The following is a 72,089-nucleotide window of genomic DNA, read 5'->3' as shown; positions in this document are numbered from 1 at the left end:
GCCGTGGCAAATTCTCGTCTGACGCCAGCGACGTCACGTATTTACATTTGCATTTCTTCTGGAGGCAGGTGACCCTGCTCCCTCAGACGGATGCAAATACTGCTGCTCTCCTCAAAGGCTTTTAATAATCTCACTTTGACTCGGATTCAACGAGGCCCACTTTAAGCCGCCCTGAAAAACAAGCTAAGAGAATTCAAACACGATGAGATCACAAACATCGAGCTCGGTAGGACATCGTTAGAATAAAATATGACTCTGTGGTCTGCTGGTATTTTTTTCCGAAAGCGTGTAATGTGACTGCGTCTTAATTCTTTTTCTTCAAATGCTCTGTTTCTTCTTATTATTCATTGCTGACTTATTTCATGTTTCACTTTGCACAAAGGTCATGCCCAACATCAAACAACCTCAACGACCACTCTTGGCAATGGGTTTTATTACAAAGGCACACATGATTTTTAAGGAAAGACATGCTTTCATAAAAAAGAACATCAGTCAATGTCAGGTAGAGTAACATAAAATATATTGTCCTCAAGCTGGTGCTATTCGTGTAATTGTATTTTGGATTTACGAAGATGGAAAAATGAATGTTCTTGGCTAGCAATACAGCAGGCAAGTGCTATGGTTATAACAGCAGCCAATGCAGCCATGCAGCCAATGAACACTTTGAAAGACAAATGTTGTTTTTTTTCTTCTGGTGGCTCCTTTTCGACAGGTTTGGGAAGGTATGTTATGTAAGTATTTTCAGGTAGGACACGTGCCTAGCTGATAAGGTTGTGAATTTGTGGTGTGCCTCTTAATATAAAAAAGGCAGCCCATGATTGTTCTAGAAAAAGTGAGTAAAGAGCCAGCCCCCCCCCCATCAGGACCCCCATTTTGGACCCCCCACTTCTGAAATGATTTCAGTGTCCTTGCCCTGGTGTTGGCAGCCATTTTGATGAGATTTGCCAGTATCGGTCAATTGGATAACCGCTAATTGGATAGCTTCAGCCCGGGATGCACAGGGGTGACCTGGGTGGTGACAGTGGATCCAGAGTCTGGCATGGGTGGAGAGGGGGAAGGAGAGCCGCGGCAGGGAGAAAGGGTGAAAAGGCCAGCCAGTCCACAGCCCAGACGGGATCCTGGGAACAGAATCGAATAAAACCAAACCACATGCCTCTGCCACCCTAAGCAGTTGCCATAGCAAGCCGTCGCTGCAAAGTTCCTCGACATCTCTCGCAGTTATCCTGCTTTCGGGATAGCGATGATCGCGTAACCACACGCGTAATGATGAATGATCAAGAATGATCAAATGATCAAACTTTCTTTGTACAAAGAGAGGTGGGCCGGCTCAAAAATTGTGGTGGAATAGCGATTAGGCCAATGTGTGGCGAGGACCATAGAACATTAGAAAGCCAATGCCTTTTAACACTAGCAAAATGGAGGAATTATGGAGGAATTATTATGAAGAAATGAACAACATGGGTGTGCATTATTTCTTTTTAATGTGAACATAAATAACCATTTTTGTATTATTTGATGTGTACGGCAATATGACAGGCTGCTTTGGGTTTGAGAATTACAGTGCCTTTGCACCTCCATGACAAACAATAACAACAGTGTTCTCGGCTGGATCAGTATAAAGAAATACAAGAAAGGGCTATGTTTATTATTGCACCAGTGCACTGTCCTCAGCAGATTCTAAAGGATGTTATTTCTGCAGAAATTATGAGATAGACTCAGATTCATAGCGAAAATAAAGAACCCATATCAGACAATAACAACTGTAGTAATTCCTTCTCACTTCGGATGAGTGGGTATTTTGAGTGTCAGCAGATTGATGTATTCACAAGAAAGGTCTCAATCTCAATTTCTCATAACAATGACACTGTGGGGACACGACCAAGGACAGGCCAGTGTTGTTTGATTTTCTTCTTTTTATGCTTTTTGCTGCTGATAATGACTCCCCTCAAAAAGAAAACAATACCAGTTTATTACAGTAGAATCGGATTTATTTTCTAAATCAGTCCTTTCAAAGTGGAACTGTATTATTCTGTGTGAATAAACACACACGCATATGTGCCTGTGGATTGTATTGTGCTTTTCTGCCTAAATGGTGTCTGGATCATAGACACTAGTGACTTTCTTTTTGAAAAGCAGCAGTTGGAAGCACCATTGTGTTTCGCACTGTCTGGCTATTCCTGCATGGCTTTGAATTGATAACCTCTGCAGGATTTTTCTAATCCCATTCCATTCATCTGGAATGAATAGTGGTTACATGAGGTTCCCGACAGAGAAAGACTCCAGTATTTTCACACTGATGACAACAGAGTCAAAACACTGGAGTCAAATTAATTAATTTATGTACAAACATAAATAGTTGACATAGAATATGACATAAAAAAATCAGCTATCCTGAGCCTTAACGAATGAAATATTGCTTCAGACAGCCTCTCATTTTAATTCCAACCTGTAGCAGACAAGGCAATTACGGTTCATTTTGTAAAAGACAAGCTAGATTTACATAAAAAATATATGAAGAGATAGAGAGCGAGAACTCTGGATTAATAGGGGGGGGGGGCGGGGGGGGTGTAAGACAATACAAGTAATACAATTATGTTAACCCCTTATGGGCGGATGCGACCTGCACGTTACATCTCTCTTATCAGACGGATGCAAACTGCAAGTTACATCTCTCTTAACAACATCTCTCTTGTACTTGGTCATATGACCGTTTTTCAAGACACATGACCATCAAAATGCATTGTGATTCCTAAGCCTTTCTATGACTATGAGGGCGCCTTGGACCATAATGGGTTAAGGAAATCGCTGCCTACCTACAGTAATTAGGTTGACATTGAAGGTTTTTTCAACATTATTTTTGTTTTCCAGTACTGCAGACAAAAGAATCGGGTATCAATTGAACCACAATGCAAAGACACTGTAAGGCAGGCCTTAGCTCCAGGATGCGTCATGCGGGGGAAGTCCAATACTCCAAATCTCCTTCCTCTCATTTGGGTGCTGCAGGTGCTCATATCATAGATTATGATGACAGTAAGTCAATGACACTAGCATTCTGGCTTGGGTTGATTCTTCAACCTTCTATTGATTGAAGTAATGTTTTCATTTCGCACTCTAAGATCAATTATTGGTTTTCAGCAGAATATGTTTTAAACCACGAGAATGAGACGGGAATAATAACAGGGCAAATCACCTATGGACATTGGATATTTATGCCACAGTACAATTTGGTGGCTGTGTTGGAACAGATCAAAATTTGTAGTAATTCCATTATAATTCAGACACCGTTAATGGTGGCCTGCCGAGAGAGGAGAGACTTCCCCATATCCAAGTTCGCTGGCCGTCCACGTTCTGTCGATGTTTTTGTTTTTATTTTAACATTCACAATTGATATAAACTAGAAAGGAAATGGTGTATGTCCCAGTGTTATGATGAAATAAACCCTTTCAAGTTCTGCTTAGACATGGTCTGAGGTAATATGATTATTGCCGAAGGCGCTTCTCAGCGTTACACAGTGGTCATGCTCTCCCATTTTGGTATTTATTGTAGCAGTCCAGGGGCTCTATTTTCCAGCCAGCAGGACATGTGACAAGCCGTTGCACTGGTGAAGTCACATTTTCATCATGGATTTTGATGCGCCTGCCCTGAAGCCATTTGGTAGTTTGACGACTCACAGAGCGCTAGTGATGTTACGAATGAGACCGAGGCCCCTGTGTCGAGAACGTAAGTCCGTCGTCCCTGAAGCCCCGCTTCGAGGCTCGTATCATTTCAGAAAATCACGTGACCGATGACAAACGAGGCCTTGTTTTGTGTAGAACCACGCGATCGCTTTGGTTTGAGCAAAGAGCTGTGCTCACCGGTTTCGGGTTGTCCATATGAGGAAGCAAACTAACTAACTTACAGGTTGTCAGAGTGGTCGTTATGTGCAGAGGTCCCCAGTTAAACACTTTCATTTCAATTTTCCATGTTTCCCATTTTGTAGTCAACAGTCACTTAACATAGGCACATTGTATTATTTAACTTGCTGAATCAGGCATTATACATTATATATAATATAAATGAGTTACATTAGATAACGTAGCCTAATGATAACTATCATAAATCATGAAGTGATACCATGAGAATCCTTATTGGTTACACCAGTTTGCTCTTTTCAAAAATAGCAGTGTCCTGGCTTCAAGACTCTCATAATTTCTTTTTCGTTTCGCTTATTAAAATACAAAAAACACAAATTCTGTTTTTCAACTCAGTCCAAGGGGTTTTGGAAAAGGCAATCTGAACTGAAACAGGTCCACTGGAACAACTCTCAGTTTAGACCGAGGAGGGCAGGTGTGTATGCCGGATTTTATTGCCAAAAAACGCATGTGATTATTCGGCAGCGGTACTTGAATTCACCAACAGATGTCACTAGTGCGCACATGAGGCCTTGAGAATTGAATCCATTTGTATCAAAATTGGCTGGAAAGCTTCAACGGTTCAAGAAGCATCATCTCGCCATCACCACTGAGTGCCAAAGTGGGAGGAGAGACACGGGTGGGGGGGGGTTGTCAGGGAAGATGAAGCAGCACACTGTAATTTTGGTGCAGCGCATTGCAATTTCGGTGTCATTGTAGTCTGCAATTCACGCCTGCACTGTCCGTCTGCTTACTCCAGGTCTATGGCAGAAATCGCAGCACAGCATATGGCAAGTTGCTCATTTTGGGGTCTTCCCGATCAATGTGCAATCATAACGTATCATATGCTGTCAAATTCGTCTTTGCAATAATAGCATACTTTGCATTGATTGTTCAAAGTATTTTAGTGTAGCCCCTGTAGATCTAATTGTGAAGTTGTCTGCGGACAGTATTCACTGACACATCCACGCTTGCCTCCTGAAGAGAGTTACTGATCTGTCGGACAGGTGTTTGTGGGTTTTTCTTTATTATGGTGAGAATTCTTCAACCATCAACTGCAGAGGTCTTCATTGGCCTACTAGCCCCATTGCTATTACTGAGCTCACCAATGCTCTCTTTCTTATTAATGGTGTTTCAAACTTTTTTACATTTTAGTAAGCCTGTTGTTTGGTCTATGTCTCCAACTGTTTTTTCCTTATTTTCTCAGCACCTTCATTGACTATCATTGGCAAAATTCTCATGTTGAAAAATACCAATAACAAACTCTAAAGGCAACCAAAATCCTAGAATCAAGAATATATATTGAAAGCTTTCTTATAAAAGGCAACCAAAATCCTAGCATCAAGAATATATATTGAAAGCTTTCTTATAAACGATTGATTACAGCTGACTAATTAGAAACAGCTGTGAAGACAACTGTCCAGTTACTTTTGTTACCCTAAAATGGAGGGATGATGTATACTATCTATAAAAAGGGATGTACAATGGGTTCCAGAATGATTGGCACCCTCAATAAAAATACAGAAAAAAGGCTGCCTATAATAAACAACATGGATAATGATGGAGGATGTGTTATGTTCAAACATACAGGAAAATGATATACCATGATATATGATTTAATTTCAATACATTTATTCTCATGTTAAAAAATTATTTGTTTAGTAATAAAAAATATTATGAAAACCACAGGTGCCAAAATTATAGGCACCATGAACAATTATTGTAAGTAAAATCAAAGTAGTGAAATTGGCAATACAATTTTAATTTAGTTAAGCTCAGTCTAACATAACTATATTGTGTCATTCCATCACTTCTTTCACTAGAGTATAAAAAGATGTAATAATTCAGAAGACAGAAGACATGCAGAAGACACGTCAGGTAATGCCTACAAAACATGCATAAACGGTTAAACATTGTTTTATATATATTGTTTTATATATATATATATATATATATATATGAGAGAGAGAGAGAGAGAGAGAGAGAGAGAGAGAGAGAGAGAGAGAGATTTAAGGCCATCAATTATTCCTTTACAGTTCAAAAAAGGCCAATTATCGAAACCGGCCCAGCACTACCAAATCTCTAAACGCTGTGCTCCGTGCAAATTACAGGGATACCAAAAGCAGAAAATAATGGAACACAGATCTTTAACATAATTACATCTTAATGGCTATCAAAGCTGAGCTGTCTAAAGTTGATCTTTGGACCTCTGAAGCATTGAAGCAAGAATGACAGGATGCATTTATCAATGATGAGGCAAAAGGGTGTAGAGGCGGCTGATAGCTGAAGATTGAGTGGTGGGGGTGATTTTTTTCTTTAAATGTTTTTGGCAGTCACACCGCAGAGCAAAGAAACAACCAAAAATTTTTATATTTCCAGATAAGGTACACAAACGCACTTCATGACAAAATTTGGCCAAACTGTGCTTTGTAAATATAACAAGCTCACTGCTATTTGAGTGGTAAACTGGAAGTCTTGTTCCATCTGGATTTAAAAGAGACTGGATTAGGGCGGAAGATACTGAGCCTGCCTGCTGACTGTGCTCATTTATATTCATATACTGTAGATTTCACAGTCAGTTCTAGTGTTACAGGCTGTAGCATCCTCTATACAGTCATATTTCCAGATGTATTTCATGGGCATAAATTAAGGTCAGAAATTGAATTTGAATTGCTATTTGAATTTATAATGTTTAAACTGAAGATATTTAAGGATTGAATTTGAACTGCATAGTTTGCATTTGTATTTCACAATTTGAAACTGAATGCAATGGTTTGAAATCGAAATTTGTTTTCGGTTATCACTTAATTTCAAGTTTAACAATTGAATTTGAAATATGTTTTTAAATTTCAGTTTTTTTTTGTAACACAAAAAAAAGCAAACAAGCACTCTGATTATTCTAACAATCTATTTTCTAAATCACTGTTTCATATCACTGTGTTAGCAAATTCTTAATAATTATTACATACACAGCCAATATCGGGATCATTTGAATAAAATGCGATACAAATCCATGCAAATGTTTTTTATCCCGCCAAAGGAACAGATGCTAATTTGGTACTGAGTTAAAAGTATAATACTTATTTTTTCTGATAGTATTAGCAAGTAATGCATTTTCATTGGCTGTGGGAGAATGCAGCCATTTAATTTTACAAGCAGCAATCTACAGTTACAAACATAGAAACACAGCTTGTAAATCACATCAGACTTCAAATGGATAAGCTTCCAAACCAATAATTACTCTAATATACCGTATATATGTTAGGTTATTTTGGGTTACCAAATGAAATTGGGGTCAGGCAAAGGGTAGGGCTCATGCTGTATGCTCAGACATCTAAATTCTGTAAATGTAATTCTGTAAATGAGGCATTACTCTATTCAGTCCTAAACTATTAAATAGCAACTTTTATTTTGGTAGAATAGGTTCTAAAATACAATCTGGCAGCATAATCCCGGAAGCCATGCAGTGGCTTTTTGGCTAGTTTCATTGAGCTTTACAGAGCCAAAGAAGTCATCCATGGTTAAGAACTGTTGGTACCTAGCTGTCCTACATGGTCTAAACTACTGCAATACCAAAAGAGGATGGAAAGTGTATTGGCATCGCTTATGCAATTGCTGACTGCAGCTTGACAGAATCTTTTCTCATTGCTTTTTCTAAGTACCTGGATATGTGTTATAGAAAACTGTAATTGAATTATAAGAACTGAAGTTGAAAATATATGAATTAGAATTCTGGACTCAAAAATTGAATGCAATGAAGACCAAATTCAATTTCAAACAATTACAATTACTATTACGATTCCAAGTTATTGTTATACTCTATACATAACATTTGGTTCTGGTGTTTGTTACTTAGGCTCCAAGAGAGAAACTCGCTGTCATCTCCTCCACTCTTTCAAGGTCTGGCGCCACCCTCATGGAGTGTTTGTAGCCAGCTGGTCCCCTGCGGTCAAATCTAAGTGACGTTGCCGCAGTTTGCAAGGCCAAGTGTACCTTTTACATTGACCTTTATTTAATGGCCTCACCACTCAAGCAAAGGTCATGCTTCCATTCTCCCTTAACCATGTGATTGAGATGGTGACCTTCAATACAACCCATTTTTTTGTTCTTTGAATGCGTGATTGAATACACTATGCCAAGTATAGATTTTGGGTTGGCAGTTCCTATACGTGTAGTAACATTAGACCGGCCGTAATCACTGAAATTAATGACCATGAGTAGGTTTCCTGATAACAAGAGAGACTGAAAATGATCATGAAATAGTTAGAATTCTTGTGTTCTCTTGCTCAAATTGTTTCTTGAGCCAACTGAATAATCTTTCTCATTAAACTTTCTCATTAATTCCAACTAAGCACAGTCAATTGGTAAATAATCAATAGCTGTACTATGCATTCTTATTTCTATTATCTAAAAAGCCTAATTTCAGTTCTGTTTCTTTTTCTGAGCAATGGATTAAGATAAACATTCATCAGGACATAGTCTAGTCATAGAATCAACACTGAAATCTGTTCTTTTTTGGACTGCACCATCTGTGCTCATGGGACTTTCTTGCCTTTTTGTAAAAAAGTGTTTGTTTTCAAAATTCTAATTGCATGCAAACTTTTAATTGAAAACTGTATGGAGACCAGAAAATAGCCACACACTAATATTATTTGAGGCAATAATTTATTCTCAAATTTTGTGAATGATTCAGAAGTTTACAGGGATTAAATTGAAGCTAATGCATAATCCATTGTATTTCTGCAATAAATGTTAATCTGGCTGGTAAAACATGAAATTGTTCATCAATTCTGATAATACTGAGTGGTTTATTACCATTTGCTGCATAATTAGATATGATTATGAGTAATTAACCACATATATTAGATTCAGGCAAAATTATTAAAAAGCATAGCTACTTGCACATTTAGGAATAATTCATAAAAATGATCTTTTGGAAGTCATTTATAAGTTATCAGATAATGATGAAATAATCATTAACAAATTATTTTAAAATATTTGTAAATTATGAATATGTGATAGTTATTGTATAGTTCATGTGTTGTAAGTCATGTACAAACCATAAACTAATCATTAATAAAACATATGCAAATGATTAGTAAATAAAGTATTACTATGTTTAATATTTACATATGATGCAATATTGACATAAGAATTTGGCTTTAAACATTAGCATTTTTCAAGATAGCTAACATTGGGCTTTTTAGCAACATGGGATAGCTAGCTAGATAACTTACCTGAGTTCCCGGGAGAAACATGGATGAAAGTCTCCCCCTGATTAATAGTCGGTTCGCTAATAAAAGGATACCTTATCATCAAGGATTGATAAGAACTGAGTATTTCCATATTTTGTGATTTCTTAAAGCTTTCGCAGGAAGTACCTTTACAGGTTGTCACTTGAAAATAGTTTACTGAACATTATGTTGATAATGTCATAAATCACCTACCGATAGGTTGTGAAGGCTTAACTAGTATAATAGTCATGTTTGTCATTTGAATTAACAAAGTTTATGAATGGCTAAATGGCTGATATGGCAAAATATAGTTGAACTTTAGTTTACAAAAGAAATACTGTGCATACTGTACATGAGCATTAATGTGTTACAGATGATTTGCAAATGACAGAAAAGTAACTGACAAATGATATGTAAATGTTTAATTTACATAGAAATTATATGTAAATTAATTTTTACATTTTTTAACCAAACCCATAGATTGGATTGTCATGCTGCGGGACCTACACAGAGCTTCAACCTACACAGAGCTGTATGTCACCTTACACAGAGCTTCAACCTACACAGAGCTGTATTTCACCTACACAGAGCTGTATGTCACCCTACACAGAGCTGTATGTCACCCTACACAGAGCTGTATTTCACCTACACAGAGCTGTATGTCACCCTACACAGAGCTGTATGTCACCCTACACAGAGCTGTATTTCACCTACACAGAGCTGTATGTTACTCTACACAGAGCTGTATGTTACTCTACACAGAGCTGTATTTCACCTACATACCGCTGTATTTCACCTACACAGAGCTGTATGTTACCTGACACCGAGCTGTATTTTACCTACACCGAGCTGTATTTCACCTACACAGAGCTGTATTTCACTTACCCAGAGCTGTATGTCACCCTACACAGAGCTGTATGTCACCCTACACAGAGCTGTATTTCACCTACACAGAGCTGTATGTCACCCTACACAGAGCTGTATTTCACCTACACAGAGCTGTATGTTACTCTACACAGAGTTGCAATTCATCTACCCAGAGCTGTATTTCACCTACATACCGCTGTATTTCACCTACACAGAGCTGTATGTTACCTGACACCGAGCTGTATTTTACCTACACCGAGCTGTATTTCACCTACACAGAGCTGTATTTCACTTACCCAGAGCTGTATTTCACCTACACAGAGCTGTAGTTCACTTACCCAGAGCTGTATTTCACCGTTTTGAACCTCACCTTACTGGGCCTCGGAGATCCTCCCTCCATTTCTTCTGTTTCTCTTCTTCTTGTTTACACTTAACTCGTAAGTAACACCATAAGTCAGTTCAGCCGCTTTCAGCTGTATACCTGAGCGTGCTTCAGGTGAGAATTGCTAGTCAGTGTGATGGTAACCTTGACCCCCATGTTATCAGTTGAGTTGTAACCGATTATATGGATAATAACACCATGCTAATGTAACCCCATGTGTATCATTATATTATGTCAGTATCTACTCGGTAGCCTGCAACAGAACAGGCTAATTTGTGCATTTCCGATTAAAGATTCTATTTTTGCATACATGATTGATTGTGTTTCCTCTCTCATGCTGACAGAATGATCCACCAACAAAGTTCATTAGAGACATCAGAATTCATAAATGTGGAGGGAGAATTCCCTCTAATAATAATATCATGTGTTAAGGTAAATAAACCTTGGTAATCCCCAGTTATCCTGGGTTCAGTATTCAGAGTGCTGGACCACTAACTGAAAGTGTTCCCAAACAGTCTATTTTCTTTTAACTTGAGTTATAATTGAGTGTATATCCTTCAATGCTTAATAAGTAAAATTGGCTTTAATAACTCTTATTAACCCGACAATATACAATATAATTCATTAATGATTGGTTCGTGGTTTATACTTGACTTACAATATAATAACTATATAACAACAATTTATTAATCATTTACAAACATATTAAATTAAATGATTTTGTTAATGATTATTTCATCATTTACTAATAGCTTATTAATGTTTTACAAGGGATAATTATTATATAATGTTATAATTTGTTTGTTGATTTCACAAATGTATTCACATGTATGGTGTTCCAATTCTAAAAATAGGCATGGATGAAATCAACTTGTTTATCCTTGTGCTATGCTGAACAATGTCAGAGTACAGTTTTTATTACCCACAAGAAAACATCGATGCAGTGCCCAAACGTCATTGTATATGAAACCAGGCAGGGAAAAAATCTGTTGAAAATGGAAGAAGAATTGAAGGCTTTACAGGCACAGTATTGCTTTTAAGGTTCAGGTATCTTCTTTCAAGTGTAAAATGGTTTGCTTCAGAGTACAGTCAACCAGAAAATTTCATGATGTGACTGGTTGTCATGGTAATATGATTGAAAAAAGTATCTCCTCTCTCCTCCTAAAAAGTATGTCATCAGCTATTTTCTCCTTTTGTGACGAAAAGACAGAAAGGATTCACAGATATGCTGGGATATACGAGCACTAGCTTCTGAAACAATGACAAAATGTTTCTCCAATTGGCCGTTGAAACACTGCTTAAAAATGCTGACATACAAAATGTGGGTTTCATCAAGTTCTCAGGAAAACCCGACAAGCTTTTGGGAACATTTCATAATATACATTCTGGACTGACAGCAGAATTCTTTCTGTCTCACGAAAGCTCTGGAAAAATGAACTGAGCCTTATGTCAGGACATTGAAATACAAGCAATGATACGACATGCAAAGATGTTTCAGACATCTTATATATACATTGCAGCAAGCAAACAACATGATGAAGACCCAGACACAATTTCCGTCACCAATAATAAACAAAAGCAGCATCATAAACATAAGAAAGATAAATAGTTTTCTGCCTTCCACATAGAAGCAGATATTTTATTAAAAAGTTATGTCCGTTTAAAGCTTACTTAATCACATGCCAAATCAATGTTGGATGTTTAACCTACGGCACATACATCGAATATTGTTATTGCCTGAATGCAATCTCATGGTTAAACAATTTCACGGTTATAAACTGTAAAATTCCACTCATCCCTGCGGAGGCAAAGATAAACTCTGCAGAAATGTTTCACCTTTTTATTGATTGGCTTATCGTTGTGGCTGATGAACTTGTTTGACTTATGATAGCTTTTCCCCTGCAACTGGAGATGCCATTTAATCACTGTTTTTTTTTATAAACTAAAACTACTGTATAAGGCAAGAGAAAAAGCAACCATTTTGCTGGTGAATCCTGTAACTGGTGAGTGACACAATTTAATTATGCCTTTGCAAGTATCTAGAAAAGCAAAAAATGCAAAAACAAGGCACAATATGAATTATTAAAGTAACTGCACTTTTCTAATGTTTTAGTACTGAAATGTTCCCTTTATTGATTTATCATTTTCATTATATGTTTGCAGTTGTGATTTATGTTGTGACTTTGGTGTATGAACTGTAATTAAAATGTGTATATTGAGAGGTAGTTTTAGAAGTAACTAATGGTGACTTATTAAACAAATTTTCCCTGTACATAAATTACATGGATACAGAATTGTACATTAAAAACAATTACATGCATTTTCACTGGATTTCATTTCTCATTTATTGCTGCTTAGGTACAGTTAAAAAAACAAAGTGGCCTTTAGACACTCCAACTTCTGCAGCAGCAGAATTGTCCACCATGTTTTTAAAGCTTTTATGGTTGACTGAAAACAACTTAGGTGTCCCCATGGAAACAGATTGGCTCAAATAATTGAACTGAATGAACTGGCAGAATAGTGTGTGGTACACTTTTATTTTGCTGTATATCAAGCATATCATATTTGGCAGAGTGCATACACGTGCAAAAAACAAAAAACATCCAGTGAGCAGCAGAACGCGTTGCTGATGAGAGAGGCCAGAAAAGAAGGGCCAGATTGTCGAAGCTGACAAGAAGGTGCCAGTAATGCAAATAACCACACATTGCCACAGTGGCATGCAGAAGAGCATCTCTGAACACACAATACGTCAAACCTCTAAGGGGCGGCCTGTAGGGTAGTGGTTAGGGTAAATGACTGGGACACCCAAGGTCAGTGGTTCTAATCCCGATGTAGCCACAATAAGATCCGCACAGCCGTTGGGCCCTTGAGCAAGGCCCTTAACCCTGCATTGCTCCAGGGGAGGATTGTCTCCTGCTTAGTCTAATCAACTGTACGTCGCTCTGGATAAGAGCATCTGCCAAATGCCAATAATGTAATGTAATGTAATGTAATGCAAGGGGATAGGCTACAGCAGAAGAAGACTTAATAAGTCTAAAAAATAAGTCTAATGAATACCTAATAAAGTGCTCACTGAGTGTATATATGCATATTAATTATATCTATACAGTTGATTACACTGTTAAATACAATGTATATACAGGTCATGCCTGTAACAATAGTTTAGGTCAATATTCTTTGAGGACACTACTATGTGTTATCATAAAAAAATCATGCCAATACCAAGATGAGTATCTCTGAATTAGCCTTGCTCTTTGGAAAGGAAATTGCTGTATTATTCTCTCTTGCTATTATACTCCCTCTCTTTACTGCAGGCCAAGAGCTGCTGGCCCTCTTTTGGGAATGATGATGATTCAATTTTCAACAAGGGTTTTAAGTTTGTAAGGAACATGCTGGGCCTTAGCCAGTATCAATATCATCAAATCCATTTTATGCTCAAAGTATTTGGAAAGATGCTCCTGGTGTGCATGTGTGCATGTGTGTGTGCGTGTGCGTGTGCGTGTGTACATGCATGCGTGTCTATATATGCAGTACAGTCAGTAAGCATTTGGACAGTGACACACTTTTTGTTGTTTTTGGCACTGTAGTCCAGCACATTGGATTTGAAATGAAATGATGAATATGAGGTTAAAATGCAGAGCTTTAAAATTTGAGGGTCCGTGTCGGAATTACAACCTTCTCATTCACAGTCTTCCATTTTAGGGGACCAAACGTAATCAGACAATTGGCTGCTCAGCTGTTGGCCATAGCTGTTGGCCAGCTATGTGCTGTTGCATGATTAGTTCATACATGCAAAACTTAACAGAAGGCCTAGAGTTGATTTGAGGTGTGGTATATGCATTTGTCTATTGCTAAGACATGTCAATACCAGTAAAGCAGGCCATCATGAGGCTGAGAAAACATAGTCAATCAGACTTGACAAATCAACTCTTACATACATTATTAAGAAGCAAGAATTAACAAGGAAGCTCACCAATAACAAATGTTATTACATTTATCATCAATAAAAAGTGTCATTCAATAACCAGATCATTGTAGAGGATGACCAAAAAATACTTTGAATGTGGAAGAAAAACCATGTTTCAACTGTTGATAGAGAACATTCTTCAAGATGTAGGCATAGTGGTACTACAATAAAGAGAACTGTACACCAACATTACATCAGAGAAATCACCGCACAATATACCATTGGTAGGCCTCAAGAAGGTTAGTCTAGGTTTGAGTTTCTAAAAAAGTGCATTTAAATTTTTTACATTTTGAAACACTGTCTTGTGGACAAACAAGACTAATTAACTTGTGGCAAAATGATGGAACTTCTCATGATCTAATTCATACCACCTCGTCTGTGAAATCATGTATGGCTGGCTACTGGAACTGACCCAATTTTCTTTATTGATAATGTGACTGCATCTGAAGTGTACAGAAACATTGGCTCAGATCCAACCAAATGTGCCAAAACTCTTCTGCTTCACCTTGCAACAGAACAGTGACCCCAAACATGCTGCTGAAGCAATCACAGGACTTTTCCGGGCCAACAAGTAGAATGTTCTTGACTGGCCAAGCCAGTCACCCAATCTGAATCCCATTGAACATGCTTTTCACTTACTGAAAACATAAGAGAAGGCAAAAGTCCCCAAAACAAACAGGAAATGAAAATGGTTGAGGTACAGGCCTGACAGATCATTATCGGGGAAGATACCCAATGTCTCTGTGTTGATACACGTAGATATGGAATGCAATACTTTTATAATATCTATGAATATGAATAATTATTCATTATTATTTGACACTTCATATCAGATGGTTCTCTGCCTCTGCATCGTTAAAACACCTTGTTGGGAATTATTCCGCAATCTTTTACGAAAGATTGAAATAAAAGGGGGGGTTCTTAATATTTTAATGCAATTCATCCTCAGAATAAAACCTTCAATCGTTAAGGATGCTACTGTTTCAGCATGTTGCTATGGTTACATATGGGTTAATTTAGCTGAAATGGAGAAGCTAGCTATCAATGATGGCTAAATCCGATTGAATTATTTAGCTAGCTATGCTGGTTAAATTTAAGGGTTAAAATGAGGATTCACATTTTTTCACATTCACATATTTTAACTGTTTTTGCAACTATTAATTCATTATTTCACAGATGACTCAGAAGAGTTTCTGGCAATTCAATTGTCTTGGACCACCCATTCATTATACAACGTAGACTATATCCCACAGTTTAGCCAACATAGCCATCTTCTCTTTTTTGTGCTGGTGATACCTAGCTAGCTGCTAAATAGGGCTGGGTATCGAAGGTGGGTACTTGTTTGGCACCGACCGAATCACTTCGGTACTACCGAGCACCGAAATATGTCAAAACATTCGGTGCCAACTTTCGGTACTTTACTTTTTTTTTTATATGTAAAGTATATATCTTGAACCAGTAGAGGGCGAAAGTGAACCGTCGACGGGTCACTTTGACTCACGGGGGTATCGACCCCATAAAGTGACACAAATAAGCACAAAACACATCGTAGCACTCGGTCTGCCCCAGCGTTCAGCATTTGCCAACCATTCGCATCGAGCAATGCACGAGAGAGTGTATTCTCGGATACGCGAGTTGAAAACCATGTGTGTCTGTGGCATTTAAAACAAGGAAAAGACACTCCCCTAATGCTCGTTGATCCGGCTTGCTGATTGGTTGCCCTTTGTTGCCATGAGGTTTTAATTTGTCTCTCATCCAATCACCATATCTGTTCTAAAATCGGACGTGGCCGCTGATTGGATCGCTAGGTAGCGACTGACTGAGGGTGGAAAAACAAATGCGTCCATGCGACACTTCAGCTAATGTATACATCACGGGACCGCATCTGAGGTAAACTTAACAGAGTGAAAAAGTGTCACAACAACGGTCCGAGGTCTGGCTACATTTCACAAAAACGGAAGACGTCGTAAAATGCAATATTTGCAATAAGAAAGTAGCTGCCAAGACAGGAAACACTTCCAATTTAATGAAGCATTTAATCGTGCACGGCATTAACCTGAGACAACAGAGCTGCACCATGTTTCTTAAAAAAGAATTGCTAAAGCTTCTTCCTGTTTTTACTCCACTGTTTTGGTTTTACAATATCCATTTCATAGTAATTTTATTTTCTATTTGCACATTGGTTTTATTTAATTTAAAAGTACTTTCTATTGCCTTTTTTATTTTTAAACTGCATAAATGCACATACTTTGTTTATTTACAAGTACTTTTGCACTTGTGCATGTTTTGCAGTTCTAATTAAATATTTAATAGTTAATTTAGTAGTTTAATAGTTGTTCAAGTGAAAAAGAAACAATAAACATTTCACACTTAAAATGAATAACATTTGGACTCTTTCTATTTGGAAAAACTAATGTAGAAAGACTTGCATAATAGTAAAAACATTTTCAGGCTATTGTATTACGAAATGTTTATTTACGTAGGTATCGAAAAAAGTACCGTTTTGGTACCGGTATCGAAACTCAGGTACCGGTATCGGTACCGGTATCGAATTTTTTTGAACGATACCCAGCCCTACTGCTAAAGGAAAAGATTATAGCTAATTGACTTTTACAAACAACCATTTCAGGACATTACATAGTAACCTTAACAAACTAAGAATTAGCAAACTTACAGCTATCAATATCTCAAAGTAACAGGACAGTAATTTATGAAATCACTCACAGTCATATCACAATTTTTAAATAGCTTCAGAATCGTGGTCAATAAAAAGTCGCATCACACTGCCATAGGCTGCCATTTCATTGAGCTTTGGGGCTCTCAGATTAGCGTATGAATTTGGACTTGACTTGGACAGCCTGAACAATTATATTTATTTAATTAAGACCTACCATCGAATCAGAATTAAACATTAACCCAGACCACAGTATAACTTCAGTTTACAGTATATCTTTTGACTCCATGGATGTTGCAAATACCCACAACTACCCTCAAATTAATTCAGCTTAGTATTTGTTTGGAAATCTCCAAAATGGTTGGAGTAAGATGTCACTGATTCACAAACTACTTTTCCTGGTTTACTCGCATTTAGCTCACATTTGAGATGCCAGGGTCATCATATGTTCCAGGCAAACTGAGATCACTGCAGGCAGGCGTGAACGAAAAGCACTGTGAAAATGTCCCCTGCCTATATTGACACTTCCTGTGATGTCAATTAGTGTTACCAACTTTGCACATTATCATCACTGGCCCCTTTTCCTTGGTGAAACCCTATTACCGAAAACTCAACATGTTGTCATTCGATGTGACTTTCAGAAGTCTACCAGCTCTGTAAGTCTGTGTGAAAGTGTAATTATTTTATCGGTACTATTATTTCTGGTGCAATTACTCTGTTTTATGTGATGCCTATCAACTTTTGAACACCAGCAGATATACTTCTCATCACCTTTTTTAATAGCTAGCATGTGGGTGAATATTGGAGGTTTATTGTGCCATAGAATTATACCTTTAAATATCACACCTTCGGATGCCTCTTCCTTTGAATCCCTTGAAAATGAATCATACTCTTACTCAGATCAATATGAGTAAGTGGGGTGCTTTATTGCATTATATAAAAACATAAAGGTCATTTTAAGAATATGGTTTACGTTATTTATTTATTTATTTTTCATGAAATATTTCCCAGGATTCACGGGAGGTGGACAAGGTTGACCTTATTTTCCATCTTAGGCCAAGGACAAATGTGTGCTACTTTTTAACTAGCAAGGTATCTATGGCAACAGAGATGCATGCCACTGGATGTGTTCTTTATATATGTTCAGCAATTATTGGTTTGATAACGTTAAATGTAAATTCTTGAAAATGTAGGCTACTGCACCTTAGAGTAACACTGTGGAAGCAAGATCCCTTACAGTCATTATATTAGCTTGTTGAATTTAATAATTACAATTTTTAAAAAAATCTTCTCTAATATTCCAATATGTCTGAAAAAATTACCCTTGCATTAATTGAAAATTAGTGCAATGATATCTGTCTCTTTGTTCTAGTGCAATTAGCTGAGGCAACTGACTAAATAGCAGAAATAGTACAGGAATAGCCCCTTTAGCGGCAATGATCCTTCTTTGTTGTTTATGTATTCGAATTGTACAAATTGATGATCTTTAGAATTCTAATAATGTTGTCTCCAAGGGCTGACAGAATCACTGATTTGTTAAATGTACTAAAATCCCTTTCCTGTGATGTTTTGATTACGGTAATATCATGTTTATGTATGTGTTTGATAGTTCTGGTGGTTCTGATAGTTCCCCTAATTTTAGCCAGATAGCAGTTAGCAGCTTGGGTCTTTAAGGCTGATGAAAGGGATCTTCTGGCTGTACACGCTTTCTCCACCGTCAGCGTGGATAGGACACAGCAACTCAGTGCCCTGTCAGCAGATGGGTCAGTCCTGGGGGTCCAGCACACACGAGTGTGTGAGCAAACCAATGAATTTGCACCTGCACAGACACACACACACACACACACACACACAACACACACACACACACATACAGTCACACACAGATGGGTCAGTCCTGGGGGCCCAGTACACAGGAGTATGTGAGTGAACACGCATCAGCACTCTGCAGGCAGGAGTGGAAGTGTGTGTCAGGTGACCCCAGAGAGAGTTAAATGAGCATGCTTCCACTCCAGCTTCATTCCTATGAAGTGCACTGTCATGAATTTGCACACACACACACACACACACACTCACACATACACACAAACACACTCACTCACACATACACACACAGACTCACACACATACACGCACACATGCACAGACTCACACACACACTCACACACACATACACACACACACACATACACACACCCGCACACACACACACATGCACGCACGCACACACACACGCACACTCATGCACACGCACACCCACACACACACACGCACACACACACACGCATGCACACACACACACACACACACACGCACGCACACACACACACACACACACATGCACTCATGCACACACACACACACACATACACATGCACACAAACACACACACACACACACACAGTATGCAGTGGAAACAGATCGGGTGGGGGGTGGTGGTTTGGGTGTGGAACTTGAGAACTAGGGGAAGAACTGGGGTAGTGCTCTAGCAAAAAAGCAACATTGCACTGTATATTGTGTGTGTGTGTTCGTGTGTGTGTGCGTGCGCAAGTAAGTGTGTGTGTGTTTCTATCAGCCAAGACCTGCAAAGCACTTCATTTTTTATACCATCAATGTGAATCAAGCAGTATTTAACACTGATATGGTGCACTGCAAGCAAGCGAGCAAAGCTTTCCTCGGTCTTGTAGTGCAGCAGCAGCATTACCATAATTAACCTCTTTTTTGCCATGCAGGACAAGTTATTCAGGTTTGTTCAGGCATTACGAACTGTGCATGGGGTGCCGCAGGGGAGGAGTGGGGGGGTGTGGGAGAGGGGTGTCAGCACACGATGAAATTATTCAAGAGATAAAGCTGAATTCAAAAGCAACTCAACCTGGTGGCACGGATTTCAAATAAACTGTTCAATGTTGACATCTTTAATGAGTAAGCCTTTGTGAAAATGGCTTTCTCTGCCCAGTCTGACTGGGAGATTTGGCGCAAGCCAAAAAATATGTACGTGTCAGCCCAGTAATGAGTGGAGACTCAACACTTTGCTGAATTACAATGATTCCACAAAGGGAATAGTTAATTTGACGATAATTAATGGTGCGGTGAATGGTAAATACCTTTGCGAGCAGGTTTTTTCAAGGACGGGAAACTGAGAGTAGTTAGACAATTTGACACTTTTTTTTGTACAGATAAATATACCCCCCACCCACCCCCATCTCCCAAACCCTACACCCCCACCACCTTCATCTGCCCTCATTTCATGTGCTGAATCTGGTTTGTTTCCATGGAAACAGGCAAAAGATTGAGTTGAAGATTTGAAGTAACAAAAATTAAGTGGCCTCCTAATTGTGCTCCTAAAAAATGTTGTTAAACCACCGTAAATGTTTTCACTCATCTTAAAATGAAGGAATCTTAATAGGAGTCATATGTCAATCTAATGTTCAGAATGTTCGATTTTTTCATGCGTTTCAATGCTTCATATTACCTGCAAACAGATATTCTCCCTGGCTAGGTGTCTCCTTAATAATGCATCGATGTGCCGCAGCCAACAACAGATTCTTTATGTTCAATTATTATCAAATATTCATATGTATTGTCATCAGCTGGCTTCTGAATTCCACAATATTCTGGAAAAAAACAAGACCGTCTTCAAATCTGGTGGTGCTTTTCCACATCTCCTCCGGACACGTCTCTTCTTTTCCAGCTGGCTGAGCCAAGAAGGAGATAAAATCATTCCTGTCTGTGTGTCGGACACGGAGCACATCTAAATCCCAGGAGAACGACGGGACAAAGATACGGAGCGCGGAGCTTGCCGAGGAGTAGAGACAACCATCGATTTCTTTCTGTTAATCTGCAGGCCAGGGCCAGTTCAGACTCCAGCCTCCAACTCTACCAGCTTCTCTGTAATATGGGAGGGATTTATGGAGGGCAGGACATAATGATTTAGCCTCACTCATTGCATTGTGTTTAATGACAAACCTTGTGTTATCGGTTAGCTAAAGACTGCCTCAACGTGTGCTTAATGCCTAACACAATATAGCCCCCGCTGACTTCTGAGCACTAAATGAACGCCACCGCAAAACATTAACAACTTCACCGCCGTTAGATTTTTCTTTGAACTTTCATACTTCTGTCAAAAAAAGAAATGAATAAATAACCAAAGATCAATTGAAAATATGATTGTGTCAGTGCACATCAACATTCCGTCCTTTCTCTCCCCGAAGAGTGCATGAGTAAACCTGACCTATGTGACACGCTGTACTGTAAGATTACATATGGGCTTTGGTGAGTCATTGGCAAATAACTCCATCCGAACAGTTATGTGACACCTTAAACTATACGGCTGTCAGGTCGAGGTCAGAATCAGTAAATTTCTTTACACGTGTTAATATGTCAAGCCCTTTATGCTAAGATATACAGCCCACGAGGGTCTACTAGGGGGAAAAGAAAAAATAAAACAGATAGAAAGAGGTGCTTGGAACAGGATCTCCCTTCCATCATTATTTTGTACTTTTATGTATAACAAAAACAGGCTACAAAGAAATACCTTTGCCAAGCAAGGTTACAAATGAGATAAAGAGGGGTTTCTTGACATTAATTGTTTCACAATGGAGGATTTTAATGGAATAGACCAGCAGGAGGAAAAGAATATAGACGAGTGTATTTAGATGAGCTTTATTAGTCTTGGTTAAGGTCCAAGGAAATCCACCGAGCTCTGCTGAGTTGTGGGTCTCATACAGACACTTGGCAGCGTCTCTTCACTTCTGCATTATTGCCACGAATCATCATTTCCCTCCCCAAGTAATTATCCTAGCAGTCTCAATTAAATTTCACATTTTAAATGCAAATGAGGGCTTTTTAAAATATGTTTCTTTTTTATTTTTCTGCCTTTATATTCCCAAAGGGACATCCCTGCTAAGAATTGATTGGAATTATACTTACTTTTTTTTACTTGCTTATTCATTCATTCATTCATTGGATTTTATTTGATTTCTAGGTCGGTCAAATGCTAACTCCACCCCCCCCAGTTTTAATTTCCCTGTGATATGCCTTCTGTGGAGGCTCCAGACATTTTTCAGCTGTTATTCCAAGTCTATTGGACCGTTCTCACAGGGAGGAGAACAGCCACCTCTAATTAAAAATTTGATCAAAATGCTGTTTCATGCTCTGATTGTTACACTTTTATTAAATACCTCAAGCTAATAAATAGATTGCAATAAATGCATTAACAATCCCCTATTGTGATCCCCGGAATCCTCAGCTTATCTAAAACAAAAATAAATAAATAAAGCAGAATGTCACAACGGTGCTTTGAGCAAGCCTGCTAGTGGTACACTGTGACTAAATACACATGAACCCCATAGGACTCTATCCACACAGCTTATCAATGGCTACCACCGCGTTTTCTGGATCATAATATACAGTAGACGCAGAAAAAGAAAAGTCTCAAGATCCAAGATTCCATGTTTTCTGTTTGACTTTTCATTTCTTTTAGACAATCATAATATTTTGGCTCTTCGCTTACCTAGCGCTTCTGATAATTCTGCCTCATTATAATAAACTGCAGTCTATGAAATATGCATGAAGCGTAAAGACTTATTTCCCTTCTGATTATATTATTCCAAATGCAGTGCCCTCCAAAATGTTTGCACCCTTGATAAAGACTAGCAAAGAAAAAGATGTATGAAATTAACACTGAAAAGTTAAATTATATTCTTATTTATGAAATGGCTCAAATATGTCATCTTATTTTCCCAAAAGAAGATTTTGAGTGCTTTTATTCTGAGCACACATACCCTTTGTAAGAATAACACTTTTGAGTCTTCTTCTATAGTACTGTATGAAATTGGTGTACATATTGGGGGATCTTTGGCTGTTCCTCCCCAGAGAATCCTTCAGATCCTTTGGTCTGCGCTTGCAGACTGCCCTCTTCAATTCAAAGCACAGAGTTTCAATCAGTTCAAGTGTGGAGACTGTGATGACCATTGCAAACAATTTTGTGGTAGCTTAACCATTTCATCGATTTTGAGGTATGCTTGGGATCAGTGTCTTGCAGAAACAGTGGACTTATACACCCAGTGAGCATACACTATATTAGGTATTTATTAGACATATTGCTCTTCTGTTGCGGTAGCCTATCCACTTAAGAGGTTCGACACGTTGTCAGGTCAGATATGCTCTTCTGCATACCACTGTTGTAATGTGTGATTATTTGCCTTACTGTCAACTTCCTGTCATCTTTGACCAGTCTGGCCTTCGTCCACTGATGTCTCTCATTAACATGTTTTTCCTTGCGGAACTGCTGCTCCACTCCCCGCAACATCTAGAGACTGCTGTGTGTGAAAATTACATTCTGACATTTGGTCTGAAAAACAACTGAACCTCTTGACCATGTCTGCATGCTTTGATGCATTTAGTTGCTGCCACACGATTGGCTGATTAGATATTTGCATTAACAAGCTGGTCCACCTAATAAAGTGCTCAGTGAGTGTATATATAGGCTGTCCGGTCGAGGTCAGCATCAGTAAATTTCACAGTGTTAATATGTCAAGCTCTTTATGCAAAGGCATGCAGTCTACAAGGGACTGCTAGAGATATATGAGTCCTGTATATAGCACTCATATGAAAACCAATGCTCTGGGAGTTGGATATTTCATTTATTTATTTTTTATTATTATTGCTACTGGTACACTTGCTCTTTGAATATTGCTTGTTATTAAACGTTATATTGGGATCTTTGTATCAAAAATAATGAAAGAATTTCACTGCAAAATCACCTGTTATTATGTGACTGTAGACCTCTTCACATCTCATGTTACGCAAGCCTTAGGCAAACAAAGTTGGATGAAAAAAATATACATTTTGCACAGCATCTTAGTGATTTGACTGACTCATCAGGTTTAATCAAATCATTAAATATAAATAAAATGCGCTAATAAGCATCATTGTTGTTGACTTGTATGAATGTATGTCGCAGACAGTATATTATATATATTTTTTAAATCTGGATAATTAAAGTCTGCATCTTGCGCTGCAATTCCGTCTCTCTCTCTCTCTGTCTCTCTCTCTCTCCCCCTCCATCCCTCTCTGTCTCCGGCTCTGCATGTGCTCATACAGAATACTTAAACACGGTTCGAGTGCATTTGATTGTAAGTCTGGGATTTCTATCATTCCCATCGTATTTGTGCAGTTAAATGTGATAATGTATTTTGTATGCTTGAGTGGAGGTGGAAATGTGCCTTTGACCTGCTCCCGCTGGATATGAGTGTAATGTGGGTCACTGTCGCAAGTGCTGCCACATTCCACCCAGGTGATCCATCTCTGTAATGTCACCGCTGCTGTAGAGCTTCCTGTAGGTCACACACAACTGCACTGTGGAGACTGTGGAGTCCAGCTCAGCCCCAGAGGAGCAATATTGGTTTGCAGCATACACATCTGCATCTGCACACTCTATGAGGATGGGCACTGGGCATCCATGCAGCTTATACTTGTATTGTCTATGTGTGTGTGCGTGTGTGTGTATGTGCGTGTGAGTGTGAGTGTGTGTTAGGTAGCTTTAGCGTTAGAAACTCTCTCTGAGTGTGTGAGTGTGTGTGTGTGCGTTAGGGTAGCTTTCGCGTTAGAAACTCTCGCTCAGTGTGTGTGTGTGTGTGTTAGGGTAGCTTTCGCGTTAGAAACTCTCTCTGAGTGTGAGTGTGTGTGTGCGTTAGGGTAGCTTTCACGTTAGAAACTCTCTCTGAGTGTGTGTAAGTGTGTGTGTGTTAGGGTAGCTTTAGTGTTAGAAACTCTCTCAGTGTGTGTGTGTGTGTGTTAGGGTAGCTTTAGCATTAGAAACTCTCTCAGTGTGTGTGTGTGTGTGCATTTAAAGACAGGAAAATGAAAGTCTTGCAGGACCAGGCATCTACAGACATGTATTTGTAAGATTTTCTTTGCAGTGTTGCTAACTTAACCCCCACCTCCTCAGCCTCCACGCATTTCTCTACCCCAGTGGCGCGTTGTTTACTGCTGGTCAATAATTGCAGAAGAAGAATGTGGTCGCTTTCTTGCAGTCAACTTTAGGGTCCTTATCAAGTAAAGTGGTTTTTGATTAGTGTTAATGGCCATCCTTAATAGCCATTAGCTGTTGCAAGACCAGTCATGCTTCAAGTGAAGCCTTCATGTTGGAACGTGCATGTGTTCACACTGTCTTTCTCACTGCAGGGAATAGGAATCAGGCAAAGTACACTTGCAAATTGTCTTTTTTAATTTTGTGCTTCTAATTCCACCACACATACGGTACTGTACATTTCCCTTTGCATTACGCTTTGGATAGAAGCGTGATATAAATGCAGATCATGTACCATTTCATTTTCACTTGGTGAAACCAATGTGTATACAAATACCCTTCAGTAAAAGCTGAGAATGTGCTTTAATCACATGCAAATAGTTTGATTATAAATCTGAAATTGTGGAGTACAGAGCAAAATCAAGAAAAACATGGCTTTGTCCCAAGCATTATGGAGCACACTGTATCTTATGGAATTACATACTACATGAAATCTCCTCATCAAAGCAGGGATGGGGAATCAATTAATTTGCACCACTGAGGAGATCTAGATCCTACATGACACTTGTGCTAACCAATGGCTCTGAATGGGGAATAGACTTCCTGTTCACCACAAGCCAATCAGCAATGATTGAGTAGATGGACATGGGTTATAGGGTTACAGGACATACTTCTTTGAAATGTGAATTGAGTCCTTTTCTCTTCATTTCTCTGAGCTCTCATTCCTGGAAAAGAAACAGGCCTCCCCTTCATGATAACTTTACGTGATAAGATGTATTTTGAAGTCGGCTGGAATTTGCCTTCGCACAAATAATTTATGGGCTTTGAGATTTCCAAGCAATTGTTTGTGTTTCAACTTCAGTGCATTCACAGAGAAGGGGGAGGGATAAACAGTGTTGTGGTTTGAGGGTGATTGTTACTGCAATTCCTCTCTTGACCGTTAGAAGTCCGAAATGAGCTATTGTACCTTTAAGGTGGACTGCTTACTTGAAAAAAAGGAATGCTTGCTTGTCTCTTATTAAAGCCTAGCTAGAATGCATATGTGTAATTGTAGGATCAAAGAAAAGACAATTTGAAGACAAATCCCGACAGATCTATTCAGGCAATGGTCACAAAGGACTACCTTTGTTTCTGTGAGGAAGATTGTGGTTCAAAACGCATCATAACAACTTGCAAAAAGTAAGGCCAGCGAGAGAAGAATTATATTATATTATTATATCAGGGCGAAGAAGATGTTTCTTCAAAGCTTAACTATTCAATACTTTCAAACATTATGAAATTATTAACGCCATTGTCATAAATAAAGTAAATGATGACAATGGCATAAGATGCTGGCTATAACCCCCGAAATATGGCCGTGCTACTAATTTCTGGAAATTCATTATTTCTGGAATAATTTGCACCTGCAAGTGGCTTGCGCATCTCATCACAAATACCATACACCACCACCCACTCCTACCTTCCCGACTGCATATTAAGATGAAGTTCATAATAATCTTATGAACCGGGAGTGACTTCACATGTTAGCGACCACTCTGTCAAATTAACGTCAGCCCCATTCATGTTGCAGTCCATTTTGCCCTTCAAATCACTGCAAATTTCTTCTTAGCACGGTCACATCACTTTTAATACTTCCAAATGAATGAACGTCCTGAGCTATTTATCAAAGGGTTTTCCAGAGTGCAGACGAGCCAGAAGAAAATATGTCCCAAGAAATGTCAGAGTGACATTAACTCTAATATATCACACCTACTCCAGGGGGAAGTCGCAGGGCTCTCTGTAAAACATGCATCCTCAGCATCTTAAACCAACCACTCATTTGCCTCACAAACGGAACTGCGCAGCATGTAACCATCACTATACTGCACATAAAACATTTTAATTTTATGTCAAAAGGTCGTGCATAGCTCTGGGTTTAATATCATTAATGATACTGACAGCAATGTGCATAATTAATTAATCAAAGTATGATTTTCACTGTGGTTTGTGAAGTTCACTTGGTTAAACTGTGAACTTGGATAAACAATATTGGGGACATTCCACAGACGTCTTTGTCAGGTACTAAATCAAAGCTTTGGCTTTAGTGCATATAATGCACCCTAGGTCCCCATTACAGTATTACTACGGTATATAGTAAATGTATTTAGTTGCAAAGTTCACTGAAATGTTAAATATTTTTTTATGTGTCAGTTCCATCATTCTGTATGCACATAAGACACACATACAGTTTGCCTACTATATCAACACAATCAATTATGTATTAAGCTCATTGCCATTTTTATATCAGTGGATCCCAACCATTCTCGATCAGCCTTCCTGATAATAATAAAAATTATATTTACCTAAAATTATCCATATATTTAAATAGGCTCGATATATAACACATGTTGAACTGAAGAAGGGCATATATGCATTTGGAGCCGGCTTTGCGGAACCTAAATGTGTTTCTTTATCTAAATGTTCTATTTATGATGCTATTTCACTTATCTAAGCCTGGATTTTAATTGGTCACATGTTTAAAAGGAGAATGTGGTATCAAATAAAGATAAAGTTAAAAAAAATGTACATTTTGATATATAGCTAGATAGTGCTACTAAATGATCTGCCCCTAATAAGTCCAGCAAGATCAAATCTCTGTGTAATTTAAATCAGAGAGAGAAAGAAATGAAATGGTAATTACTATTGATTGCCTCTGTGCATATGACCCCACAAGCTAGTTCTGCATTCTTAAATCAACCCAAATTATTGGATTTGCTAAATGCCTTTTCTGGGAGGCCGCAGTCAACCAACATGAAAATACCTCCACGAGCCAATGAAAGAAAAAGATCATAACAATCTGTAAACACACTTTCAAAGGCAAGGCATTTCCACATGGTCCATATCTGTTATATATAAAGAAACACGATTGGGACAGTCTGTATTTCAGATTTATGTGGTGACCCTTCTGAAGTGGAGGTCTTTCTATTATACACTGCACTTTCCACTAAGATTTGAATATCTGCACCTGAGAAAATTACAGTACTTCTCAGTTTTCACTACTGCAAGTAGTGAATACTGAAAACGCTGAAAGAAGCACACAATGGCATCGGCTTTTAATGCAAAAATATACATTTTAATAAAATAGGGGGAATTCTGATTTAGTCCCTTTTGAATAAAACTATTTATTTGATTCATTGTGGCATTTTTTCATTACATATTAATCACTAATACAGATACTGTTCACAAAATAATATCTGCACATCTTTTATGTATAACTCAAAAGAGTTTTGTCCTTCTAAACACACAGACTTGTACTAATTAGATTAGATCCACTGTCTCGTCCTAAAGCATAAAATATTGTTGAAACTTGTAATGGAATTACTTATAGACGTTAACACGTAGCACTGCTATGTAATTATGCTCATGTAATAGGCTGCCTGGATAATTAACTCCCATGAAATCTACAAATGATTAATATTTTCATGGTTATTACAACATAGCCCTAATAAATATTTCACTGTAGATATTGTACATGTATGATGTATGACAACATACACTCTCACTAACAACATGTTTTTGCCAGCAGAACTGCTGCTCGCTGAATTTTTATTTTTTATTTTTTTTACCATTTTCTGCAAACTCTAGAGACTGTATTGTGTGAAAATCACAGGAGATCAGCAGTTTCCAACATATTCAAACGACCCTGTCTGGCAACAACAATCATTCCATGGTCAAAGTCACTTAGATGACATTTCTTCCCCATTCTGACAATTGGTCTGAAAAACAGTGGAACCTTTTGACCATGTCTGCATGCTTTTATGCATTTAGTTGCTGCTGCATGATTGGCTGATTAAATATTTGCATTAATAAGCTGGTGTACAGGTCTATCTAATTAAGTGCACACTGAGTGTATATGCTTTACATATCAGTCCTGATGTTCACTGTGTATGTGTGTGTGTGTGTGTGTGTGTGTGTGTGTGTGTGTGTGTGTGTGTGTGCATGTGGGCATATGTGTAGATGCAACGGCACATTCTGCTTTACTATACCAGAGGTTTTGGAATAAACACTACATTGAATGCATTTTCGTCTTACTGTCAAGAAATCACACGACCACACAGGTACAAGCAAACAATACACATGCATGACGGTATTGAAGTCTGTAAGCACTCTATTCAGCCTGCTGCAGGCCTCACCAAGCTGACAGACCAGAATAATTGGCATATGCAGACCTGTGTATGTGTATTGCTATTTACTCTGTGAAGTGACCTTGGGTATAATCATTTTCACCCAGATCGCAAATTGTTGTTAGAATCGTTTCACGAAATTTGGTCACAATTAGCAAATAAATCTGATACTGTTTTAGGGTTATCTCAAATCAGCCTTCCACTGGCAACTGCCGCTCGTGGTGCTTGTGCGAAGAAGAGCAATTAAATGGCTTTTGGCCCAATCGATCACCTTTAATGGGTGTTGTTCTTTTTCACCCATCGTTGTTAAATGTATCGCGCGTCAGTAATTCAGCCGTGCGAGCAGTGATACGGCGCATAATAAACGTCTAAAGATTATCTGATGCTTTTGCTCCATGGTCTTTATTTAGGCTGCTATGACTCCACATCACGTTCACATTGTTTGCCTTAATATCTATTATCTATTATATTTATACATGCCTTATGAATATGGCGTGGATGCGGATTCGCATGTTGTCCGTAGACGAAAGTTGAGTGCTTACATGTCCGTTCACTCGTGGCCACTGAAGCACAGCAAGGAACGTTGGCCGAGCCGCAGATTTGTCTCGCATGTTCCCTGACGCACTTGTGAAACGTAAGTGTGATCTCTTGGTCAAACGCTCTTTAAAAAAGTAAAAGAATTATAGCGTAATTTAGCTGATAAGCCAACAGATTTTAGTTCGCATACAAATAATCGAAAAAGCTCTACACATTTACTTTGATGATTCCCAACCCAAGAGTACATTTAAACCAGCATCAGACACCCATGGTAAGTATGTCCGGATCAAACCTTGTTGCCTATTTCAAGGCCTTAAGCATAGAATATCCAGTACTGGATGATGGATGTGTGCAAAACAGTGTTTTGCTTCCACCTGCTGGTTAGAAATACCTCATACATTTGAAGTGCGTTTAAACAAAAAATACAATAATAATTGCTCTACCATTTACGTAATTCATAAAATACATCGTTTTCCGTGGCACTATCCTTATACAATGCATACGTATGTGCCCGAGCCATATATGCTATGGGAGGTTGAATCTTGTTTCAATTAAGCCCATAGTGTGGTTGAAGGTACAGGTCTGTATCACAAGTGCAGTATTTCTGAAACAGCATCGCCTCTCTCTTATAATTGTCCACAAACTGGTTCTTTTTCGCTTCCTACAGAAACAGGGTATAGGCTACACTTACTTACTTTCACTTAACCAAGAAATTGAGTTACAATTTCACGATCATTGACAATGATATTATAGTGAATCAATGTGAGTGATGGAAGGGTTTTTGTGCCCATTTGCAGGTTGTTGAGGTGGCCATATTGATAGAAACAGTTGCATGTGTTCTCACTCGCAATTTGAGAAAATGATCAGCCAACAACAATAACAGCATATAAATCAATATATCCTATTCATGTCTGGTCAATATCCATGTAGGAGGTAAACCTGTCTTGTCTCAAAGCATTGACAACCAAACATAAGCACTGTCTGAAAGAAATATGTTGGTGGGTGGTTTGGTTCATCTCAATTTTCTTTGTGCCAAATAAAAAAACAGTAATAGTGAGTATCATTAGACTTACTTAACACATAGATAATTTGGAAATACAATTAGGAAGTCCTGAGCACCCAAGCTGAAATGCTCTGTTGTATGCCTAATAGAAAATTATGACTCAAACATACACACTATGGCCATCAAGATGTTGTGCATGTAATAACCTAAAATGGTCCTGTCTTTGTGTGCATTGAAGTAGTCTGTATTAGAAGAGCTGTGTTTTGTAATTAGGACACATATCTTTCGTCACGAGAGACAAGCCTTTACTTTCTTCTGTCGTCTGGTGGTCCTAAGATTGAAACAGATCTCTCCCGATTTGTGATATGTTGAAATACACATGATCTGGTAAATAAATTAGGAGAAAAAAATTTGACTGTTGAAATAAAGATATTTAATAACATTCTTAAATAAATCACTATTTTCCATAACAAAAACATGTTAATCTGCACAAAAACACGTGTGCTGAATCTTTGACAACCTTCAAGCTCCAAGCAAGACTCCCATGTACAGAGCATTATTCACTTCTATTTGTTAAATTATGTAAAATGTCCTAACAGCATATCTAAATGCTATTTTAATTTATATAATCCCATTAAATTTTCTTTGTGTTGCTGGAATGTAACTTCTGGTGCTTTGTTTCTTTCTTGCTATTGTACATTATTGCAGCATGTGCACATGTATGTGTATGTACACCACTTGACTGGAGGCATAACGGTTCACATTAATTTAACCATATGGATTTGAGCATTTGGGGGAATACATAGGGTTCACTTTATATGTTGTCTTCAGATTTTCAAACCGTTCAGCTTCTGGGTTTGGTGAGTTAAGTAAATAATGTAATCTTGTTTTGTTTATTATGTTTGTTCATGAAACTTGACCTGCAGATTGAACTGAACCATGACCCAACATCTATGGCTTGATCTGAACCATGGACTTGTGAACCATTACACCGAGTTACAGACTGAACCGTGGACTTGTGAACCGGTACACCCACCCAGTTACACACTGAACCGTGGACTTGAACCATGATCCAACATCTATGGTTTGATCTCAACCGTGGACTTGTGAACCATTATGCCCAATAGCACATTTTTACTAACGTACATTTGGGACACATTAAATGAAAAGGAAAACTACACTTAAAAGACCTAATCCTTTTTAAGGAAAACATTTTATTGTCTCATCTAATTTCAGTGACTGATCTTTAAGACCGAGTTCGCCTTTCAAACTAATGTCAATATAAGCATATCTCTGGGGAAAACATACATATATATTTAGGTTCATGTTATGTTTACATTATAAAACTCAAAACATCTACTCGACGAGATTGTATTGCAGTAGTCTCGGACGCACACGTTGAACACCGGATCTAGTCGTCTACTCTACGGAGAAAAGTGCGGTTTGGAGAAAAGTGCGGTTACACGGTGGTGAGTGATTGAAACACAGCGGGCTGTCCTCTGCACTGAAACATCTCAGCAGCACTGCAGCGGTACTACAGGTGTTTTATCTAACAAGGGTGAGATGACTTGACGCCGCGACACAAAGTGGTGGAACACAAAAAGGACAAAGCTGTTGCTAGAACTCTTGCAGACAACCCATCTACGCTGCGTACACCCCGCGGGCCTGTTATCTCAGATTGCGGAGGCGTCGGACTCCTTTGGCCTGTTGCGCACCACGTGCTCCAGCTGACCCGAGTCGGACACGTCGTAGCTGGTCTTGTACTTGGCCAGGATCTTCATCAGTGGGCGTAGCTTCAGCCACCACTGTTCCTTGGGAATTCTGTGGCTGCGGAGAAGACAGAAACATATTCGTTTCTCTCCGGTTGGAGTTATTCAGAGAGTCATATGCAGCAGCTGCTGTGGTCCTGATACAGTATGGCACATTTTGTATAATTAAAAAAATCATAAGAAATGATAATAAAAGATATGCACTCAGTGAGCACTTTATTAGGTATTTTTTAGAGTTACTGGTCTTCAGTTGCTGTAGCCTACACACTTTGAGGTTTGACACATTGTGTGTTCATAGATGCTCTTCTGAATACCACTGTTGTAATGCTTGGTTATTTGCATTAGTGTCACCTTCCTGTCAGCTTTTTCTCATTACCAACGCGTTTCTGCCCATACTGCTACTCTGCTACTCACTGGAATTTGTTTTGGTTTTTCGCTCCATTCGCTGCAAACTCTGAGACTGTGCAAAATCACAGGAGATCAGCAGTTTCTGAGATTCTCAAATCACCCTGTCTGCCACCAACAATCATTCCACAGCCAAAGTCTTCCCCATTCTGACATTTGGTCTGAACAATAGCTGAACCTCTTGACCACGTTAGCATGCTTATAAATGATAAATTGCTAATAAATACCTTACTAGTGAATGCATGGTTTTAGTTAGATGTAATAACGCACGTACACATACACACAGTGTTAAATGTAGATGTGAATGTAAATTGTCCGAACATTTCTTAGTCTGTGTGTGTGTGTGCATGTGCACGTCAGGGTGTGTGAATGTGCATCTGTGTGTGCATGTGAGTATGTGTGTATGTGTTCATGTATGTATCTCTGTATGTGTGCGTATGCATGTGTGCTTGTAAGTGTGCGTGTATGTGTTCATGTATGTGTGTATATCTGTATGTTTGTGTACAGTACATTTGCATATGCCTGTATGTCTGTAAATGTGCGTATGTGTGTATCTCTGTATGTGTGTGTGAGTGTGTGTGTATGTGTATACGTATGTGTGTATCTCTATGTGTGTGTGAGTGTGTGAGTGTGTGTGTATGTGTATACGTATGTGTGTATCTCTGTATGTGAGCGTGAGAGTGTGTGTATGTGTATACGTATGTGCGTATCTCTGTATGTGTGTGTGTATGTGTATACATATGTGTGTATCTCTGTATGTGTGTGTGAGTGTGTATCTGCACGGGCAGAGCCTCATACACAAAGTCAGTCTCGTCCTTCAGCTGCATCACGGGCTGAAAGATGAGGGCGCGCCGGCGCATTCCCAGCAGGCAGCAGGAGTCCTCAGTGTTAGCAAACACTCTCCCTGCAGGGGAACACCCTGCCGTTAGCACACTGACACCACCACCTCGCAACCCCCAGCCGGCACTAACTATCCAATCAGGGGTGACACAGGAGCTTCTCAGTGTATGCTAAACTGATGTTACCATGAGTAAACGACAACTACTTTCTAAATGGATTTATGTGGAGGTTAATGGAATTGTTTCACACGAACTACTTAGTGTATGAGCGCTCCCATGTCTATGTTACTTGTTTATGGCAGAAAATGGGTTGTACCATTTCAGTGCATGAATTCGTTTGATACACACTAATACCTTCACATTATCTAAGTTGCCTCTGTGTGTATTTGTGAAAGGGAACTAAGGTTACAAAGCAATGGCTTTGAAAGACTTAGGCTATATAAATTTAAAAAGAGGATTTACCTTCATCTTAATGTCATCCATGCAGACAGGCAAAAAGGCAAAAACAGGAATGCAGATTTAACTACAGAACCAAAGCTACAAGCTGTATTATTTAAGCATAAACCAGTTAAAGTTAGTTTGTATTAACAATATCAACAAGCAGAAAAACTAGGGCAACATGACTTCAATTCAATGGAAGTTAGTTAGGAAGCATTTTCATAATGAAGGAAGTATTTCATGCTGCAAAATGGTTACTCATTATTAAGTGAGATGTGTCTCGCAATGAGAGAACATCTTTTTTTTCAGAACTCTATACAGTGACAGTGTTAGACATGATTTTTTTGGGAAACAGAAAACTACAAATACATACACAATTGAACAATACACAAGCAAAAGAAAATCAAGAGCGCTTGGAAGTTCCATGCAGCTAATGAAAGATTAGTGATGTTTTAGAAGATATGTCAATGTTCATTCAGATATACATAAAACAAGGCTGCAACTCTTATACAGCCTTGGTTGGGTGGGGTGTGGTAGGAGCATGTCCTGATATGATGAAACCATTCACATCGGAGCAGAATACATTGGTATAATAGTCCACCCCTCATGTACAGACTCATGTTGGCTACTTTATGTGTATGAGCAGGTACTTGTTTACTGACTCACTGGCATGTTTGCTCAGGTGGGTCTAAGGAAAAGAGGGGGAGAGGCAGACAGAGTGCCCAAGGATGTTGACAGGGAAGAAGGAGCAAGTGACATGGAGGTGAGAGAGAACCACTTTTGAAAGTTAAAGGGATAGTCACACAAGATTTCATGATGGTCTCTCACTATGACTGAGTAACCAAGACCAAAAGAAACCAGGGTTTATGCTTTAAATGGCAGCAAAATCTGCCAAGCTTCCTAAAAAGTCATTTTTTAATTTCATGGTCAAACAATCTAAATTTGGTGTGACACCATATCGGTAAGTCTAATTTTAAAAGGGGACACAGCCAAGGTCATTAGATATTACCTTTGTTATTTTGACAACTCAACATGTTATCTTATATATATGAAAATACACTATTCACTGAACCATGGGCTCAAAATCTAGCCTTGTCTTCACATCACAGTACATTGATTTCTCAAGTTAATGTGGTTGGCAGGCTACTTTATATCAGGGTAGGTAGGATAGAGCAAGGCCATACTTATCAATGGGCTGCCACCATTCCTGTTGATCTTACACTCACTGTCCTTATATTGAACCAGTAGTTACTACAGTATCGGCTACCATTATATACTTATCCGCTGAATGCTTTTCAATAGAAGGTTTTTGGCAATTACAATTATATTTAAATATTTTATTAAAATCCACCCCAAGGTTGAATACATGGTTACAGCCTTGACTTACATACATTTAAAAATAAACTTTAGTAGTAGTTAGTAATCAGTGCTGAGGCATAGTTATGGTGCCAATGTGCAAGGTATGGTCAACATTATAGTGTGATTCTCTAACATCCTTTACCTTGTCTATATGTCTCCTTAAGCTTCTTAGAGATCCACTGCATGGCTTTAGCCGATATCTTCGTCCCAAAATTTCGGTCAAATGGGGATGGTGCACCTCCCTGTTCATGTCACAGATTTTTATTTTCTTAAAAACAGCATAAATACTTGTGTCCACCATTTTATTTTGATCAATCAGTTTCAAAATCAACCCTTTAGACCAAGTGTCGTGACTCTCACTGCAGCAGATTCCCTGTGTTTACAGTACCTGCTGCATGTGCCCAAGCACATTCTTCCTGCAGTCGAACACACCCTTCCCTTCCTCTGTGTACAGCTGATAGATGAAATCGGTTGTGTAGTTTTCATTGCTGTTCTCATTCCTAAAATTTGAAACACAATGTTGATGTATATTGATTACAAACAAGATTTCTTTGAAGCTTTATGTTCGTGTCATGTCATGTTTGTGTCAAATGCATGAGGGCTAAAATTAAAATGTGTCAAGGAAATGTGATGTGAAATATGCAGGCCAGAATGGATGGATCTTGGTACATTAAATATTATATTTAAGTAAAATTATATATTATATTTTTCTTATCCTAGGAAATAGAGCCTATGTCAGCCATCTTATACATTGTATTATATATTTGTGTTCATAATGTAACACAGTTGGATGGAGCTAAAAAGGATCAGCATTTGACTTTTGCACCTTCCTGTCATGGTGATTATTTCATGGAAGACTACAATATACAGTATTTTCATGAAAATGTATATGTGCATTATGGTATAAGGGTAAGGGAGTCTTTCATGGCTGTAAAATTGAAAGAGTTTGTCATACCTGAGGACTAAACCCCTCTGGATGCTCGTTTTCATCTTCTCTGTCAAGTGCTCCACGTTGGCCTGAAATTTCCCAAGCAGATCACCATCATGGTTTAGTACCATGACACTCCAACTCTTCACACTGACTCTAAATATCTCCAGTGAAATGATATCAGCGTAGCATCAGGTTTACAATAAAAACATTTTTGAGCAGACCATCAATATTCCCCTGCTGGAGCGGTTTTTAAGCCCTTGAATACGCTCCAACCATGCACCTGCGGGTGGCGCCATTGATCCTTTTGTGTGACATTGAGATCTTTCCCTCTCATGTATAGAAACTGTATTCATAATCAATGTTTTATTTATTTAATTTGAGCCATACTAGTATCAAAAATTAACCTTAATTTAGAAAAGTGTATTCAGCAAGAAATACATTTCTTCAATTGGGTAATTGGATAATAGGTACAAATTACTAAATTAAACAGAATAAATAATATTCAAATGCTAATACTACAGTTTTCTTACTTTGTTTCCACTTAATAATTAAAGCAGAGGAGATTTCACAGCATTGTCATTATTTGTTTCAATTTATTTCTAAATAAATACAGCAGGACCAGGCCGATAATTTTAATATTCAGAGAATAATTCCTCTGTGGCAGCCAATAATTTTCTGTGTGTACCTTTCTAAGAGTCACCTGCTTAAGCACAAGGGGGCAGCGTGGATGGGGTTCAGTCGTCGACGTCACAAATTATTGTTGCATTCATATTACTAAGATAATAAACACTGTGATGTACTAGAAATGCAAGATGGCGCTGCCCGATTGTTATAACGACTCAGCCTCTTATTTGCCCAGCAGAGAATTAAAAAAGCATATTCCCAGACAATAAAAAGCATATAACATCATGTCATGACATCTCTATGCCATTTCTCTATACTCTATTCTCTATTCAATTTAAGAACTAAAATATACAATTCAGAAGTTGCATGGATAAACCCTTTCTTTTCTTAGCACACTTTTATTGCATGTCCGACAAACATATTTCCAGTTTTGGTCGAAATATAATTTGAGGGTATGTAGATCCATATTGGATGATCCGTGTATGAACTGCATCCCTTTTTATATACCTGATATGAATGTAAATACCCTCAAATTAAAGCTGACAGTCTGCACTTTAACCTCATAATCATTGTTTCATTTCAAATGCAATGTGCTTGAGCATGGGGCCGAAAGAACAGAAATTGGACCACTGTCCAAATACTTATTGACCTCACTGCATTTGGCCCAGGCCTGTTCTGAGTGCATTTCAAAACCAAAAGGACTAGCACACTGAAAGTATGGGGTTGTTTTACAGAGTGTGATGAGGAACAGGCTCACTGCTTGTGATGGATGTTTATGTTTAGCTATGTTCTTCACTTGTCAGGAAGAGCCAAGAACTATGCATATGAATACATGTCTTTCCATTTCAAGTCAGCCAAGCTGGTGAGGTTATTAGATTAAGAAATGCATACTGTAAAATAAGAATGTAAATCAATATAAAATATGTAAATCTGGCAGATCTACAGTTAAAGAGTGACCATGCTGACATTAAGCACCATAAACTACACAGAGTTGAATGGTACCATATGGTGCAACTATTTAGAAAATTAAGCCTGCTGGTTATCTAATAACTATGAGCCATCAGTTTGTATACTTTGACTATTCTCTAAGCACTATAAATTTACCGTAATGGCTTAAATGCAAGATAAACTACAGTATCATATGTGTAACTAATTAAAAATGAAGGCTAAAACTAATATATTGTGTTCTGAAAAACACCTTTTATTAGGGGTCTTACAATACCGTCTCTACTGCAGTAAGTTATGTGACACTATCCCCCATGTGCTGTCCATAACACAAATGCTTTCCAGCATACATGAAACACTTTAACTTCAGTGTGAAAACTGAGGACTTTGGCCTTACAGAACTCTTGGGAAATGGATGAGGAATGAAAGGTTGGAAATCCATGCTACACACAACCAATTTCTAAGCCAAGTGCACTAGCTCTGCCAAGCGTCACACTTGCCTGCAGGTCTCGGATGTCGAACGGTTCCTCATAGATGTAGGCTGCGTCAGCCCCAGAGGCCAGCCCTCCGACGCTGGCCAGATATCCGCAGTACCCCCCCATGGTCTCAATGATGAAGACGCGCCGCTTGGTTCCGCTAGCTGACTGCTTGATGCGGTCGCACGTCTGATGCACAAACACTCAAAGTCGTTATACAGAAGGTATCTAAAATGTCTCAATTATATTTGTCAACAAACGGCAAAGTCTTTTATGTATCCTTTATATTTTTGAGATAGAGTACAAATTCATAATTCACATAGAAAATAGGAAAATATTACTGATCTAAAGTCCAAAGGGCATATATACATGGCGATATACTGTCTATATTGTCTACATTATCAGTGCAATTCTATTTTTCCATAACATAAAGATGACTAACATTACATTGAATATATTACTTTCAGAGACCATCATGAGCATGGTTCACATCAGACAGAAAATCTATACAAAATTCCAAACACTTAAACCTTGTTTTTACCACTTAAACTGGGGTCCTGTGAGACAAGTAAATACATTAAAGCGAAAGGCACAAACATGCAAAGATTAAAAGATTTGTACAAGTAACAAATTCAGCAATTTTATATATTAATACCGGTCTCTCAGATGAGACATATTCTGAGACAGGGTTAAATAACTTTCTAGTATAAGCTTGAGTTGCAGCCACACTGACTTCTGCACAAAACATTTCAGAGCGAAGCACGTGGAGACATCTCCCTTACCTCCACAATGGCATTGAGAGCAGTGTCGGCTCCGATACTCAGATCAGTGCCCGGCACATTGTTACTAATTGTAGCAGGCAGCATACAGAGCGGGATGCAAAACTCCTCAAAGCTGGGCCGTGCCTCACAAAGCTGGAGCAGACACTCAAATGCCTGAAGCAGGCAGCAACAAACGCGTTAGACCACCAGGGGGAGCCCCCGGGTAACAGAGAGAGAGAGAGAGACGCTCTGCTAATGCGCGTGTATCCTGCCCGTGGCTCTTTCCCGTGTGATAGCGGCATTGGCTTCCCATTGGCAGAGTGGAGGAAGGGGGACGCGACGAGGTAGCGACACTGACGCAGGAGACAGGAAACGGCGTAATGGCGCAGCGTGGTGACGGTACACCGGAAAAGACGGGCTCGCCGTGATCTGCGGCCGCGGTGAAGACGCGAGACGATGCTAGGACAATCACTGCCCACACACAAAGACAGTCCTGGGGATTATGGTGATGGCCAAGCCTAGGTTCTAACAATGCTCTTTCTGTACCCAATAACATAGACTGTGTGTGTGTTGGCGTGGCGTGTATGTCTGCAATGTGTGCGCTAATTGGCTATAGCTGAGGTGATAATTTAATTGAACAGGGCTCAATCCAGTGTAAAGGTTTTTATTTACTCAATTACTTGGTTTAACATGAAGCATGTATGTATTTTCTCTATATAAAAAGCAATTATTAGGGGTGTAAAAAATGCATTGATCTTAAGTTCTAATAAGATTCTAATGCATTGATTTGGAATGTTAAAATCTTATCATAATAACAATCTCAATCATACTTTGGCTAGAATACATTTCACAAGCTTTGTGTACAAAAAATGGGTGCTGGAAAAAAGTGACTGCTATTTTTGAAGCGGTACTTCAAAATGTTACTGCAGACTATGCTTGCTGAAAACTTTTTCATGTCAATATGCCACTAAAGTCAGTTTCTCCAGTCACATTTGTGTATTGAATGTATAATAATATTTCATGTAATAATATGTATTATTAAGATTTTAAATGGATTGAATTGTATCAAAACAATTTAATTGAATCAAATCATTGTGAAATTAGATGCCCTTCGTGATGCACTGAATTGTTTCCAAAAGAACAGTAATTAAACTGAATCATACCAAGGTTAGAGATTTACACCCCTAGTAATAAATGTACATACAAAACATGTTAGTTAATGTTAATTTCTAAATAGAGAACTAGTAAAAGCGGTTTTGACTAGAGAATGTAAGCAAGCTGAGTAAAATGTAAAATCTAAACTTGGACCACGCATCCTCAGTTCATAGATAAGCACAGCAAGGTGAGGGCTGAACACACTTGCGGAGCATAGCATGCCACATGGTACTGCAGCATGCCCCAGTCATTACTTACCTGGACAGTAACAACTCGCTTTCGCTTATACCAGCCGCATCAGCCAAGGGGCAGCAGTGACCAGTATACGCAATCAGTGACCACTTTATTATGTACACCTGTACACTGACTCGTTAATATTTCATCTGCCAATCATGTGGCAACAACTCAATCTCTATCTATTGTGTTTTTGTTATTTAGATAACATTTTATCCAAAGCGACTTACAGTTGACTCGACTAAGCCGGGGATAATCCCCCCTGGAGCAATGTGGGGTTAAGGGCCTCGGTCAAGGGCCCAACAGCTGCGCAGATCTCATTGTGGCTACATCGGGGCTTGAACCACCAACCTTCCAGGCCCCAGTCATGTACCATAGCCACTAGGCTACATAGGCAAGTTGATCAGTTGTGGTTCAGTTCAGATCTATGTAACTTTGATTATGGAATAACGGGTGCTAGTTGGGGTGGTTTGAGTATCTCAGAAACTGCTGATCCCCTGGGATCTTCATGCACTGCAGCCTCCAGAATTTACAGAGAAACAAAAGACATGAAGTGACTGGCAGTTCTGTTGACAAAAACACCTCATTCATGAGAGATGATAAAGGCTAGACTGATTCAAGGTCACGGGAAGGCGACACCAATTAAAATAACCAAGCGTTACAACAGTGGTAAGCAGAAGAACATCTCTGAACATGCAACATGCAAACATTGATGAGGATGGGCTACAGCAGCAGAAGAACCAATAAATCCAAAAAATAAATGTCCTAATATCCTAAAAAATACCTAATAAAGTGGTCACTGAGTGTATACATAGTGTAAATATATAATATAGTAGAATGAATGTGATTCCTGAAACAGAGAAGGTGGTATTCTGGCCACTTCTCATTGGCTGATGTTGGTAAATGTCTGCCGGTGCTCTTTTCGATTGGCTGATGCGGGTAAATGAAAGCCTGAGCTGTGATCCGTGGTCCCCGCATTCTAAAATGCGTCCTCCCGCCTACACTTACATTAGTGATAGCATTGAGGGCTGTGTCTGCACCGATGCTGAAATCTGAACCCGGTACATTGTTGGAGACAGTGGCCGGTACCATGACCATGGGGACACAGAACTCGTCATATTTCCCACGGGCTGTTAACAAGTCCATCAGTCCCAGGTAGGCCTGCAGAGCAGAGCCAGGTCTTTAGTACTGAAGCTATGAAGCTAATGGGAGGAACATGACAGGGGCCAAAGGGAGAGCCAGGTCGATCACAACGGACAGTGTGACACAGACAGGTAACACTACACATTCACAGAGAGCACAGATTCAAGACAATGAGATGGACCTCTATACAGATCATATAATAGAATATATATACACACTACCATTTTTTTCTGTTTTTTTCCAAATAAATATTTTCTTTTCTTTGTAGTCTAACTAACAATTAGTATGTGGTCAAGCGCAGACTCAGACTTTTATCAAAGGGTATTTTTATACATTCTGGTTTCACCATGTAGTAATTATTGCACTTCTAATATGTAGCCCCCCATTCCAATGTTTGAGGCAGATTAACATAATGTCAAATAAAACAGTCATGTTTTGTATTTGGTTGCATATCCTTTACATGCCATGACTTCCTGATGGCTGTGGCCCATCAACATCATCTCAATGGGGGGTGGGACTAGTTATAGTTTGGAACACATTTGTTGGCTAAATGGTTTTAAGTCATTAAGGGTCCAAGGTATCAAACAAACCACTGTGCTACGCTCAAATATTCAGTAGATACTACAAGCTCTGAGTCTGCGCATTGACCACGTATGAATTGTTTGAAACAATTCTAACGGTAGTGTATATAATATAACATAATGTACAGACTAATATTTTCCTTTATCGAATTCCATATTCTCAAGTAAACTATACAGTTGTGATGGGCCAACTACAGCACTTGTGTTCCACCAGCTCTTGATTCTTACCAAACCATAACCCTTGTAAAATAATAATAATCAAAAATTCCTGTTATGGCATGACTGGTTGATAAAATGTGACAAAATTGCCTGTTCCACCATATTTAATTGCTATATTTCTGCAGCCTGATTAATTATCTTGTTCTGGCTACATGTTCACATTTTATATTAAGTGCACTAGACATCAGAGATGATTTTGCACTGATGCAATGAGTTGTGAAATGGGTTTATGGATCAAAGGAGCTGAAATGATGTTCATGTGTTGGTACGGTATGCATGTAAGTATAGGATAACACAACAAAGGTGCAGACTGGAAAAGGGTTAGTCACGTTCAACATTACAGTTCTTCACACAGCAAACATGGTAAACAGTGTTTTTTTCATACATTGGTAGAATTAGGCATTTAGCTCTATTCACAAAGTCAATCCTGGTCAAACTTAGTCAAGAAAGTTGAAGATTGAACATTTTGTCTACATATAGAATAGATAACTATTATAATACTATGGTAGTATTCTAAATCTAGGATGTTTCTGCTTTATATACACTGTCACTTTCATAACTCCTGCATACAGGATTCCATGAAATATTGGCATGTTCTTGCCAAGTTGCCTAAAAGTGCAATAAAAACTTGAACAATGTCATAAATACGTACATATTTAATGTGTTATTTCACACATTAAGGCATGTATTCACTAAAAAGTACTAGAACAAGTTTTAGTTCAGTAAGAAGCTTCCTATTCATAGCTGACCTTGGGCCTACATCACAAAGCAGACTAAGTAGGGTAGCCAACTAACTTTGTGTTCAGTCTAGAGTTTCTGGTATCATGAAAATCGCATTCTTTTCATTGTACTAAGTCACCATGGTGACTTATACCACAGGGCAAAACTGCTCCAGGGCAGTTTTTGTCTGGCCAATGTTCAACAACACATAAAGAAACTGACCCCGGACCAGTCAGCTCACTGGAAAAATTCTGGAGGTTCCCATTGGAAGCATGATAGATTCTGTAATAATTTAGGCTGCATTAAAATACAAAGCGGAACTTGCATTTCGTGTTCATTTGATGTGACAAAAATCATGATCATTCAAATTCAAAAGCTCAGTTTGCATTTTCATTTTCAAATTACTGCAGACCTATATACTTTATCTGACAATTCAAACATTTAAATGGGATGTCCATTTTACCTGTTATCCGTGATTGCCATGTTTATGATTTGTTGACCTGGCTATCCTGGATTTCGCTCGACTAAGTTGAGATACTTCCATGATATAGACCCCTGGTCACAATTATTGAAGACTATAATAATAATAATAATAATAATAATAATAATAATAATACAAGCAATCTTTGAAAGTTCATTATCTGTACTGCATAGAATCAATAAAATAATTGCTACATACCTCAAATCCTCCAATAATGAGTAATGCATTAATGTTGTGCTTTCGCATTTGCTCAGCTATTTTCTCAATGTGCTTTGCAGGAAGTGTTCTGAAATTTAAGAATGAAAATAAATAAATAAATAAATAAATCAGCTACTCAATGCAGAAACAGAAACGTAATTATTGGATTTGAATAGCTAACTTTGACTTTGCAAACCTACACGCAAATCCCCTCAGTCAGTTCATATTACAGTAACATGCAATTTCCATGAACATTCTACTATTTAAAGACATTCCTGTACCGTTTTGTTCCTAACAGTGATCCACCTTGGCCAGTCCAGCCACCAACATCTCCCCATTTGATCTCCTTTATCTAGGGAATGAAAAAACACAAGTGCAGTTACGGACATTTTGTTTTATTTTTACAAATGTAATTCTGCTTTAATTGTCCCTTTGGGCTATGGTGTTCAACAAAATGGCAACCTATGCTGAGCAGTGAACTCACCTGCACTCTTTGGTGAGCTGTGTGAGGAGCCCACATACATATTCATTTCTGATATTCTAACTGCATGTAGCATGGTCAACTACTGTACAATAATAACACGCCTGACATAATAGCTACAGAGGGAAAGGATATATTATTAAAGTGCTTCTGATGAGCAGTTTGTATTGACTTTTTCACGGATGGCAGTGTCGCCTATTTTTATGCTGCTGTGCGTCAGAGACACAGCACATTGACATGTGATACGATTAGACCGGTAAAACTGTTGGGTTTTTCATTTCAACACTGCACACTGTAAAATGTACAGTGATGATTCTACTCAAGAGTACAGTCCAATAGGGAGTGTATGTACTCTGTAAGAGCTGATTTAACACTGAAGATGTTACTTTAGAGTGTGCTGAAAGATCATGGCTTGCAGGCACAGGGAATCACCACAATGACCATGTGCTAAAGTAAACCACCACAATGGGCTAAAGTGCATAGCAGAGCTCAGTGTCATGTTGCTCCCTGTGACGCTGTTTCAGTGACTCCCAGACATTTTATGTAACGTAACCTATCCCAGCTTACCTCTGACAAAGACTTGGATTGGCATTGAACATTTGGGAAAGGCTTGTAACACTAAACTCATGAAAGAAGTACCCACCCATTTCTGAGGTGTTCTGAGATCCTACTGCCTTGAATATGGTTCAGCTATTACAGGGTGTGTTTCAGAATTTCTTTTCAATTATATTTCTATTTAAAATGAAATAATAACATATGTTCTGTCCTCTAACCAATAACTGAAATATAGCTAAATGTATTTATGAATCTACAGTATGCCCCTTCATTCACTAAGTTAAGTATCCTGCCTGCCTTTACAGCAGCAGATTCATGGATAAAACCCCCACCTCTTTCATTATCTCTGTCCCAGTTTATTCAGCAGCCTCCCACGGGACCACGTGTGTCAGGCCTGCCGGCGCCTGTCTCGGCAGTGCTATTGGAGAGTATAATTGGCTTACTGTTAATCCGCGTGCCCTTAACTCTTTTGCGAATGCCTCACTGCGAGACCCTCCTGACTGCCACAACGCCGTTTCGCCGTCATCTCGCATCGAAGCGACAGCGCATTGTCACCGCCAACACTCGTTTCAGGTCCAGTTAGAGATTTGAAACAAGGATATTTGATTCAGCGCAATCAGGTCGTCTTTCTACACATGGAAACGTTCATTTCCTTCCGATTTTAAACAAAATTGTCCGTTTAACAATGCTGGGGTGCGTAGCTGTAGTTCCATCTACGTTACTCTGCCTACCCTGTAGTAGTCCTGGCCGGAGTGGGACTTTTGTTCTCTTTGGAAAACATACCTGGCCATTGTAGAAGCCTTCAAAGCCGTCGTTGACGGCGAACATCGTGTGGCCCTCAGAGATGCCCACCCTGACGGCGGAGCGCACCGCCGCATTCATGCCCGCTGCAGGGGCGCCCACGTTCAGCACCGCCACGTTGAAGGAGCTCTGCAGGCACACGGAGGAACGCACTGTCACTGTCACTAACACACTGCCACACTGTCTCACTGCAACTTTACTACATTTTTTACATTTACATTTCAGTCATTAGGCAGATGCTTTTAATCCAAAGAGATTTACAAGTGCATAGTTTCTTCCACAGATTAAAAGCATCAAATCCATAACTAGTAAAATACACATGAAGGGCTGATACACATACACAATACACTCTCCTTGCGTCATAACATTGAGATGTTACAATGTCACTTTACCACACTCTCCTTATAATACACTATCACTCTGCCACAATAGCATATTTTTACTTTTTCACAATATTACACGAGAATATGGAATTGTTGATGTTGTTCTCGAGTCATGTGGAGAGGACCTGAATCTCTTGCTGATGACTCATAGCCTGGGTGTGTTATTTGAGTAGCTGGGTGTAAATAACATAGAGGTAGCCCAAGCAACCCTGGCCAATGTAAACCCTCAACCCCTGGTGAGATGAGGCCAACTGTGTCATAGTCTTCTCATGCCAGAGCCCAGAACTGAGGTTCAAACCTGTATCTAAAAGTCCCAGACTGCACTTTTTACCGCACATTTACTGTCTGTGGAACCTCCAGCCGATTGCTGGGCTGTGTCCAGATGGCACAGAAGGCTTTATCATGTGAGTGTATTCCTCCAGCATGCAATGTACTGTATCCCTCTCTGCAGTTTGAGTGACAGCACTTGCTCTGGTGCATGCTCTGAACAGCTTTCAGTAAATTAATTATTGTATGTTTGCTGTTTGGGTTTTATTTTTGCTGATTTAATCCATTAAAGAGTCCAGGAGCTCCTGACGAGGCATGATGTGTGATTATGTGTGTATCAATGGGTGAATGAGAGGCAATAATTGTCAAGTGCTTTGGATAAAAAAGCTATATAAATACAGTCCATCTACCATTCATCAGTCGAGTGTATCCCTCTCTACAGTGTGAGTGACAGCACTTGTGCTGCATGCTCCAAACAGCTTTCAGTAAATTAATTCTTGTATTTTTGCTGTTTGGTTCATTATTTAATTCATCAGAGAGTCCAGGAGTAAGGTAGCAGCACACTGTGGTGGGAGCATGAGGTGGAAATAGGTTGAAGGGCAGGTGTGAGGGCTTATGGGTAAGGGTTTGTCTTTGTGAAACCCTAAGGCCAGTAAGGGGGGCTGGAGAAGAAGCATGGTTGAGCAGACAAGGGATGGAAAAACACAGTTCAGTAAGTGTAGAAGCCATTTGACTAATTATTTCTAGTAGGTTATTGTAGTTGTATAGTTTGATTATCTTTGGGCACTAGGGGGCACACCTTAAGCACTATAGGAGAGGCTGTAATTGGTTAACCAAATGCACCTGGCGGAGACACACTTTAATCAGGCAATATAGGTAGTGCTGGAGAAGGGGGGAGGGATGCATGTGGCTGGGAGAACATATGGTTTTTACCAGCAGCAGACAAAGCCAGCAGCAGCAGAATACAAGACATGTATGTTTGTTCATATGGATTATTTTGGAGTAAACAACCAAAAAAGGCAAACTGGTTTGGAACTGACTTTATTGCTGCGTACAACCTGTTTTCGAACATGTGCATCAAATAGCATAAAAGGAAGTAAGTTAGTCAAACAGAGTGCCACTACAGTAAGGAACCAATCAAATTTATATTTGCAGAAACAAGATAACAAAAAAAAGGAAGAACAAACAAGTGTTAGATTTGGGTTTTAACTTTTCTTTTGTTTCCTTTTTTTATCTCTTTTTAAAGCGATGAGTTAAAGTGGTGAACTGAAATGGGAAATCGACTTCAAATGGACAATTTCAATATTAGATAGTCATGATTTTAGTGTGTAATATGCTGAAACCATGAAAATAGGCTTGAAATTAAATTCATAAATATAACTCAGTATTTGCAGTATTATATACAGGCACATGAAGATGTATTTAGTAAATACGTATGCAGTCAGTGCACTGCTAAAGCCTCCAATAGTAAGTAAACTAAGCCGTAAATGGGCACACAGTCGATATTGTGCTCTAAATGCAGCTGTAACTTACGTGGGGAAGCTCAGACTCTGTCTTCCGATGGGCCAAGAGTTTGTACGTTCTCAGATTGTTTTCAAAACTCCTATGGGAACAGAGAATACAGAGATGGTTTCATAAAACAGCCATAATTAAGTTTGTTTAAAAGCACACTTCTTATGCTACTGCATTCTGCTACTTCCTTTAAATATGTGTCATATATCTGTGTCATATTTATGGGAACCCAATTGTTTTTGTTCTGCTTTTTATTAGGGATCCAAGTACGAAGTGCCGGAACCCGATTGTTTTTTGTTCTATTTTTTATTTGCTAAAACTGAATGGGCAGCAAAAACTTGAAAGTGTTGAGCTACGAAACTTGGAAGGTAGGTTCAGTTACTTCATGACTCACAACAATGCCTATCGGCCTCATGGTGGCGCTGTAATGCAACCATTCACGTTTTAGCCCATAACACCTGAACCGTTTGGCCTGGAATCTAAATTATTTTGTCCTGCAGATTCCTTGGCTGAGGCCAAACAAAACAAAATATATTCTCAATTTAAACTGCATCTGCCAAAATATTCCGCCATTTCGATTTTTTTAAAACACATTTTTTGCATCTTCTGTAAATTTAGTTTAATCTTCACCAGATTTGACACACAGTATGCTCAGAGTAACCCCAATAGATGTATGTGGGCGTGCCTTATCTCATGAATACTAATAATGTTCGAATTTGGATTCACGCAAAACTGGCAGATGTCTTTGCCATAATAAACCAAGGCTGCCTTGGTTCTACTGGGTCAAAAGGTGGCGCTATTATACAGAAAAATGTATCAATCACATTTGGATGCTATGTCATGACCAAAAGTCCATACTGCATACAGTATAGTCAGCAAGAAACCTGTTTCTGACACAATCTTGGTCCCTACGGATTGCTGCTTAGAAGAAAATCCAAGAACCCTCTGTAGCAATCAAGTGGCTAGCAGCCTGTTTTGGAAAGTATGACTATGTTAAGCCATCTTGAAGGAAAAATGATTAAAAAAAATGATGATAATACATTCACCCTGTTTCTATTGCTGGTGTCCCTCCTCCACTGTCTGTAGGTGAAAGGAAATCGCTCCACTGTGACTGAGCTTGCAAGCCAGTCTACTCACTGACGTCAGCAGCTAATGTGATTCTGTTATGCTATTTTCTGCCTGACTAGTTCCTTACTTTCCAGAATGGATACTGTTTCCAGTAGGCCTTACCTGCCACGAAGCTTAACCGCTTCCTCAAACTTCTTTTCATCCATGGCCTTCTGCACCTCTTGAGTCTGGCGGAAGAACATTTCCTCAGTTAAAGATGGCCATCCAGTGGCCATCCAGACTACAGATCTTCAGCAACTCTATATTCCCAAATAAGATTTTTGTGTCAGCTACACTTACTGTCTGCTTTTACGCAGTTATCCTTTATTATGTGCCAATATTTGTATAGAAATTCCTGATATTGAGCTTCCTCTGAGAAGAACTACCAAATTATACACAAAATGGGAACATTTGTGACAGATGTTGAAATCATTGCCTGCAAATGCAGAAAATCCTTTCTAGAAATGGAAAATCACTAGTTACACCAATCCTATTTCAAGTGCATTTACCTACCTGGATAAATGGGTTGCAGTATTTTTACTAAGCACACTGCAATTTCCACATAATGTAGAACACCACAAAAAAAACACTCAGAAAATGGACCTCTAATATACAAGATTACAAAGACAACCCCATCAGCCAATTAAAAGGCAAAACTCCACTAACACATAGTGCTCACAGTATGCAGATCCATTATTTTTGCCATCCATTATCAGCTTTGCAGAACCTGGCCAAAGGCCAGAACTCACCATCTGTACACACTCCATGAGCGGCAGGCGGACTGACTGGTTTCCGGACAGAGACACCACACAGGCCGGGGTATTCGCTGTGGTTTCCAGTAGGGCAAGCACAGCTTCCACACCCATCCTACTCGCCTAGGAGGAGCCAGAGGTATGGAAAGTCATTTTTACACTCCATAGGAAAGAAGCTTGGAGGTCTTCAATACTCCACAGTGTATGGGAGATAGCTTAAATCCTGGTAAAATGAGCTTTGATCCTAAATAAAGCTGAGGTCAAAACAAGTCAAATTTTGCCAAGTTGCCTCAACTCACCAGAATTCTGTCAAAAGCAGAGGGGGTCCCACCTCTTTGGACATGTCCTAGGATTGTCACTCGGGTGTCAAATCCCAGGCACTGGACAACCAGCTGTGAAAGAGGGACAGGGGTTTGATGATGTAACCTTTACTGTTCTAAGTGGTGTTACAGCACTCAGATAAAGCATTTTCCTTAACTCTCATAGCTATACCTATTTTTCACCTTGGAGAACGACTGTATTCATGATTAACCAAATTCAAGAAATACCTAGTGGGTTTTCAAACTTAGATTGTAACACTAGACATTCAAGATGGAATCACAGGGCTGTACATAGGGTAGCAAAGGTTAAACTTTAAATCTAATACAAATACTAATATAAATACTAAAAACAGCAATATTGAAGGAATTGCAGTATGTCACAGTATGTCACAATGTTTTACAAGTTTTACAAGGCACCGTTGACACTACAACCACAAAGCTGAAATGAGAAAGAAGATGCATGCATTTAGAAAGTTCAGGCAAAGGGAAACAGTTCAAGACATGCAGAACTTTAAAGTTTTTTTTTAGACATGCAAGTACACTGACTTACACACTATATTTAAATTTTCTTGCCAATATAACAATTTTTGGTCGGTAAGAAATTTTAACCAAATTCCTTTTGCAATGTAACAGAGACAAAGAGAGGCACAAGCAGAGAAAAGTGAGTCACCAGTAAAGCTCTGGTAGGACCTGTGTAAGTGCAAGAATCCTGACATATATGTACTAAAACATCATCAAATTAAACGGAAACAGCCACAGGTGGCTTTCCTTGAACGGTTCAAATGCCACATATCTTTTGAAGTTAATTACTGCAAAAACACATTTACGGTGGGAGAAATCTTCACATCTTCCGATTAATTATTCAGAACTCTGTGTTCTCATAGCCGAACATCAGGGTTTGGGTGATGAAAAGGCTTCGAACACTGCTGAGACAGCAGTGGTAGAAGCCTCCTTACCAGAGACTGTGCTGAAGCATTCCAAAGATCAGAATGAAGCAGAGAATTGCACACCACACAGTGGGCAGGGCCAGAGCTGTGATATCAGGCCTGAAGTACAGTACTTACATCCTTAATTTTCTCTGTGGTAATGGGCTTGTTGTTATTATCAATTGCCCCTTCTGCTACGATAATGATATTCAGCCTTTTGTTGTCTGCACGATTCTAAGGGGGTAGAGACATGACAAAAAAAATTGAAAGTTTTGCAATGCTTTTCAAAAGCTTGGCACCGCCCAGACCGAAACAGGTTGATGCTTCTGGGAGTTATAGCCTGTGTCCAAATGGGGCCACTTCAGTGTCTAATTTCATCTAGTATATGTAGCGGGTTCACAATTGTCAGACTGGCTCACTCCACCAAGGTCGTGTGACTGTTCGACACCTGTGGGCCAAGCTTTTGGTTTTTGCAGATGGCTTGTTCTGATACTCACGTCCTTGACATAACTGGAAGTAATAGCTTTTCCATGTCTGTCAAGAGATCCTTCGGCAACTATAATAATGTTCAACCTGGAACCTCGGGATCGAGTCTGGTCAATGAAAGAAATACTGCCAGAATGAGTGTCATTCAGAGCCATTCAGAATAGTCCTATCTGATATATACAGTATGAAACAAACACAGGACACAAAAGAGAACTGTGAAAAGTGAATGTGCTGGATACCTTGCACTAGTCAACAACAATGAGAAACTAATAATAATGTTATACATAGTACAATATATGATTTACATTGTGGTTAAATTGTGGTTAGTTAATGTCCAATACATTCCATTACAATGCATAAAGTATAATGTCTATACTATATTTAAGCAATAACTCACGACAGGCAGTGAAACAAATCTCATCGCAGGCATAGAAATCTCATCGCAGCTAAGGTGCATTGTTCGCAACACCCGTAGATGTGATAGAATTACAATATACCACGTCCTGGAGTGAGTATATATATTAAAGACACAATCCAGTTAAAACTGTTTTTTATGAACAATTTCATTACGAGAATAATTTACAAGGACATAGTTCCTGCTGCTAGCAGATAGTGCCAGGCGGTTGCTAGGCAAAGTTAGTAAACCCAAACCTTGTTCTGCCAGACTCGCTAGCTAGTTAGCTTGCAAGCCACCATGAGTTAGCAAAGAAGAGGTTATGCCTTTTTGATAGAAGAAGTAAGGGAATGATATTCTCAGGTGATTGAGTTGGATCATTTGTCCACTCTGTAACTGCATAAGGACAGCACTTCAGTCCTGTTCCATTTATTTAGCCAAAATGCATCCGCTTAAATATAATGACTTGATGTAATTTGCAGACATTATTATTTGTTAACCCCATAAGTCAACAAAGGGGTATTTTTTTTGCTTTAATTTCCTTTTTCACAGAGTAAGGGTTACCTTTCAGAAGACACCAGGATTATGCCAGTAGTCACCATTATATTTTAGGTATGTCATTTTCCAGCTTGTGTCAAGAAGAGGTGTGATATTTAAAGGGTTAAAATACTAAAAATATTGCATACAATAGTTCCCTATTCAGAACAATGGCAGGTGCAGGTTTACTTTCCACTTCTCAAGGTTCCGCCTACATGCCTATGACGCAATGCTGATGGGATCTATGGAGAGTCTGGGTGAGACAGCTTGCTCTGACTGCTCCTTTTACCTCAGAGAGCTTCTGACACATCTGGTCCTCCCAGCCATCCTCAGGGGGCATTTCTGGTATCAAAACCCAGTCAGCTCCACAGGCCAGAGCACTCACAAGGGCCAGGTACCTACAATGCGCGTACACACACACATACACACACATGCACACATACACATACACACACATACACACACATGAACACATACACATACACACACACACATACACACACATGCACGCATACACATACACACACACACACACACATGCACGCATACACATACACACATACACACAGACAAACACATACACGCACACGCACACAAACACACACACATGCAGGCACACACACAAAAACACAATAGTCATTACAGGCCAGAGTGCTAGTGAGGACCAGGTACCAACAATGCACAGACATGCATTGTAGTGCAATGCAGGCTAAATCATTCAGGGAGACCAGGCACAGAAACACGTATACTATGCTCACGTAAACTTCAGAATGCTCACCAGGCCTGACATACGTACGGCAAACATGCATTTACTTAAACACAGACATATGCCCAGTCCCAGGCCAAGAACAGGTAGGCTATTTACAACACCTACTCAAACTGTACTTCTGGTACTGAAGTCAGTCAAATTCCACAGCCAGAGACCTATGGTACAACACACATACAATCAAACATATACATACGTATCCAGGCGTCAGAGACACTCCACACATCACATCCGCAGGCTCATGCAACAGAGATACAAAAACCACAATAACCTCCCTTCCTTCCTTACCCGCAGTGCCGGCCCATGACCTCCAATACAAAAGTCCTCTGGTGGCTGAAGGAAAGGGGCATAGAGATGAAATGTGAGAATACATTTCTCTTTTAATCTTTGAAAATGCCAATCTATAATTTAACGAGGGTATCCATAATCTAATAGAGAAATTAGGTGCAGCGTGTATTTGGCTTGTTGATGGAACTGTTGAAGCAATCATAAAGCAATTACATGGAGAATCCACGTAAATATGGGGAACCTTCCTGCCCACAGCCGTTGTATTTTTTTGTTTTTACCTCTGCGCAGTGGTCATGATTGCATCCACAACTTCGATAATTCTGTGCAGAGCGGAATCAGTCCCGATTGTCATGTCGGTGCCACAGAAGTCATTGTCGATGGAGCCCACCATTCCGACGATGTGCAGGGCGTAGTACTTCTCTGCAGCCTCTGCATCGATGTCACCTGTGTCACAGGTCAAAACAAGCACTGTGCATAGGGTTTCCACAGTCACTGTGGTGCATAGGGTTTCCACACAAACACAGTCACTGCTGTGCATAGAGTTTCCACACAAACACAGTCACTGTGGTGCATAGGGTTTCCACACAAACACAGTCACTGCTGTGCATAGAGTTTCCACAGAAACACAGTCACTATGGTGCATAGGGTTTCCACAAAACACAGTCACTACGGTGCATAGAGTTTCCACACAAACACAGTCACTGCTGTGCATAGGGTTTCCACACAAACACAGTCACTACGGTGCATAGAGTTTCCACACAAACACAGTCACTGCTGTGCATAGGGTTTCCACACAAACACGGTCACTGTTGTGCATAGGGTGTCCACACAAACACAGTCACTGCTGTGCATAGGGCTTCCACACAAACACAGTCACTGTGGTGCATAGGGTGTCCACACAAACACAGTCACTGCTGTGCATAGGGTTTCCACACAAACACAGTCAAACACAGTTATCGCAAACGCTTGATTGCAGTTGTTGCTGCTAAGGGTGGCCCAACCAGTTATTAGGTTTAGAGGGCAATCACTTTTTCACACAGGGCCATGTAGGTTTGGATTTTTTTTCTCCCTTAATAATAAAAACCTTCATTTAAAAACTGCATTTTGTGTTTACTTGTGTTGTCTTTGACTAATATTTTAATTTGTTTGATGATCTGAAACATTTAAGTGTGACAAACATGCAAAAAAATAAGAAATCAGGACAGGGGCAAACACTTTTTCACACCACTGTAGTTATATATAGATATTGTGTTTTGTATTAGCTATTGTATTGTTGTTCTCGGGGTATTCTAGCTGCCATGCTAGTTTGTAAGTTGATGTATCCTTCAAGGGTTCTGATTGTATCTGTATGGTCACGCTAGGAACCGTACTGTCCGCTCCGGTCCTCTTCACACTTGTTCCTGTGTTTGATCTGCACTTCATTGTACGTTGCTCTGGATAAGAGCATTGGCTAAATGCCTTTTAATGTAATGTAATGTATTTAGTTCTTGTTTTTATTTTTATTTCAGCTTGTGATAATAACCTTGTTGGAAAGGTTAATTAATTGATGATGATGAGTCATGAAATATATAAAAACCCACAAGTGCACAAGTCGTGTATTTGCTGCTTTGGGGTTGTCTAATCACTACTTGTGCAAGTCAACACCGATGAACAGGCACATGTACAACGGGCATTCATCACCTGACACACTTGGGATAGGCACAAAGTGCATGTTTCATGAATCCCATCTTGTTTTTTCAAAGGAAACCTTCTTAAGCACAAAAGTAAGAATAATTTAAGAAAGGTTTTGTCGATCAGGCCCACTGAGTCTAATCTCTGCTCTCATTATGTACAGTAATGAAAGATTGAGGTCAGGTTTACCCTGCTGAACCAGCTCCTCCAGGAGACCACTCCACTCCTCCCTGAAGAGGTTGGCCCCCGTCAGGCTCCCGTCTCCTCCGATCACGCACAGGTTGGTGACGCCCCGCTGAACCAGGTTGCGGGCGGCCTTCAGACGGCCCTCGTGGGTCCGGAACTCCTTGCAGCGTGCACTGCCTATGACCGTCCCTCCCTGCAGCCAGACAATGCATGCTGAACCGTACCTTTCCTTTATGAGATTAACGATACTATCTAAAAACACACGTGGGTCGCCAGTCCATCGCAGGGCACACACACCATTCACTCACACACTCATACCTATGGGCAATTTAAACTCTCCAATCAGCCTGACCTGCATGTCTTTGGACTGTGGGAGGAAACCGGAATACCCGGAGGAAACCCACGCAAACACGGGGAGAACATGCAAGCTCCACACAGAGAGGCCCCGGCCGACAGGGATCCAAACCCAGGACCTCATTGCTGTAAGGCGGCAGTGCTACCCACTGCACCATCCGTGCCGCCCGCTTTGTACTTTAAAAGTGAAATTAAAAGTAGTCCAACAAATTACTGTAAATGCAATACTCTCCACAGGCAATTAATAATTTGTAGCCGTTGTAGTTCTTGAAATGATTAGGTTTACTAGGTCATAAAAAATCCTGGCCTTTCTACTGTTAAGGCATCATGCTGTGGATGAAACCCACATTCTTGGATCCAATCCAGACTGTGCCAGGGCTACGACTGTAGCTCCATAGGGTGACTAAAGTTTGGCAATTGCATCGCCCAGGGTATGAGAGGGTTCATGGGGGTCCATGTTTCATCACTATTTGGTGACCCCCACTGGTTGACTGGGCAAAAAAAATGGCAAAGCCACATATCAGCTGTCTTCCCCCTTGGCTGTGAATAGCTATGTGAAAAAAAGCAAGCTGATGACTCCAACTGTTTCTGAGGAGAACCACGGTTGTCTAGTCATTTCTCAAATCAGTATTGGGAATCCCACATTAACACCATAACAAATGGTCAACTGGATATTCCAATTTGGATGGGAGGTGTTCAGCACCTGTTGGGTACCACATTTATAAAAGAAACAATTTTCACCTAAACAAAAACAATCTGTGATGTTATATGCAATGCAATAACAAAGTGCTCTACATTCATCATGCTATTCATCACAGTATGCATAAAGTAAAAAAAGGGATTCATAGAATCCCCTGAAAGTACTGAAATGCAAACATTTCCATCTTCTACAGATGATTACAGGCAATATAACCATACATATTATGTGGAAAAGGTCTTACAGTACAGTACTTACCACTTGTAGCATGCTTGAGACACTCTCCCATGTGGCTTCCTCGATGTTATCCCCTCCATCTACCATTCCTTGGTAGCCCTGTCAATGTAAATACATGAACACTATTGTGTTGACTTGCTGTCTCACACAGTGCAGAGGGCTTTTGGAATCCATTTATCTTGTTACAGAAAGCACTGAGCTGACATCAGAGGAAAATGCATAGCCTTTGTCCTATACTGTATTAAGTCTTACATAAGAATACAGGGGAAAACCACTACAGTGCAATCACAGCGATCATGTCTAGTGGCTCACTGGCTGCTTTCAGCAGAGAAAGTAGTTCAATGTAGTTCCGTCATTGAATGGCAGGACAACTGGCAAGTTGTAAAAGAGCATTGATACATTTATAAAATCGGGTAGAGGTTCTACTGAACAGGCAGCCTTCCTGCTAAGCTAAAGGCCCTAAATGACAAACATGCAGCAGGCACTGGAATAATGTATATCTGCTTTTGGCCACAAACTCACCTCATGAATGAAGTAGACTTTGGCTCCCACATAGATTCCCATGCGAACTACAGCACGGACAGCGGCATTCATACCTGTGTATTCACACACAAAGAAATAGCTATATTATATTCTTTATATCTTAATTTAAGTTTCCCTCCTGTATTAGTTAGTAGCTAAATCACTGCAATCACATCTCCTTGCTGTAAGATCCAGCTATGCCAGCTTGACTAGCTTCAAAATTGAGCTGGCCAAGTTTGTCTTAAAGCTGGTCCAGCTGGGTATGAGCTGGCTAGTGCTGGTAGCGTGTCTGAGCTGTTAGCTGTTTCAAAACATACATAGCTTGAGCTAGTCAAACCATGTCAAGCAGGGAGCTTGTCTTAATTGGTCAACCAGTAAAACCGTGTTGTGCTAGGAGCTGGTCTGAACTGGTAAACCAGCTACCAGTTGTTGCAAACCGAGCTTGAGCTGCTTTTTTCAGCAGGGGTCTTTCAAAAGTACAGCAATAGCTCTTTCACACCAGTCAAGATGTCACTCAGAAGCATACTAATGCTTGACTGACATTTCAGAAACTAAAGTTACGGGGAAGCCAGGTGTAGCTTAATGGGGATTAATATTTTGCACTGGTTAGCATTGTCAGGCAGGTTTGTAACATCGTACTGCAGACTCACGTCTCTTTCAAAAATACAGTACTATCTGCATTCATACAAGTCAGGCAGTCAAAAGTATGCCAAAATGTTTGACTGACATATTTGAGAGCAAACACTATATGCAGCAAAGTTAAGGGGAAGCTAACTTTAGATAAATGTTAGTGGTGATGGTATGAAGCTACGTTAGCCAATGGTCACTTCACTAGGTCTGCTCTAGCCTGCCGGGAAGGAAGCATTGTGCAATTCTGAAGCATGAATACTCACAAACACATAATTTCCTTGTCACTTTTATTTTTATCAGGCAACATCCGGTAGTAGGATTTAGGCATGAGCTCCCTACCCAGGAGAGGAAATACGCCAGTAGAATTGTAGGGGAAAAGATTTGGACTCTGTCGTTTCCTAGACACGACATTTGGGGGCTCGTCCGGGATACGAAAGAGAAAGAGAAGCTCCCGGCGACTGGAGACCAGGGCGGAGAGTACTTTTTGATAGGCTGCAGCTGCAGCTTATCAGGGAATGAAAGTATTCAAGGACTCTGATCTCCTCTCCCGGACGCCGGAGGCAACATTCTCTCGTATAACTAACCCGGCAACTAAATTAAGGGGAAAAACGTAGCAAACTTTTCAGGAAATGTGCGCGCGGCGAACTGTGAGTAAACGGTGTGGGAATTTATTAATTGTGTTGGAAAATGTTTTTTTAGCAGAACTTGTATTAAGTCTAAAAAGTATATTGATACTGCGGACTGAAGTTATATTGTTGCTGCTAACGATTTTAAGTTATGTGATAAGAGGTGCCAGAGACTTGGAAGGAAAGAAACCCAAAAAGGGGATCCTGCAAGCTATATCTAGGTAGTTACCTCAAGGTGTGATGTAAGAGAAAAATTGCTGTGATGTAAGAGAAAATACTGTTACGCTGTGCTGATGCTTCGAAGGCTTGTGCAAATATAATGTTGTATTGAGGCAACAAAGGTAAAAATAACGCTGTGCTGAGGCTTAGAATGCTTGTGCGTATGCGGATATAACGTTGTATTGAGACAACGGAGGTAAAAATCGTTATTTATGTATGTGTAAGATAAGAAACGCAAAGAGTGAATAAAAGTATTAACGGGAGAAAATACAGGCTCTGGCGGAAAAATAAAGATAAAATATATAATAATATAGATAATAATAGGGAAAATAAAGGTTAAAGACATAATAATATAGATAATAATAGGCGGAAAAAATATAAATAAATAGATAATAATATAAAAGTATTATGGGCAGTATATGAAAATGAAAAAGGGAAAGAAAACGGCGATTGAGATAATAGCGGGGGTGTATCTTAAATGTATACAGGAGATAGAACTATCGCCGATAAGTGGAAACAAAAAAAGAACTAAGAAAATGATGGCAAAATGGCCGTTTGATAAGAAAAATATGCGGAGGAGAAGGAGAGCGTAATGGCGGCGGGTAGAAACTGAAGCGAAGAGGCGACTCCGCCTCCGTATGACGTGCGTGTGGCCTTGGGAAGGAGGAGTGTGGAGAAGGGGGGTCAAAACAGGTGCAGAGGGACTTAGCTGGGTGATACAGAACTATAATTTTTTTAAATAAAACAAGAACAACACAGAAACCCATACGGTTTCGCGATAAGGAGGAACTCCCCAAAATAGTAGGGCCATTATTAATTAGGGCTGCTGTACCTCGATACATTCCCTGGTCCACTCAGGGCATGCAACATGTAATAACAAATCTCCCTGAGTTACAGAGTGGAGTGAGCCACTGGTTCAGGGTGCTGGAGAAGGAGATGAGCGGCCGAATCTTGGCTGTCGGGGGCCTGAAGGCTCTCCTGGGGAAGGTTGTGGGGATGGAAACAATGCTGGACATATTCGAGCAGGCTGGCGTTGTCAGAGCCCAGATGCAAACCTACAGCAGTGGACAGTGGGCCATTTGACAATGTACGTGCTGCGCAGGTGGAGGCTGATAACCGAAAGGGACGCACAAACAGATCCCATAATGCCGTAAAGCCATACGGGAGGGGATGTCACCAGGAGTGGGGTGCCGCCTCTATGAGGTGGTGGGACTGAACACCATGACACACAGGGAGTTTGTGGATCATGTGGCGCACGCTGTAGAGACAGCGAGAAGAGGAAAAAAGCTGGAAGATCAAGCTAAAGACATTCAAAGAAAACTACTGTGCAGCTGAAGGAGCTGGAAGCCAAAGAACAAAAGCACCCCCCAAACCTGAACCATGGAGCAGCCCAATGGCGCCCCACCAGCGGTGGTCTACAACTTCTCCGGCATCCCTCACCCAGTGGCCATGCAAGGTAATATACAAGGGGGGGAACTACAAATGGGTGGGAACCAAATGAAGGGAGGGCCAGGGAATGGTGGGCAAGCCAATCAGGGGAAAGGGCAGCAGAATCAGCGCAATTTTGATGATGCTGGTAGGGGTAGTATTTACTGGTATTTAGCTGGTATTTATCTGATTCTAATTGGAGTAGATAATCAAAGTAAAAATAAAAGTAAACTTGGTGAACTTAGACAGAGTAGTAACACATAGAGCCAGACGCCTTCCTAAAGGTTCTTTGTCTCTTTTTATTTTCTTGCTCGTGTGAGCTTGTGGGTGAGGGACGTTGTCCCCGGTATTTGTATTTTGGTTTGTGTTTTTTCCTGAGCTGCGTCTCATGGTTCTTTATTTCCATGCCTAGTGTTTTTTCTGGGTTGTATGTTGTTATTTTGGTTTTGTTTTTTTTAGGGTCGCTTTATTCCAGCTTACAGCTGGGAGTGCCAGAAGCACCAACAGTGCCCCAGCGGACCCAGTACGAGAATTGCAAGCCGGCTCACCAGTGGAAGGACGTGCAGACCACATCCACTGGTTGGAAGATCAAGCCAGCTCACCAGTGGAGGGACGTGCAGACCACATCCACTGGTTGGATCCAGGAGCCCACCTGTTACATGGACTATGGCAATTCCTCGTGCTACGAATCAACATGTTAGCAAAATTAAAAGAAGTGTGTGATAATTTTAATAGTTGAGTCACTTAGGATAATACATACAGCTGTGATACGGCTATGGCCAGTCAAATTACGCGGGATGCACTTGTGCAGAGAGTGTTGGAGGAACCATGGAAACACTGTTATATTGAGGAGTCTGAAGCAATTGGATGCTGCTATAGCAGCAGGGGATGTGCAGGAACCCAACTTAGTATGGTGCATTGGCCAAGGGAGATATTCGGGGCCATAGGTTTTGACCCCGAAAGGGGGGAATGTAGGGGAAAATTCACAGAACGAAAGATCTCTCTCCTAAAAGCATGATAACCAATCACAAGTCAAAATAAGACTCCGCCTTAGTGAGCAGGCTGGTTCCTCCAAAACTCTCGACGATGTGTGCTAAAAGTTTATCAATATATCTGTATTAAAGTATGATATGTACCCTGTATAGTTTCAAACTGATTAACTGCTAAATTGTGCTAGGATTACACAGTGAGCCCAGCCAGCTGGCAGGGGGGGGGCCGTCTTGAACTGTGTAGACCAAACTGTCAAGGACACGGGCAGAGCAAGATATGACTATACAGCTGATTTCTCCGGGACTCTCGATGTTTTATGCCAGGAGTGTATCTATTTGACCTAGAACATTAATTATAGCTGAGCTTATGAAAACGCAAGAAACCACAGTGAAAACTGTTGAAATGAGAGCAAAGAATGCTACGTACATTTATTCCCTTAGAAGAGAATAATTAATCAAATGTTTAGTATGTCTGTATATTAGAAAAGTATATTAGAAGTGAATATTAATGAAATGTTTAGTTTGTCTGTATATTTTCAATGATTACTGCTGCTTAGTTTGTCTTATAAAAGCGAAAGATACAGAGTGATGTGTATGGATGACGTGTTAGAGGGAGGGCATCCAGAACTTTATGAGGTCTGGTAGTTTGCCAAGAGCAGGTGCGGGGTGAAGTGAGGACACGTAGTTGGCAGAATGCCCTGAACTTTGTACAGAGTTGGCAGAGCATAAGGACCGTTGGCAATTTGCCACAATGACGTTGTGGGAGGAGCGTTGGGAGGAGTTACGATAAGAAAAGTGTGGGTGATTTGCCAGAATGAGGTTTTAGGAGGAGTTGTAGGTAGAGTAACTGTGGGTAAAATGGGTGTACAAATGCCAGTCGGGGTTCAGTTCTGGAGAGCTGATCCGGCTTTATGCACGTGTGCTAATAAAGTCTGATTTTCCTGAAGATCTTGCTGCCTGGTGTCATCTTTTCCCTTGCGGAGATGTTTTTCGACAAATTGAAGATTTGGACTCTGTCGTTTCCTAGACACGACAGAATCTCCCGAAAATAAGCATTAGTACTATGCATGGGGGCCCAGATATCACAGCCAGCCAGCTAACAAACAACTGAACAGATGTGTAATCCATACACCTCTCCTATTGCTCTCCTCCTCATTCTTCTGACACATGCTTTTCAGATACAGTACAGAAACAAGGGGCCATGCCTAGAAATGTCCCAAACAGTCTACAATTACAAATCCAGTTAGACAAGCAAGGCATCGGGCTGAAATGAACACAGACACAGGTTGTCAGTGTAACATAGTAATGAATGAGCATATTTGATTTATTATATTTTCAAAGAGTAGCATTCCATCCTACCACAATGCTGATAAATCTAAGAAATTTGCTGTCATGGAAATTAATTTAAAATTGTATGCAAATAGTAAATATCTGAAGATTTTGGCACTTCCCATCTTGAATACAAGATGTGAAGAACACTGATCTAAGTTTGACAAAGTCATATGAGCAAAACAACGATACTGCCGGTAACATAGCATGTGTTAGCTTGACTGTTAGCCAAAATGAATCAAAATCTTCACAGCACATAATGGAATTATTTCTGTTTGAATGTAAACTGAAAATTGTAAACAAAACGGTCCTAACATATATGGATGGAAGAAATAGCGTGCACATGCACAATCATAAAAAGGCAACCATCCTACCATCACCAGCACAGATTTGGAGCAACTGTCATATCAACAGTTATCTCACACCTTACTGGCTCAGAGAAGATGTGATCCTGAATGTTCTAAAGCAATTACAGAGAGGGTATACAATATGATTGCCAAAGATATGCTAGGGATATGCTAGGGATATGCTAGTAAACATCACATACAGGGGAGTGCTCTTGATACGTTCTAATTTTCTTTCTCTAGAACAAGTGCCTCCTATTCTTACCATACTGTGAACTTCCCAGTTACAGTGTCCAGCCTACTTAATCAACAGTGGAACAGCTAAAGAGCATGTCTAACAGGATAACTAAAAAAACAGAACATAACTGATTATCTAAAATGAATACATAACACTTAACATAAAAGTTTTTTGTTATAAAAATAGAAATTGTTTAATTATCATTGCCCTCTTTAACTTAACAACAATATGCAATAACTGTGTCATTTCACTCAGGAAGGTTTTTGCCCACAAGAATGTGATTCAACATCATTCAACATTATTTAAAACATTGAAATACAGAGCATGATTTTAAAATGTCCCTGTTTGTTCAACATGCTATTAATTACACAGCAGAATTTACACAAATTATACAAAAAGGGCCTATGCAAATCTAAAATGACAGTGTTCCAGACAGCAGCTGAATTAGAAGCTTAAGTAGTAAGTTCAAAGCATGTTCCATGTTGATGTGAGTACAATTCTGTATTTCTTTGTTGTGTAAACAAAGAGTTGGAATAGGCACAGTAATCATTGCAAAAGCTGATTGAGAATGATTATTTTCTAATCTCTAGTTCTAGCCCTTACCACAGCCAAATGTTTGGTTTCAGATCCCATTATTTATTCTTCTTCTGAGTATGTGTGCGTGCATGCTTGCGTGCATGCGTGCAAGCGTGTGGTTAAGCCAGCCATCTTCGGCCACAGGGCTATTCATTTCCATGTTTAGTCAAATGCTAAAGAAAGCTCCACCCACTTGCCGCTTGGCTGCTATTCACTGGCTTTTCAGGAAACAGGAGAAACTGTCAGGCCATGCCTGGACTGTTAATGAAAAAGTCTGAAATGCTTTGAAGACCACCACAGCATGTAATATGAGGTGAACAAACTTACAAACTTAATCTGTCGGCAGTCACTGCCGGAGGAAAAAAAGTCTTAATGCAGTTATAAGTCTCAGCTGCTTCTTATGCGTTTTCCAGTTTACAGAAAAGGAAACCAAGACTGCTGATTAGACATTTAACACAGTGAGCCTACACGCAGACGTAGGAAAAGCTGTGGTGTAACCGAGAAACCTAAAATAAATAGCCTCACTGTCACCACCCAGACAGGCCTTCTCAGCCTAGCCTGTGAAGAGAAAACCTTTCCAAAAACATAAATTATGGGCATTTGAATAGATAAAAGCTCCCTCTGGTCCAATTTCAGATTACTACTTTCGTAGAATCTAGATACAGACCATTATATGCATGGCCTGTTTGGTTTAATTAGTAAAGCATCAATCAACAGCATCATTTAGATATCAGGTTTTAGTATGAGCCCTCACTGTTCAAAGAAAGAGTTCATGTTGTTGCATTGCCACAAGGCCTTCCCATGTAAGATATACCTAAATAGCCTACTGTGTAGTACGCTGTCCTGTTACTTGTTTGCAAGCATTTCTGAATCCCACACAGGTGGTAAAAATGGAATGAAACCTGAATGAGAACTATTAAAGTCCAATAAATTGACACACTTTAGACACTTCAGACTAATTTACAGACACTGTTCCTTAGTTTGAGCCTTCTGGGTGACGTCAAAATAAGGCATGATTTCTTGGTGTAGTGGCAGCTTGGAGCCACAGCAAGGAACCAAATTCTGAGTGTGTATGTTCTGACTGTGGCCAGGGGTCCCTAAAGGCAAAACACAGTTGGGTCATTGGCATTGCCAAGGGAGGGTGGGGTACAGCTGAAAGGACTGCCCTCATCTCTCTGGGCTCTCACAGCAGCTCCAGCAAATTTGGTACCGTCAGTTTGCCAGCGCCAGTTATACATGGGGTGTACAATACTGGAACAATGACTGGCAGCTGACTGCATGGATTTACCAGACAAGAACGTGGATGTTAATGTGTGCTCTCCATAATTAATGGAGGATGTACACTTAGGAATGGACAGTCAAAATTCAGAAAAAAAGAAGGATTTACAGCTGTTTGAAAACACATGTTCTCTACCACACTGCAAATGCTGGCTGAAGTTTCACAAACATAATGATGTGCCACAACGTCTTTCAGCACAGTGGTCTCAGCTATTTCAATTTGAAAATGTTCTAAATGAAAATAAAATGCAATGTCATTTTTGTACAATACATACATACAACCAATCAAGGCATAGCATCACTGTACAAGTTGCTTACATTTACATTTACATTTTAGTCATTTGGCAGACGCTTTTAATCCAAAGCGACTTACAAGTGCATAGGTTCTACCACAAGTCAAAGCATCACATCCAGAACTAGAAAAATACACCTGGACTGCTGTTCTAAACATATAGTCGTCATCATAAGTGCATTTTTTTTTTTTTTTGGGGGGGGGGGGGGGTTAGACAGGGATAGGGGTATCAGAAGGGGGGGGCGGGGTAAATCAGGAGGGGGGACTAAGGTAGAGTTTGAACAGGTGTGTTTTGAGTCTGCGTCGAAATAGGGGGAGGGATTCTGCTGTCCTGACAGTGGTAGGCAAGTCATTCCACCACTGAGGAACCAGAACGGAAAACAGGCGTGAACGTGCAGCTCGACCGCCAGGTGCCCGTAGAGAGGGAATCGTAAGGCGACCAGAGCTGGCAGACCGGAGTGGTCTAGCTGGGGAGTAGGGAGTGATCAGGGATTGTATGTAATGTGGGGCAGTCCCCTTAGCAGCCTGAAATGCCAACACTAGGGCCTTGAATCGGATGCGTGCGGCAATAGGAAGCCAGTGGAGGCCAATGAGAAGCGGGGTGACATGAGCCGACCTGGGCTGACTGGTGATCAAGCGGGCTGCAGCATTCTGGACCAGCTGGAGGGGCTTGATGGCGCACGCTGGGAGGCCGGCTAGGAGGGAGTTGCAGTAATCCAGGCGGGAAATGACGAGCGCCTGGACTAGGAGCTGGGTGGCTTTCTCCGTCAGGAGATGACGGATGCGGCGTATATTAAACAGAAAGAACCTGCAGGTTCTGGCAGTGGAGGATACTTGTGGAGCCAGGGAGAGGCAGTTATCAAGAGTCACCCCAAGATTCTTTGCCGTACGGGAGGAGGAAACTACAAAGTCCTCCACAGTCAGTGAGAGGTCGATTGACGGAGAGGACTTAGCAGGGATGTAGAGAAGCTCAGTTTTGGCAAGGTTGAGCTTCAGGTGATGGGAAGTCATCCATGCAGAGATATCAGCCAAGCAGGCAGAGATCTGTGTGGTGATTTGGGTGTCAGGGGGGAAGGAAATGAAGAGTTGGGTGTCATCAGCGTAGGAGTGATAAGAGAAGCCGTGGGAAGAGATAACAGAACCAAGAGACATGGTGTATAGCGAGAAGAGGAGAGGCCCAAGAACCGAGCCCTGCGGGACTCCAGTTCGTAGGGGTTGAGGGTCGGAGAGTGCGCCCCTCCAAGTCACCTGGTAGGAGCGACCAGAGAGGTAGGAGGAAAACCAAGCGAGTGCAGAACCTGTGACACCCATCCCAGCCAGCGATGAGAGCAGAATCTCATGGTTGACTGTATCGAAGGCGGCCGACAGGTCGAGGAAGATGAGGACAGAGGAGAGGGATTTTGCTTTAACAGAGTGGAGTGCCTCAGTGACCGCGAGCAGGGCGGTTTCAGTGGAGTGGCCACTCTTGAAGCCAGACTGGTTGGGGTCATGGAGATTGTTGTGGAGAAGATAGGTGGACAGTTGGGAGCAGACCGCCCGTTCCAGGGTTTTAGCGAGAAAGGGAAGAAGAGAGACAGGCCGGTAGTTGTTCAGGGCAGAGGGATCGAGAGTAGGTTTTTTGAGGAGGGGAGTGACTCTGGCCCTCTTCAGGGAAGAGGGCATGGTGCCGGAAGAGAGGGAGGTGTTGATTAGAGAGGAGAGAAAAGGGAGAATGTCCTCAGATATAGATTGTAGGAGGGTAGAGGGGATGGGGTCAAGAGGACAGGTGGTTGGGCGGTGGGAAGTAAGGAGTTTCAGCGTGTCGGCATCAGAGAGGGGAGAAAAGGAGGTTAGGGAGTTGGGGAGGGTAGGAGGGTCAGCAGGGGTGGAGGGTTGGGAGAAGGAATTGCGAATAGCATCGACCTTCTTTTCAAAGAAGGAGACAAAGTCATCAGGTGTGAGTGATGAGGGGGGTGGGGGGGGAGGGGGGGCCAGAAGAGAGGAGAAAGTTGAAAACAGTTTGCGGGGATTAGAGGCGGCTGCGTTAATTTTCGAGTGAAAGAAGGAAGATTTAGCTAGAGAGACAGAGGAATGGAAAGATGATAAGATGATAAGATGATAAGATGCTTCTTGCTTTATACTACAAACGTCATATGCCGCCATACCAGCCATCATAAAGGTTGTCAGAAATGTATGTTAATCTTTGAAATATAATTCATTGCATAGCACAATGTCTGAGTAAAATATAAGCTTATGCTTTGTCCTTGAAGCCTTGATTGCTTGGGGAAGTACAAGCAGTTGTTTCTGCATGTCTGGTTGACATAGCAACCTGGATGTCAACCCACCAAATCAAACTCTGGGGAAAACAGAACTCTTGCTGGACTGATGCTGCAATTGCTGTTCACAGTTCCACAATGTCTCCCTCCTGCTTAGCTAAAAACCCTGGACTAGCTGTAAATGTTACCCTTGATGACCAGCTGAGCTTCTCTGAACACACAATGCAGCAACCACTCGGTTGTGCAGGTTCTCCCTTCACAACATCAGAAGAGTCTTTCCCTTACCCAACCAAGAGACGACACAGCTTCTTGTACAGAACCTCTTGCAAACTTGTCTGAACTACTGTAAGAGCCAGCTGGTTATGTGCCATCAAGCCACGGTAACTGGTCCAGAATGCTGCTTCAACTCAAATCTGTCACTCTGGCACACTAAGTTGCAAATGGTACTGTCCCTTCCTACCTTCAGACGATTGCACCATACACCCCAACCGTACCTCACTGTTCAGCATTCTCTTGCTAGTTGTCTGCCCCGTCTCCCCAAGCACCTGGCGGCCACTCCTACTTTTGGCTCTTCTTTTCCCTTGCCCCCCAAGGGTGGAACAACCTCCCCAAATCAGTCAGTAAGGCAGATTCAATGTCTGTATTATATTTTTGGACTACACCGGAATGTTTCTATTTAAATTAATACAAAATGTCCCCTTCTGTCCCTTGTTCTTATAGATCTTGCGACATGCACCCTGATGGTGGCACTTTGCCTATCACTAGCCCTTGTATTGTTTGCTTGCCAAGGGAAATAGACTTTTAGGTTGCTTTGGCTAAATGGCTATACTGTAAGTGGCAACTTACAACTTAAGATTATATTCGCCCAACAAAAGTCCATTCGAAAAGCAAAATTACCTTGAAAGGTCATTGCTGGTCTACTGCAATATAGCAGTCAAAACACCTTAAAATCACTGCATATCTGCCCACAACAGTACTAACAAAGAAAATACAATTTCTTAGGTGAATTCGGATATCAGTTCCTTTTGTCTGGATTCTGTAAACAGCAGCACGGATATTCTCCACTTCTGTAAGTTGCTAAGGACAAGTGCATATGTGAATAAAATGTAAATGCCCAACACCACCTGAAAGGCCTCATACATAAATAATCCAGCTTTTGCATGTCATCAGAATGTGTAGAATAGGCAATATTGTCTAGTGTATCGTGCTGAATTGCACCACAAAATTGTCAAATTATATTATGTTACAGTGGGGTGCAAATTTGGGCACCCCTGGTTTAAATGTCTGTTACAATTAATCCGTATGTGATCGCAAGCAACCCTAAACTCTAAATGGTACAGATTTAAACATGAGACCTTTCTGAAAAATGTAAACCTTTTTATTTTAATTTCTTACTGTTTATAAATTGTAAATAAATGAAAGGGGCCCTGTGCTATTCTTTGTTACTTTAGAAAAATATTATTACTAAGGCCCAGAGCCAGGTCATTTACTCATTAGGGCTTCAATAATCAGGTGAGTATAAGTCCAGGGCTGAACTTTTTATTCTGAACTAACTCCATGCCTTCTAACATATCCAACTACAGTGGCTGTTCTGTACAACGATGGGTTTCTCGAAAAAGTTGTACAAGAATTTCAGAATGAAGATGGTTCATTTCTACCAAGAAGTAGAAGGCTACAAACTCTCTCAATGTTTCAAACGACCTATTTCCACTGTCAGAAAATATTATTAGAAAATGGAAGATAAATTGAACAGTTGAAGTCAAGGCAAGGTCTGGAAGACCAAGAAAGATTTCAGATATAATGGCCTGAGACCTGATGAAAAATGCTAAGAATAACCCACACTTCACTGCAAACACAGGTCTAGCTCTTCAAAGATACATATGCATTTATTTTCGTATAACGTCCTGGGAGTCCATCGTGCCTCATCAAGAACATTACAATAACATTCAATAATTTGCAAATGATTATTACGACAATATTGTCCTGATCCTAAGGCTCGTGCTAGGCCGAATCTGAATGCATTTCCAAATGCGTAAAGCTTACGATTATTTATTGCCCACTATGTACCATCACATACTTTATTCTACAAATTCTGAGTGTATTACGACAGGAGAGACACACTTAATCGTCTAATTCGAGCCAGAGTAGTTCTGATGCGAGGTTTCCTCTGGCGCACCATGCAGAAACTGCAGCGACTGCAGCTCCTCACGTACGCACAGCTCGCCTCACGACGCACAATCACATAGAGGTTAGCGAGGAGCTATTCTGGTTTAATCGAATTCACTGTTGACCGTTGTGTTAAGATTAGCGACTGTCATTACATACTAATTGTTCCCTGATGAGTGCAGAATACCACACGAGCGAAATGGTGCACTGTACAAGAAGGGTCAGTAGAATCCTGGCAACATTTGTAGCTTCCTATTCTGGCCAAGTTGAACGTCGATGATGTCAGTAACAAATGTGGACCGCTTCGCACGAATTCCTATAACCACAGCACCATGTCACTGCATGGATGCTGAAAGTGAAACGCGTCGCAAAGTGCCAGCAACACGATGGCCACATGAACTTGATGAAAAATTCCGCAATGCAGCAGCAAGCCATTTCTATCGTAAGTCTCTTGTCTACGACTGTTCATTGAAAAGCATCTAAATCTTAAGGATTTACATGTTTCACTGAAATAGTTCCATGAAGTTAGGCACCTGCTGTCTTTACTCGCATACTCACATTGACATTTTTTTCTGCTAAATACCTGGCCTGCTAGTTTGCTACCGTATGCAAAAAGTGAAGTCAGTAATTTAGTAGCAATAAAACAGTGGTTGTCTAAACACTAAATATCCACCGTTTATAATGACCGATAAATAAATATTACTATAATCATATGTTTAAAAGATTCCCCAGGCTCAGCAAAGCTGAACATATTAGAGGGTAGCCTATTTTGCTACTGTGTCTATAAAATGCCTACCTTGAGCATCCCCTCCACTCGTCAGCACGGCGATGGCTTTCCCCGCGCCAGAGAGATTCTCGAAGAATTTCTTATGATCAGGCTGTGCCATATTTGTTTTAAAATTAAATATTATCAGATCTTAATATGAGTATACTTTCGTATCACATAAATGCGATTCAACGAACAATGTGGTTTCAGGTGCAGGTGTCAGAAAGGACTTGCCGGCCGCTATCCCCTTCCTGTTTGTCCCTGTCCACCGGTCCTCCTCGGCTCTGCTATTTTCTCACAGTTCAACGCTGCAACTTTGCGGACAAATTGACAGTGTATTCATCCAATAGAATTGAAGATCACGTATTCTTCTGCTTGTTTTAACCAATCGCAGATGAGAATTCCAGTGGCTCAGTAAGGCGATGAAGACGGGGATAAAAGAAGGCTAAATCATATTAGCAAGAAACAGTTTTCAATTTAGTCAGCTGATTGGGTGTTGCGTCTGATGAGTAGATTACAGATTAGTTACTAGTCGAGCTGCATGATGCACTGCTAACGAAGAGGTAAAACCTCAGTGACTCAAGTCCTGTAGTATTTCGATATGTCCAGACAATTCAAATATTGTTTGAATGGCTTTTGAGGTCTAATTAAAATGTTCAAAACCTTCAAGTCATTAAACCCCTATGCCCGAAAAAGGTGACGAAGTGCTTGAGTGATACAGTACTTCGGCACTCAGTAGGCTACTATACTTTAATTGGTGTTTTGCACCTGACTGTAACAGTGGTGTGACGATGATGCCTCTAAACAAACCCCGCCCACGAGGCGCACTCAACCGCTTGCTGGTCTGTCTATCACAAGAGCTAAGCGCTATTGGCGAATATTTTACGGACATACTGGACTGTGTTTCTGTAACGTTGATGGAGTCGGGGAGAAGAGGGTTACTTGCTGGAGGGAAGGAGCGCCACCAAGGGATACACGGTGTGCCAGTGGCATTGGTAGCTATGCATTGAGACCGCAAAATCAGAAAGATGAGTGGGCAGTATAGTTGGTAAACCCATAAACAGTCCCACGTATGATAGTGATGCGGCTGAAAGAAACAATTATGAAACAACGTATGCTGTAAACCTAACTATATGTTTCATCTGCTTATGGTGTATTGTATATCCAATCACATCTTGTGAGACAGCCAGTTGTGATCGATCTAATTATAGAAGCTTACCTTGAAATGTCACATGGCATACAACCAATCTCACATTTGCTAAATAATGGATGAGTCAAACAACGATAATAAGAAACACAAACAAGGCTTGAAAACATGGGAATATAGGGCTTGAAAACATGGCAATATAGTGCATGGGAATTAGACCCCATTTTCAAAGGAAGGCTGGCACCTGTAAGCCATCTCTTTTGCTTTAAACATTATGAAGATAAATATTATTGTGGCACCACTCCTCATCCCTCTGTCACTCCTCTGTGCAAACAACATGGATGACTAGACACTCAGTGTGTTATCTCTGAATTCTTTGCCTCAAAAATAAACTGCAAATATTTGAGATTCCACAGCACCAGTAAAGCATAAGGAAATTGAAGTCTTTACTCTTCTGATGAGTTAGTATTTCAAAGCTGCTCAGCTGCATTCTGTGATATACTGTGACCTGATGACCACAATACATCTACATTTGCG

General features: G+C 40.1%; 1 protein-coding gene across 5 annotated transcripts; it reads right to left on the bottom strand.

The window, feature by feature from the left end:
- Positions 1-31,159: 31,159 nt before the first annotated feature.
- Positions 31,160-71,119, bottom strand: pfkpa (phosphofructokinase, platelet a). 5 transcript variants are annotated; one of them, XM_061237543.1, is made up of 23 exons: positions 70,436-71,119; positions 57,270-57,343; positions 56,769-56,846; positions 55,463-55,652; positions 53,881-54,046; positions 53,603-53,647; positions 52,838-52,946; positions 51,270-51,365; positions 50,185-50,277; positions 49,883-50,008; positions 49,257-49,321; positions 48,048-48,117; positions 45,847-45,993; positions 44,309-44,379; positions 44,028-44,115; positions 41,694-41,846; positions 39,318-39,470; positions 38,560-38,724; positions 36,515-36,576; positions 35,948-36,059; positions 35,702-35,801; positions 33,722-33,827; positions 31,160-32,576 (listed from the first exon to the last, which is right to left on the bottom strand). In XM_061237543.1, the coding sequence occupies exons 1-23, from the start codon at positions 70,524-70,526 to the stop codon at positions 32,423-32,425; spliced, it is 2,514 nt and encodes an 837-aa protein (XP_061093527.1). In that variant the 5' UTR covers positions 70,527-71,119; the 3' UTR covers positions 31,160-32,422. The 5 variants fall into 5 exon arrangements, with proteins under 5 accessions (XP_061093527.1, XP_061093526.1, XP_061093525.1 ...); XM_061237542.1 differs by lacking the exons at positions 41,694-41,846; positions 51,270-51,365 and adding an exon at positions 51,629-51,724 and having other exon boundaries at positions 70,436-71,118; XM_061237541.1 differs by lacking the exon at positions 41,694-41,846 and having other exon boundaries at positions 70,436-71,118.
- Between the last annotated feature and the right edge of the window lie 970 nt (positions 71,120-72,089).

This window comes from Conger conger, chromosome 4 (assembly GCF_963514075.1).
Source record: "Conger conger chromosome 4, fConCon1.1, whole genome shotgun sequence".
In the NCBI taxonomy this organism is placed as follows: Eukaryota; Metazoa; Chordata; class Actinopteri; order Anguilliformes; family Congridae; genus Conger; species Conger conger.
Note: the sequence above shows the minus strand (reverse complement) of the source record. Positions and strands in the feature narration are given on the sequence as shown.

What these genes read in the sequence shown, in the direction of transcription:
- pfkpa (XM_061237543.1), bottom strand. Translation starts at nt 70,526, where the DNA reads ATGGCACAGCCTGATCATAAGAAATTCTTCGAGAATCTCTCTGGCGCG. An exon ending in TCGACATCCGAGACCTGCAG is followed by an intron (nt 36,577 to 38,559) that starts GCAAGTGTGACG and finishes GGGAAATTTCAG; the next exon opens with GCCAACGTGGAGCACTTGAC. An exon ending in TGCTTGGGCACATGCAGCAG is followed by an intron (nt 35,802 to 35,947) that starts GTACTGTAAACA and finishes TGACATGAACAG; the next exon opens with GGAGGTGCACCATCCCCATT.